The sequence below is a fragment of the Mus musculus genome, chromosome 4, assembly GCF_000001635.26.
Source record: "Mus musculus strain C57BL/6J chromosome 4, GRCm38.p6 C57BL/6J".
Lineage (NCBI taxonomy): Eukaryota > Metazoa > Chordata > Mammalia > Rodentia > Muridae > Mus > Mus musculus.
The window spans coordinates 134,740,984-134,810,732 of record NC_000070.6 but is presented as its reverse complement, the minus strand read 5'-3'; the positions used below and the strand labels follow the sequence as shown (position 1 = coordinate 134,810,732).

Sequence of the window (69,749 nt, the reverse complement as noted above, 5' to 3'; positions counted from 1 at the left end):
TGCCTGCATGTGTCTCTGTGCTCCATGTGTGCAGTAACCATGGAAGCAAGAAGGCATAGAATTCCTGGGACTCGAGTGATGGATGATTGAAAGCTTTCATGTGAGTGCTGGGAACCAAGTGCTCTTACTGTCAAGCCATGGCCTCAACCCCTGATTATTAGTATTTGTTTAAAGATTTTATTTATTTTATGTACATTGTAGCTGTCTTCAGACACACCAGAAGAGGGCATCAGATCTCATTACAAGTGGTTATAAGCCACCATGTGGTTGCTGGGAATTGAACTCAAGACCTTTGGAAGAGTAAAGCCATCTCTCCAGCCCCCCTCCCTGATTATTTTAGAGGACTGAAGAGATAGCTCAGTTGGCATAGTGCTTGAAGTGCATAAGGACCTGAGTTGAGTCCCCACGTAAAAAAACAAAAACAAAAAACAAAACAAAAAAAAACTGGACCTGGTGGTGATCAGCACCCGTGTAAAAAAACAGGTGTGGTAGAGCACATTTGTAACCCCAGTCCTGGGGAGTTCAGAAGTAGCAGGTTCCTGGGGCTCACCAGCTTCCAGATATGCTGGCTCAGAAAAGTCTAAATGAGCCTGGGTGGTAGTAGTGCACACCTTTAATCCCAGTGCTTGGGAGGCAGAGACAGATGGATCTCTGAGTTGACGCCAGCCTGGTCTAAAGAGCAAGTTTCAGGACAGCCAGGACTACAGAAACCCTGTCTTGAAAACTTAAAAAAAAAAAAAAAAAAAAAAAAAGACTATTTGAAAACCTAAATTACAACTGCTGAGCATACACAGACGCTTTCTTGTCACCAGTCCCTAAACTACATACCACATGGCACCACTTCCTGCCTCTTAGTGATATAGGGATGGCTCTATGTAAAGCCTATGCAAAAGCTGCTGTTTTATCTGAGGAATTTGAGCATATGCAGATTCTGTTTCCATAGTGGTCTTCAAACCAATCTCCAACGATAGAAGGAGAACTATAAACCTGATTTCCTGACTTCTTTCAAAAGGGGAGAGTGCACGGAAACCTTACGGAGTCGGATCAGAGAGCTAGAAGCTGAGGGCAAGAAGCTCACAATGGACATGAAAGTGAAGGAGGAGCAGATCAGGGAACTGGAACTGAAGGTTCAGGTGAGGAGAGGGCGGGGCGGATGCTAGTCCATCTCAAGGCGCCTGCAGCATGCCAGGCTTCTGTGCCCAGTGTGGAGCAGCACCTCTATACCAGGCCTCTAAGTTGCATTATCTACGAGGGAAGGGGACTTAATCTTGTCCTGTTTGACACAGCCAGGTTCTAACTCAAGCCGCAAGTGTGGATGTAAAGATGGTTTCAGACATCAGGAAAGGGACAGATGAGCCAAAGGTTTTGGAATAACTGGACAAATGGGGGAAATAAAAGTAGAGCTTTAGTAGCATGGGATGGAAATGTAGAAGAAGAAAAGATAGGGGGAATAAAGTGTCTTATTTGATCTTGAGATACAAGAAGACTTCTACGCATAAAATCAGTACACAAACTCATAGATAACAACCAAACAGTAAATAAGGTAGAGATACTTGGGATGGGTGCTGCTGGGCTGCAGAGAGAGCTCAGCAGTCAAGAGCACTGACCGCTCTGGCAGGGCCTGGGTTCAAGTCTCAGCACCCACACGGTGGCCCATAGATGCCTCCTGTTCCTGAGTGTCGGGTCCCTCTTCTAACCCCCACAGGGACCAGGCTCACACATGGTAAACAGATACACACACATGCAGGCAAAAGGTTTACACGATAAAAATAAATATAAAAATTTAAAAAGAGAGAGAGAGAGAGATACTCACTGAGTGATGGTGGTGCACACCTCGGATCCCAGCTCTGGGGAGACAGAGGCAGGGCGATCTCTGTGAGTTCCAGGACAGCCAGGACTACAGAATGAGACCCTGTCTAAAACAAACAAAAAAATATAGATATCAACGAGTATCAAAAATAGCACTTTTAGGATATAAGTAGCTGGTAAAAGTAACATACACAGAGAAATACAGTATACAAACAGATCGTTTACAGAAGAGAAACAAGTGCTAAACGTGGCTCTTCAGGACCAGCGCGAGTGTGGCTCATCAGCGAGAGATGCTCACTGACAGACAAGCCTAATGACCTCAGTTACTCTCCTGGTCGTTAAGAGAACCAACTTTCGGGTCCTCTGAGCCCAGAGTCATAACAGCACACACCATCTAAACAGTGGCGGGGAGATGGCTCATGGTTAAGAGCGAGCGCTCATGCTCCTTTGGAAGACCCAGGTTTTATTTTTCAGCTTTCATATGGGGTCTCATACCTACCTGTAACTCTAGTTCTAGACACTCTGACCCCTCTTCTCACCCGCACATGCTCCTGCAAGCACATGGTACACACAGACACTCAGACACACATACATTTAAGTAAAATTAAATACTTTTTTTTAAAATTTATATGAGTACACTGTTGCTATCTCCAGACACACCAGAAGAGGGCATAGGATCCCATTGGTTGTGAGCCACCATGGGTTGCTCTTAACCACTGAGCCATCTCTCTAGCCCCCTCAAATATTTTTAAAAATTAAAATTAATGTAAAAAGTTTTAAGTGTACTCTTATTGCCAAGAAGTGACATGGATATAAAAATTTCAATCATTTCTCCTATGAAATTGGCAAGGAATTTTTGTTTTGCTTTGATATAGGTCTTGTTATATGACCCAAGCTGGCCTCTAACTCATGCCAGTCTTTTTGCTTCTGCCTAGCATATGCTGAGATTATAGGTGTGGGCTACGATGCCCTTCCATAAGATTTAAAAAGATAATCTAAGTGAAAATGTTGTAAAATAGTCCTCTACGTTGCTGGGAGTACAGCTTCAAAGAAAAGACTTGTTTCTGGAGCTTTAGGAAGCCAAGAGACAAGACTGCATCAGCGACTGATACCATGTTTAGGATAGCAGTCTACGAATGTAAAATAAAGAAGAAAACAGTCTTTTTGAGACAGGTTTCTCTGTGTAGCCCTGGCTGTCCTAGAACTCACTCTGTAGACCTAGCTGGCCTCAAACTCACAGAAATCAGCCTACCTATACCTCCCCAGTGCTGGGATTAGAGGCATGCACTGCAGCCACCAGCAGCAGCTGGAAACAGTCTTTAATGCAGCAGATATTTACTTAAGGTACAGGAACAGGATTATCATTGAGCCATCAGAAGGTCTGTTTTCAGCCTGGCACTTGGGAATCTGAATAGTTGAAATGATCTAAGTTTTAGTTTTTTGAAACACTTCGTCTATTTTAAAGGACTATGGATAACTTTCAGTTTTTGTGTATTTTTTAATTCTCTGAAATACATTGGGATTTCTGTCTTTTAAAAACAGTGAGCTGGGCGTGGCTATACAGAGAAACCCTGTCTCGGGGGAAAACAAAAACAAAAAAAAAGTGTATGCCAGGCATGGTTGCATATGCCTTTCACCTCAGCACTTAAAGGTTGAGGCCTGCAGATCTCTGTGAACTCAAGGCCAGTGAGAGCTACACAGTGAGTTGCAGGCCAGCTTTGTTTACGTTGTGAAACCATGTTTTAAAAGGCAAAAAGAAAAATAAGAAAATAAAAAAGAAAAGAAAGAAACAAGTTCAATACTTACTGACTGTATTAGCAGTTATTATAAATGGGCTTTCCTACACTGTGCCCTATCAAAGTAGCAAATATTTCTGCAATTTTTAGGGCACATTTTTACAAATGTGACTAATGCATAAGGCATGGTTTGCCAGTAGCTAAGAAGAGGGGTGTCTCTGCTCTGAATAAGTCTGGCAAGAGACCTGGAAGCAGATGCCACTGTTTTCCAGCTTTGTGCTCCATACTGCCCCGGATACCTTTGAGGATCTGAGTGTTGTCTGGGCATTTCGTGTACGTTCCTACGAACAAAGTGTAAACACACAGGGTATCAGGATTCTCTGTCCTAATGGCCAGGCCAAAAAGACTGGAGTTTACTTTGTGAGTTCAAGCCAGTTTATTATATACATTCATGCCAAAACTGCCCCATAACATCACTGTCTCAACCTGTTGACAGGAGCTTCGGAAGTACAAAGAAAACGAGAAGGACACCGAGGTATTGATGTCAGCCCTCTCCGCCATGCAAGACAAAACGCAACACCTAGAGAACAGTCTCAGCGCAGAGACGAGGATCAAGCTGGACCTCTTCTCTGCACTTGGTGATGCAAAGCGGCAGCTGGAGATTGCCCAGGGTAGGAAAGCAGGGGCCCACATGGGACGGTAGGACCTAGAGGTCACAGTGATACATGGAATGGACCTCCCCAAGAGCTCTGAACCGGATGGCACCTCAGAGTTTTCCTCACACTGTCTGGTGCCTGAGTAGTGTTGAGAGTCACACCAGTTGATGCTTAAGACGACTGAGCGCGTGGAGCACTTCGTTCCCATAGATTGTATAGTTGTGTCTACCTGACTGTAAAGGAAAGCACCTGGTAATCCTTTTACACTGAGGTGGGGGTGTTGACAGGTGGCTGAACAGAGGCTACTGTGTCTGTGACTCAGGGACAGGTCCTTGAAAAGGTTTCCATGGATCCTGCTTTGAAACTGAGCATCTCAGCTCCCCACTGGCCCTTTTTCCTGTCTGGCTTAGCACTGAGGAATGACACCTCTGCTTAACTAGCCCTCTGCTGGATCTGTACACTTGGGGAAGAGCCATCTCCCCAGCATGGAAACAGCACCTGCTGTCTGTCCCTAGCATGGCTGGACTTCACTCTTAGCCCATAAATGCTTGGGAAGACAGAAAAGTCCATGCGGAAGCTCTTGAGGGGTTTTCCTGTTACTAATGAAAGAAACCAGACTGAAGTCTGATGTATCAGGGGCCGCTGAGTACTTAACTCCTCTGAAGCACATTGTGTTCAAAGAGAGCGAGGCCGGTGCTAGCCTGAAACTTTGGGGCCCTAAGGAAGTGAGAGCGCAGCTCTTTTCTCCTGCTCGTGTCTCCTGCTTTTTCACTGTCTCCCTCCAGATCTGGTCCAACTTCATAATTTAAATCTACACCTGTTCCTTCCTATGCTGTTATTCATCCTGATTACAAAATGAGTCTTCATCTCCACTACACCCTGTGAGACATGCCACCCAGCCTTCCCTCACCGCAGACACTGTTGTCTACCCAGTGAGAGCTGCGCACACACAAGCCTCCGCCTTTCCCTTGGAGGTCACGTAGGCACAGAGGATGGGGGAGACCTCATGGATTGGAACAGGGTGCTCCTGGCTTCGGTCCTGCTCTGTCTTAATAACGGATGGTCATGCTCTCTGAAGCCTTGCCTCTCCCCTGGGCTGCATGCGGGGATTTAGCAGTGGGAAGTTAGGAGCATAGTCTCCCCTCACAGAGCCTGTGATCCAGCAGTGGATGATGGGCCCATCGCCCGAGGAAGTGGAGGAGTGCTATGGGGAGTGTGGGTGCTGTGGCCAGACTGCATGGAGTCCGCTCCTATGATATGGCTTCCTGTACCCTATCCTTTCATCATAAAGTGGGTGGTGATAATACCTCTCCTGCTTGTGAGGGAGGAGAGGTTGCTGTCTAAGCACCGAGAGCTGCTGGGCCACACTGGGCCTTCGTTGCTGTCATAATTCTAGAGATAGAGAACAAAAGGGAAAGCTTGGGGAGTGTTGAGAACCTAGAACAGGCACATTGAGATTGATCAGGAAACCTCAGCTTCAGACAGGGACACGGGCGTGAAGGGTTGAGTTGGCTTGTGCTGAAGCAGTCAGTCGACTTCTGGGCAGAGGTCAGAGGGCATTGTGCCAGCAAGCTGGGCACCAGTCCCAGAAAGTCATCTGTTTTCTGTTGGAGAACCTACTGTGACTGATTGAGGTCCTGGTTCTATGTTCCTTGGTTTAACACTCAGAGCCCAATCTTCCAGAAGGGAATCCCAGCTCGGGAAGCAGAGCTGTAAAACCCCACCCCTCAGGCTGCTGGGTCACCACCACTTTGTTGTAGCCCCACAAGCTCAGAGCAGGTCAGTATTTTCCATAGGTAGAAAGGTAAAATGACAAAGAGTAACAGGTGGGCCACAGTGTCAAAAAGTGCTCTGATGTTGGGTACGTAGCAGGAAGCTTGCTCGCTCTTCCCGAGTCCTGAGCTAAGGCTGGTTTGGGAACCACAGATCTCTCCCTCCTCACTAATGCTAGGTCTTTGATCTTGCAGGGCAAATTCTTCAGAAAGACCAGGAAATCAAGGACCTAAAACAGAAAATAGCTGAAGTCATGGCTGTCATGCCCAGCATAACATACAGTGCTGCCACCAGTCCCCTGAGCCCCGTGTCCCCCCACTACTCTTCCAAGTTTGTGGAGACCAGCCCCTCTGGACTTGACCCTAATGCCTCTGTCTACCAGCCCTTGAAGAAGTGAAGGCCAACTGTGTGCTCGCCCAACATTTGCAACCAGGAGGCTTCGAAAAGCAGCGTCTCTGGCAGTCAAGATAAAAAAGTTGATATTGTGTTTTGTGGGACTGTATATGTTGTCATTTTTAAAGGGGGGAAATAACATCCAAGTCTGATTAGAACCGCCCATCAGTTGTTCTTGGAAGTTTTTAGAAGACCTCACGGACTTTGCAGTTTATTTTTCTTGGCCAACACATTAAAACCATTCTTGGATTTCAAGTAGCCAATTTTGCCTTTTTATGTATTTTTACATAGTTTCCTCTTCAAGAAAAAAAAAGCAGAGTTTTTTTGCTTTTCAACTCTATTTTGTTCTTAAATAAGCAAGAAAATTGCACGTTGTATTCACTGACGACAACAAAAGCTTAGTTTCTAGCATGAGAGGCTAAACAGCCCCACACAGCTCTGATTCCATAGCTGCATTAAAGATGATTATTTATATTACAGAGAAAAGAGGGATCGGCCCTCCAAGGACCAGACAGATTGAGAGAGAGTCACTTAAGCTGAGAGAGACTTAAGGGTGAGACTGGCGTGCAGGCGTGTGACGGTGTGTTTGGAGTATTGCCATTCCCATCGCTGTTAGCTCTAGAGCACATCCAGAGCATACGTTTACAGAGGAAACTTGATCATTTCCAACCATCTTCCCCTACCCCACCCTCTCGCCCCTGGCACCTGTCTTCTATTTGTCGAGTTCACTGTTGATCCTGTTGTAGGTGGTTGGGCTGCTGGTCACCATGCCACCACTTGGGTTTTTTCCATGGGAAGCAGCCTGCTGGGTGTGCAAGGCCGAGTGATGGCTGATCAATCAAAGCCGTGGTCTAGGACCAGCTCCCACGTGCCATTTACTGCTTTCTTCACCCTCCTCATCTGGAGTTTGATGGTTTACAGATGTCTGACAGTTCCTCAGCTCTTGTGCCAAGGAGGAGTGGTTGTTGTTGTTTTGTTTTGAAGACTTAAACTCTGCACAAAGATCCTGGTTCAGCTGTGTACTATAGGTTGGTAGGAAGTGTCGTGTCAGCACAGACCTGGGAGAGGGTGTTAAGAATCAGGGAGCGGGAGGGCAGGGGAGAGAGAGGACGGGCAAAGCAGAGATCTGGTTTGAAAGCTGGGGAAATTGAGAAGCCAGATCGATTTGACTTTGCTTCCATGCTGTGTGTTCTGAAAGGACATGGCTCTAAAATTTCCTGTTGATTGGCATGTGTATCTCATTTAAAGCAAAATTAGGTAGAACAAACCAGTCAGTAAGATTAGAAGTATTACAGAGAATCATCCTTTTAATCACAGATCTTATTTTGGAGTAAAACAAACTTCTAGCTTTAGCCAGGTGTGCATGTTGTCGCCATTTGCATTTTGAGTCATCTTGTGTAAATGTCACCATGAAAGTGTTACTCAGAATTGTCATAGTTTTTTTCCCCCCATCTTTGTGCTAAAACATGGAAAATTGTCACTGTGTTGATGAGGTTTCCCCCATTCTGCTGCCTTTGGGACACTGTTTTCGTTAAACTTGGTCTTGGCTGCATTCTTTTTTTTCCCTCGTGGGGTTCAAAAGAATAAACATTTTCTTACTGATAAAACTAGTTTCCTGCCTTTTTAACATCCCTGGTGGACACAGCGAGGTAGATTCTTCCTCTGGGGCTGCAGTGGCGGCCAGTTTGTTTTCAGCTCATCTCAGCCCCAGGTCGGATGGCTGCACTCATGGCACCGGGCAGGGACCAGGCACAGGGTTAGAGCAGTGCACATCCAGGAGCTCCGGCTGTTTGGCGTCCATCCTCATCCACCTCCCCACACCCATTCTCTGGCATCGAAGCCAGAGCATCTTCTCTCCTGCGCAGCCTGCCTGCCTGAGGAGGGGAATCTGGAGAGCAAGTTCTCTTCACATCACTTTGCCCTCTCCTGCTTTCTAGAGTCTACTTTGGCTTCTTAGTGACCGATGCCCTGTTAATTTTCCACTGCTGTGGGTGCTTAACCAAGCCTCCAGGGCGGGCCCTCCCACCACAGTCCCACTGTCGCCCCTGCACGCTTGTGTGGAGCTTTGTCTGTTTTCATCTGAGAACCAGCCAGCGGCCTCTGTTGGCCCGTGCTCTCCCATCTTGCCGTTACTACAATTGATGTCGGCTTGAGTTTCTAGAGAATTCTTCTGCTCTTGGCATCTTGCCTTCTCTCCTTGTTTCCTGTCCAGATAGGCATCTGAATCTTGGCCATTAAGGTTTGTAGGCACACCACCCTGAACTACCATAAGCAGGGTTCCCCACCTCCCCCGAAGGAGTGACTCTTCTGCCCACGGTGCTCTCGCTGGAGTGGTCTTCACTGCAGTAATTACCAGTTGTCTTGTCTGCTTTTCCTAAAGTGGCCCGATGTCCTAGGATTTCTGATTTATTACATGTCATAAAGCGATGCTTGCCATTCTAGAGGGTTTGGTATTTACAGGATGGCCTGAGCGTGTTGTCACTGGCCGGGAACCCTCTTGGTTGACATCCTCCAAGTGACTGCTCCATGTCTCTCTCATGGCAATCCTTCCGAGAGAGCCTAAAAGTAAGCAAGAATGGTTGCTGTTGCTCAAACCTGTGGGGAGGGGCTATCCTTTACCCGTCACCCCCTTGCCCCATGCCACCCAGGACAGCTGACATCTGCTTGCCGCCTGTGACCCAGTGCTGAGGAGGATGGCAGGTCCAAGGCCCACGGTGAGTTTGAGGCCAACTGTATTGTAAAAGCCTGGTTCAAAGAAAAAAAGGATTCGGAATCCATTATGCTCAGAAACTAAGGGAGACATAACCCAGGTTGCCCCAGAGGTGAACTAGTTAAAGTTTATTCAGGATGAACTGGGGGAAGGATGGGAACCAGGCTCACTCATGATTAAGGGTCTTAGACCTGAAGGGCCTGGCTGTCTGGGGCTGTGGGGAGTGCTCCTCTGGTCCTCTCCTCACTGTCTGCTTTTAATCCCTGACCCTGTGTGTGTGTCTGTGTATGCACTTGCACATACGTGCACCTGAAAGCCTGAAGTTGAGGCCCTCAATCCCTTCACCTTATCAAGGAAGAGTCAATAACTCGCTATGGCTAGAGCCAGCTTCCTCTGGGTTCTTCCCTGTGCTTGCCTCCAGGGCCTGAAACTGAAGGTGTGCACGTGGTCCTTGTGTGGCTTCTGAGGACCCCCAGCTCCTGTTCTGAGGTTTGTATCGTAATTAACCACTTAGCCATCCCTAGCCCTCAAGCACTTGCCAAGGAAAGCCACCCCTGTTGTTCTGTGGTCCACCAGGAGCCCTGTGGTCTGGCCACGCGTACCACATGGTAGGCATCAGCCCCCAGCTCTGCCATCAGCCCTGAGGGGTGTTGCTTCTTGAATCTGTGACAAAATTCAGAGCGCTTGGACTCTCCAGGGCCTCCCTGCAAGGTCTGACCTGCAAGGAGTCGCTCTAAGACAGGCCCGACAGCTGTACGTGTGACATGGACTTCGATGTGCCCAGCAGCTGTGGGCCTCACTCACAGCCTCCGTGGCCCAGGCCCTCACGCTCATCTGACCCTGCATTTTAATAAGGTCACCTGCGGAGCCCTATCCTGAGTGACAGCCCCAAGCCCCTCTTTAGGCTTTTGGGATTTTAGAATGAAGAGCTTAGCTGCTGAGGGCTGAAGGAGGTGAAGATCTCTAAACCCTACTTCTTGTTTTGAGATAAGTCTCACCATGTAGCTCTTGACTGGCCCATGGAACTGGCTATGTAGACCAAAGTGGAATACAAGAGATCCTGCCTCTGTCTCTCTCCATGTCTGTCCCCTCCCTCCCTCCCTCCAGCTGGAAGCCCAGGCTAGGAGGATGGAGTCTCCTTTGCTGCCCAGCAATGGCTGATCAAAGCAGGTCAGCATCATCACCCAGGGACCCAGGGCAGGTAAACGCCCAAGCGAGGGACCTGAAGTGTGTGTGTCGTCCTATTGGAGCATCTTGAAACAGTGCCATACTGCAGGGTTTTAGACGAGTCTAAACAGACTGCCTCCAGGACAGGCAGAGAGCAGAAGGAGCCTATTCACCATGTCTCCCATCTGCCTGTCTGCTTTCCTGTGTTTCTTGTCAGATTTCCCCCACAAGTGTCTGCTTGTTTTAGCAAGGCGCGAAGATTCCTTCAACAGCCCGGTGCTCGGAGAACAAGTTAGGCTTTTTCTGGTCCTTCCTCCAGGAAGGATTCTGGCTGACACAGTCCAACAATCTTAGTTCTCCCAAGGGTACCATGCTCTTCTTGCCTCCTTCCTTCCTTGGCTGGCTCTGAACAGCTCTGCCTTCTCCCGTCTCAGCTCCTCTGCCCTTGCTCGCTGTTCAAGCTCAGTCCTCCTTGGGCTGGGCTCTCTAGAGCCTGGAGTTGCTCTCTGTAGTACTTCTCGAAAGCATCTAAGGCTTACCTGTGCAAGAAGTCAAGATGAGCATTGTCAAAAATAATTTAAAAAAATAAAATTAAATTAAAAAAAAAAAGATGAGCATCTTCTGGAAGCTGCTCTGTCCTCGTTCTTAGCAGTGCAGTCTGGATACAGTGGAGATAACGGGGATGTGGAACTGAGGGTGGCAGGACCTTTAGTGAGTTTGACCTGAAACCTGTAGTTACGTTTTATTTCCTTTCACGTTTATTTCCTGGGATGGGGCTGAAGGAGGTGAGTCACAGCAGATGTGTAGATGTCAGAGTGGGCTCCTGTAGGTACCAGGTTTGGCTACAGGCTCTTTACCTGTGACACCATGGCTGGACCCTAAACCTGCACTAGTCCTTCGGTTCCCCTCTCCAGCCCCAACTGAATCTGAGAACCTCTGAGAGCCACTGACCTGAACCGCTGCCTGAAGCCATGTCCACCAGCTGCCAGCAGAGGGCGCAGGCTATCTCAGCCCTGGCTACTCCCCACCCGCCAGCTCAGCTGGGCATGGGAGGCTCTTCCCTAAAGACTTTGCTACAGAGTCTGTCACTGACAAACACCAAGTCACCTCCTAGGGGTGCTGAGTGGCCAGGTACTGGATAGATGCAGCTTACTAGTGAGGAAGGCTTCCCTGGCTTCCCTCCCACTGGTATATATCCCCAAATTTCCAACAGTAAACCTGATTACTTTCATAATAAATGAATTTTAAAACAGTTTAAATGTAATTGAAAGACAAATCAAGGGAAGAAAAGAAGGAAGGAGAGTGGTGAAATGATTCAGGGGGTGAAAGTGCTTGCTATGTAAGCCTTCAGGACCTGACCTTGATCCCCAAATTCCATGACAGAAGCAGAAAACTGACTACGGAGCATTGACCTCTGACCACCATGCCTGCCTTGGCGCCTTTGCACTTTTGGTCACATGCACAATAATAGGAGGAGGGGAAGAGGGAGGAGAGGGAGGAGAAGGGAGGAGAGGGAGGAGAAGGGAGAAGAGGGAGGAGAAGGGAGAAGAGGGAGGAGAAGGAAGAAGAGGGAGGGGGAGAACGACTCAGAAAGGAGCTATGCAGCCTAAGGGAAGTCCCTCTAGCACTTACCCCCAGCTGTTAGTTCTCCTGGGGTGTCTGCCTGAGGGAGAAAGTTAGTGGGGTCACAGTCGTCCGAGTGCTCAAGGTAGCTGAGGGTTTGTCTTGTCACCTCAGCAGTGCACTGTCCCCAGAGTTGGAGTTCAGAGTGTTTGGGTTCAGACTGCCCAAGGACAGTGATCCACTCGTTCACACATGGCTGTTCTGAAATGCTAGGAACATCCACAGCCGAGTGGCGGGGAGTAGGCCAAGGTATTTAACCTCAGAGGTGCCCCCCTCTGCTCCCGTGGCTGTGGACATACTGTTTGAGTTGCATAGAATCTCAGACATTTAAAATTGGGAGAGCCAGGTGATGCGGGTGATGGTGGCAAGTGCCTTTAATCTCAGCACTTGGAAGGCAGAGGTAGGCAGAGCTCTGTGAGTTCGAGGACAGCCTGGTTGACAGAGCAGGTTCCACGACAGCTGGGGCTACACAGAGAAACCCTGCCTTGAAATGAGAGAGAGAGAGAGAGAGAGAGAGAGAGAGAGAGAGCAAGTTCTATCAATCATCTATCATTTATCTGTCAACTATGTATTTATCTATTGATTATCATCTGTCTGTCTATCTATCTGTAATCCATTTAGAGATAGTATCTTGCTATGTAGCGTCCAGGCTGGCCTTGAACTCTGTTACCCACCGCTTTGGCATCTCAACAGCTGGGATGACAGACAGGCTTGAGCTCCCATGCCTGATACATTTGTTTTTGAAACTGTGTCTCTGTGTAGAGCAGGCTAGCCACAATCCCCATCCCTTCTGCCTCTGAGTGCTGCTACTGTGGGCTCTTGGACCATACCTGGCCAAGGATTTGGAGTGTCTGTTCAAACACCTGCATACCCAGCCCACTTCTGTACTCCCTGCAGGCCCTGGGAGAGGCGGGGCCGTGGCTCCCACTCTGCCTGCTTGGTGGATTACCTAGGGCCTGGTATCATGCCCTTTTCTACCAACCTGACATCTGGGCTGAATTGAGCTGTGTGGTTTTTGGCAGCAGGGTTGGAAAACGGACTAGAGGACAGGGCTTGAGAGCGACCTTCTGTCCCGGTGACTTGGGGCCTCAGAGGAAATAAATTCTGGTGGCTGGAGCTGGAGAAGTTGGAGCTAGACTCGGTCTCTCACTTCCCCCAGTCACTGAGCTTCTCTCTAGGCCCCAGCCTCCATTTCTCTCAGTCACATCTCTTACAGTGATGTTTACCAATGTCACCTAGCCCAAGAAGGTCCGTGAACATCACCTGCATTGGTGATTTGTAGGCTTCATCGACTGAGGCTTGCTCTCCTTTGCTGTCTTGCCCAAGCTGGCCTCAAATTCCTGGGTTCAAGTGGTCCTCTGGCCTCAAGCTTCTGACATAGCTGGGACCACAGGCATGCACCACCATAACTGGCTTTATCTCAGGTTTTCCGATAATAAACCATAGGATCTGTGGCCAGGAGAAGCTCAAAGGGGACAGAGGCAGAGCAAGCACTGTGCTGTCAGGAAAGGTGAGGAAGCCAGCCAGAGAGAGAAAGCAGCCAGCCAGCAGGGCAGTTGGCTGGCAGGAGCTGCCCCTGCCATGAGTCTGTGTGTTCTGGGCTGGTGAGAGTCAGAGCTGCCTCTGAGGCCCAGGTGGATGGGCATGGCTCCCCACAGGGACCACGGGCTCCCTCACCATCAGGCAGGGATAATAACTCCGTCCCTCCTTGCTGTGGCCTGTACTAAGTTGTGGCCAAGAGCAGAAGTGTCAAATATATCTGGAACTCAGCCTCCTGCTTTCTACAAGAACAGTTGTCCTGGTTAAGAAGAGGGACAGCTGGGGGAAGTCAAAGCCAGCCCTCAGGTCTGGTGGTGACACAGGACTGTCTTCCTGTGTCAGTCAGGAAAATCTAGGGCTGCTTGTTACTACAGCCAAAAGGACTTACACAGAGAAAGTGCCTGCTCAGGTCCCCTGTGGCCGAACTCCAGGCTAGAGATCAGGAACCTAGGAAGGAGATTCAGGACCTTGCCAAGGTCCAAATATGCATGTCTCTGCCTAGTTCCTATGTTGACATCCCAGCCCCCAAGTGATGGCACTGGGAGGCGCGTTCAGCAAGTGATTAACTCTGGAGCCACGCCCTTTTCTCAGGACAGCATAGAGGGAGACTGCTCTAACCAGTTACCACATCTGAGATGTTTTCCTCCTGAACTTACCACGTGTCAGACAGTTGGGGGGAGGGGGGACACCCAAACACTTCAGTTTCCTGGAGGGGACAGTCTAAAGCATACAGAGACTAGGAGCTTTTACAAAAAAAAAAGAGGACCTCTCCCAGGCAGGCTGGGGGTGGGGTGGGGGTTCATGATCCCAGCTACTCAGAGGCTGGGGGTGGGGGGGCGGGAGATGCCATCTCAAGGCCCCAGTGGGCTACAGAAGTGAGTTCTCAGGCAGCCCAGGCAACTTAGAGGGGGCAGGTGACTCAGATTAAAAAGGGAAGGGAGCTGGGGATCTAAGCCCAGTGGCAGAGCATTTGCCTAGCATGTGTGAGCGCTGCTTCAATCCTTAGCTGCAACAAGAGCAGACCACTCTTACATATGTGCTAATATGTGCTTACATATGTGCTTACATATGTGCTTACATATGTGCTAATATGTGCTAATGGTTCCCCACAGGCATAAAGCCCGCTGTGCAGAGGCCGTGTCCGGTGGGAGGGATGGGGAAGAAAGTGGCAGGAGCTACCTCCCCAGCTCCTGTAACGAAGTGAGGGGCAGATGCTGCCTGCCAGGTTGTCAGCAAAGATGAGTTACCAGGTATTGACCATGCTCAGGAAGAGGAAGACAGATGTTACCTCAAGTTGTGGGCTGGAGAGATGGCCCAGTGGTTAGAGCACTGGTTGCCCTTCCAGGGGACCCAAGGCTCATTCTCAGCCTCTGTGACTCCACTGCAGGGGCTCTGTTGCTCTCTTCTGGCTTCCATGGGCACTGTCACATACACAGCACAGCACACAGACACAGCACACACACACACATAGCACACACATACACACACAGCACACACACACACACAGAGCACAGCACAGCACAGCACACACAGACACATAGCACACACATACACACACACACATACACAGCACAGCACACACACAGCACAGCACACACACACACACATACACACACACAGCACACACACACACACACACAGCACACACACACACACACACACACATACACAGCACACACACACAGCACAGCACACACACACACACATACACACACACACAGCACACACACACACAGAGCACAGCACAGCACAGCACACACACACACACAGCACACACATACACACACAGAACACACACACACACAGAGCACAGCACACACACACATACACAGCACAGCACACACACACACATAGCACACACATACACACACAGCACACACACACACAGCACACACACACAGAGAACAGCACACACACACACACACCTACACAGCACAGCACAGCACACACACACACCTACACAGCACAGTACAGCACACACACACACATACACAGCACAGCACACACACACACACACACACAGCACACACACACACACACACACACATAATGAGGTAAATATTTTTCACTTTTTAAAAAAAAAATTATGTATGAGTGCTCTATCTGCATGTACACCTGCATGCCAGAAGAGGGCATCAGATCCCATTATAGATGGTTGTGAGCCACCATGTGGTTGCTGATAATTGAACTCAGGAGCCCTGGAAGAGCAGACAGTGCTCTCAAATGCTGAGCCATCTCTCCAACCCATATTTTTCACTCTTAAAAAAACTTTTATTGGGGTTGGTGAGATGGCTCAGTGGTTAAGAGCATTGGCTGCTCTTCCAGAGGTCCTGAGTTCAATTCCCAGCAACCACATGGTGGCTCACAACCATCTGTAATGGGATTTGATGCCCTCTTCTGGTGTGTCTGAAGACAGCTACAGTGTACTCATATACACAGGATAAATAAATCCTTTAAAAAAAAAAAACTCACTTTTACCAGGCATGGTGGCACATGCCTTTAATCCCAACACTTGGGAGGCAGAGGCAGGCAGATTTCTGAGTTTGAGGCCAGCCTGGTCTACAAAGTGAGTTCCAGGACAGCCAGAGCTACACAGAGAAACCCTGTCTTGAAAAACCAAAACCATAAAATTAAAATAAATAAATAAATAAACCCACTTTCATTATTTTTATTTTATGTGTATGGTATTTTGTCTGCATGTGTGTCTGTGGACCACGTGTGTGTCTGGTGCTCATGAAGGCCAGAAGAGGGCACCAGGTCCTCTGGAGCTGAGTTACAGACAGTTGTGTGTCCCTCTGTGAGCGATAGGAATTGAACCTGGGTACTCCAAAAGAGCAGCCAGTGCTCTTAACCACTGAGCCATCTCTCCAGCCCAGCCCCTCCCCAATAAAATAAATCTTTTTTTTTTTTGAAGATTTATTTATTTATTATATGTAAGTACACTGTAGTGTCTTCAGACACTCCAGAAGAGGGAGTCAGATCATGTTACAGATGGTTGTGAGCCACCATGTGGTTGCTGGGATTTGAACTTCGGACCTTCGGAAGAGCAGTCGGGTGCTCTTACCCACTGAGCCATTTCACCAGCCCCAAAATAAATCTTTTAAAAAAACAATGGGTCGTCAGGGAAGAATGGAGCATGTGTATCATGGGTGACTTACTTTAAAATATCCTGATTCGCAGCTATTGCAGAAGACCTGAGTTTGATTCCCAGCATCTTGGGAGGCAACTACAGGGTGGCAGCTTGCAGCTGTTTCTAACTCCAGTCCAGCAGATCTGGGACCCTCTTTTGGTCTCCATGGGTACCAGACATGCACTTGGTATATAGACATATATACATGCAGGCAAAACACTCATACATTTAAAACTTTAAAATCTTTAAAAATTAAACAATAAGATTTATATAGCTATAATTTTAAAAAACAACAACACATTTCAGTGTAGAGCTGGAAAGGTGGCTCAGTGGTTAGGAACAGTGGCTGTTCTTACAGAGGACCTGAATTCAGGTCTCAACATCGACTCTGGGCAGCTCCCAACCACTTGTCTCTCCAGCTCAAAGGGATTGTACGCCTTCTTCTGGCCAATGCAGATACTACATGTTACTCCCCACCCCTATCACACACCAGAGAGACATCAAATAATCTTTTAAAATCGTGTATGTGACTCTGGGTATGCCTATGTCACAGTGTACCCGGGGAGGTCAGAGGAGAATCTTCTGTGTATACCAGGCTAGATGGCCCATTAACATCTGGAGTCTTCTGCTTCCCAATTCTCTGTAGAAACTCCGGGATTCTAGAAGCACACCACCCTATTTGGCTCTGGGGGACAAACTTCATGTACAGCGGTCATGTCACCCATTGGGCCATCTCCCCAGCCAGAAAGTCTTTAAAGACTTTGTCTTGAAAACTAAGTGAATTTTTTCTTTTTAATCAAGTTCAATCTGAGTGGCCATGTTATACCGCCACCTGGTGGCAGCATACTAAAGTCACAGGTTTGATTTGAATCGGGATGCATGAATATCACAAAGCCCCGTTTTTTTGGATGCAACTAGAGGTATCAGAGCCAGACCTTCACCCGTTGCTGAAGTCCACTTCCCTAGTTGAGCTCCCAAGTTCACAGCTGCTTTCTTTGTTGTTTGTTTGTTTGTTTGTTTGTTTTGAGTCAGGGTTTCTCTGTGTAGCCCTGGCTATCCTGGAACTCACTCTGTAGACCAGGCTGGCCTCGAACTCAGAAATTCACCTGCCTCTGCCTCCCGAGTGCTGGGATTAAAGTCGTGCACCACCACACCCGGCTGCTTTCTTTGTTTCTGAGCCACAGTCTCTATTTTCTAGACAGGAACCCATCCTGGTTCTTCCTCCTGGTCTTGTCCTCCAGCGGAGAGTCCCAGCCCACTCCAGCTGTGCACCAGAGCAAGGCCTGGTCTAGAGAGAGCTCTCTTGTTCATTCTATTACGTGTCTGTCTTAGCATTCTATTGGGACACCGTGACCAAGACAACTCTTATAAGAGAGCACCTAGCCGGGCAGTGGTAGTGCACACCTTTAATCCCAGCACTTGGCAGGCAGATTTCTGAGTTTGAGGCCAGCCTGGTCTACAAAGTGAGTTCCAGGACAGCCAGGGCTACACAGAGAAACCCTGTCTTGGAAAAAAAAAACCCACACAAGAGAGACCCCTTAATTTGGGGCTTGCTTATGGTTTATAGGACTAGTCCCTGATCACCATGGTGGTGGGTATGGTGGCATGAAGGCAGGCATGGTGCTGTGAACTAGCTAAGCGCTTTACATCCCAATCCACAAGCAGCAGGTTGCGGGGCAGGGCACTGGTCCTGACTTGGACTTTTGAACCTGTAAACACCTGGTGACACCCCAATTCCCACAAAGCCACACCTCCTAATCCTTCCCCAAGCCCATGGGGACTTTCTCAATCAAACCACATCTCTCTTTCTATAAGACTAGGTGGGGTGGTGCATGAAACCCTGGCAGGGAGTACCAGAGGCAAACACCATGAGGGACTTTACTCTAAAAGGCCCTCTGTCTGAAAAGCAGAGGCTGTGCTCTACCTGGAGTCCCCTCACATCTGCCTTTGGATCCCCTCCCTGCTCCCAACCCAAAGGACTAAGGACTAAGTGAAAGCTACCCACTAGCCTGGCATTTACAGAGCAGCGCCCCCCCCCCCCATGGGAATAACTCACCAGGGAAGGGAAGAGAAGCCCTGTAGCTGGGTGTCCCCAACCTTGGCAGCCACCAAAGATGCCCTGAAACCTGGAACACCAGCCTTTCAGTTACTGCTGGGGCCAGGATCCTGGGTGGCCCTGGGATAAGTCACACACTCATTTGAGCCTTGACTTGTTCACCTCTAAAAGGGGACAGAGAGTGCCTCTCCCGACAGTGGCTGCAGGGTGCAGGGCTGAGCAGGCCAATCGTCTCCCTCCCCTGCATCCTTGGAGACATTTGAAGGAGCTGCTTCGTCCGTGATGAGAGTCCATGGGGCACCCCACGGTGGCTGTGGGCCACCAGCAGTGAATACTCTGCTATCACTATCTTCCCCAGTGAAGCAAATTTCAAGTGAGGTCACCATGGTAACCCAGACGTTGCAATGTGACCAAAATTTTCAATTGCATTGTCCAGTCTATCACCTTCTGGAGGAAGAGAAGGAAGGAGGCCTCAGTGCCTCTCCGTGATAGCTGCCACTGGGGCGTGGAATCTTCCGGAAAGAAGGGATCAGGTGGGTACAGGGTGGGACCAGAGTGGAGCTGGAAGGCCTTGGGGACTCTGAAACAAGGCCTGGGCAGAAATTCACTGGCTTCTAGTACCAGCCTAGGCACCGTCTTGCTCTGCAGCTCCTGACTGCTTTCTTGCCCTCTCTGGGCCTCTAGGAGAGCCTCACCCAAGAGTATTTCTTCAAGGACCAGAGAGGTGACAAAACTAGTCAGCCAGGCCAAGGAACTTGGCAGCATGGGGTTCCCATCTGGGTCTGTCCCCTCGCTCATCCTCTCTCCTGAAGTAGGAAATGGGCCTTTGCGGCCAGCATAGTAAAGGATACCATTGAGCTGGGCCTGGCGTTGCAAACCCCTCTGTTTGGAAGGCTGAAGCAGGAGAATTTCTAGTTGGAGGCTTTTCTGGGCTATAGAATCTGGACACCTCAGACCATGGCTCAAAACAAAAAGTCTAAAGTGGCCAGGCAGCCCCACCTGGTGGACTGTCTTTGGCCTCTTGGTCTGCAGCTCTTCTCTTGCCCCTCCTCCTCCCTCTGCTCATGGTCTGGTTCAGTGTGCCAGCCAGCCATGTTCAGCCTGGATGACTCCACTACCTGCCTTCTCCCTCTATGTACACTGAAAATCATCCCCAGGTAGACCAGAAGTTCAAAGTCATCCTTGACTAGATAATGAGTTCAAGGCTAGCCTGGGCTACATGTGAACAATCTCAAAAAATATATAAGTAATTGAAATGTAAAAGTAGATAATGAGTTCAAGGCTAGCCTGGGCTACGTGTGAACAATCTCAAAAAATATATAAGTAATTGAAATTTAAAGGTAAAGAGTGAAAAGGAAGGCCGGTGTAACTCAGTGGACGAGCACACGGGGCTATATCAGCCCCAGAACCATGGCAACAACCACAGCGAATGGGCACCAGCAGCACACTTGTGACACCCATTTAATGTCCTAACCTCTGCACTGTCCCTGACCCCGTGCCCCGGGGCAGAGGAACCTGGATGTGGTGGGTCTGGGTGCCCATGGTGCAGGTAGTTATGAGGAACTAGGAACAGAGATGGAAGCAGGCTGCTGCCCCAGCCTCAACTCTTCCACCCACTGCCCTGTGGCCCTGGTTGCCCTCTCACAGTAGGGCCACAGAATCACATAGCTCCCCCTGATCCCCTAAAGCTCCCACCACCTTTCCTGCTGGGTCAGCACTCCACCCCACACAGCCCACTGCCAACCCCAGGCAGGCCAGGCCTGTCTGAGACAGAATGAGGCCAGGTCTGCCAAGTGATGGATAGAGTTAATAGCCAGCCATTGTCCTTGGCAGCCCTTTGCTTTGGTCCTACGTCTGCCAAGGGCTGGAGTTAGCCTGGCTAGCTGGAAAGGTGACACAGGCACAGAGGCGACCCTCCCAGGACACTAGACCTTCTAGGAGCCCAGGGGGACCCTTAACTGAACGCTCAGTATATAGGAACTCTGCTCTTTGCCTTTGCCTGTGCTCCTTGGAGCTTCAGTCTTTCCATCTGTAAGATGGGTAGATAACACTGATGCCTGCATCCTGGCTTGCTGCAGCAACTGGGTCAGGAGCAGACACGGCCTCATTTTGTAGCTTTTTGTGCACTTCTGTGATGTCTGGATCTCTGGAAGCCAGTTCCGAGCAAGAGCAAGAGGGAAGTGAGACAAGGAAGGGAAAAAGCATTAGGGGGCGCACTAGTGAGCAAGCTACAGTGTGGCTACAAAGCTACTCTGGGGCTCCACTCTGCTAGAAACAATGAAAAAAAAGAGTCCATGATAAAATGGACAGTGAACCGCAACAGAACGGTCTGTCTCTGCAGTGGGACATTATCAACCTAGGAAAATGACTGGAGCACACTACCACACAGATAAATCATACCAAGAAAGAAAGCCAGTCACAATAGGCCATGTAGTACGTCACTCTCTTTACCTGAGCTGTCCAGTACGGGTAAATCCACAGACATAGAACATACACGGATGGTTGCCAACAGATGACAGGAGGATGGAACTCGGAAGGACTGCCAAAGAGCTTTAGACTTCTATCTGGGGCACAGGGAGTAATGGGGTATGGTGGTTTGAATAGGAATTGTCCCTATAGACTTGTGTGCTTGAAAGTTTGGCCCCAGAGAGTGGCATGGTTAGAAGGTGTGGTCTTCCTGGAGTAGGTGTGTCACTGAGTAGGAGGGCTTTGAAGTCATATATGTTCAAGCTAAACCCACTATGACGTGCAGTCTCCTGATGCTGCCTGCAGATCTGGAGGTAGAACTCTGGCTCCTCCAGCACCATGTCTGTCTGGACACTGCCATGCTTCCTGCCATGATGGTAATGGACTGAACCTCTGAACCTTTAAGCCAGCCCTAATTAAATGTTGTCCTTTATAAGATTTGCCTTGATCATGGTGTCTCTTCACAGCAGTAAAACCCTAACTGAGACATGGGGGGTGATCATTTACAATATTGTAAATATACTAAAAGCCAATGAATTAAGTACTTAAAACAGGAAGGTGCTCTGAGAGGGGAAGGTGGCTAAGTGGGTAAGAGCTGTAGTCATTTAAACATGCAGACCTGAGTTCAGGTCCCAGGATCCATGTAACAAGCCGGTTGGGGGTGGCAGAGACCCAGGCCTTTAATTCCAGAATTCAGGAGGCACAGGTAGGCAGATCTCTGAGTTCTGGGCTAACCTGGTCTACAGAGTGAGTTCCAGAACAGCCAGTGCTACACAGAGAAACCCTGTCTCGAAAAAATAAACAAAACACCAAAAAAAAAAAAAAAAAAAAAAAAAAAAAAAAAAAAAAGCCCAGTGTGTGTCTCCATACATCTTAACCTCGGGGAGGGTGGGGCAGATGGGGTCATGGAGGTTCACTGGATGGCCAGCCTAGCAAGGAATGGCCTCTTCCAGCTTCAGGAAGAGACTGTCTCTAGAGACTAAGGTGGGCCGGGCGTGGTGGCACATGCCTTTAATCCCAGCACTCGGGAGGCAGAGGCAGGCGGATTTCTGAGTTCAAGGCCAGCCTGGTCTACAGATCTACAGAGTGAGTTCCAGGACAGCCAGGGCTATACAGAGAAACCCTGTCTCAAAAAAAACAAAAAAACAAAAAAACAAAAAACAAAAAAAAAAGAGAGAGACTAAGGTGGAAAATGACAGAGAGAGAAAGGGAGAGAAAGAGAGAGAGAGAGAGAGAGACCCATGTCCTTTTCTGGCCTCCAAACACTGTCCATGGGCCTCTCTACCACAGCAATTTACAGATAAAAATAAAATATTTTTTAAAAAAAATCTTCGTGCTTAAACACGCACACTAGGAGCTGGAATGCTTACCATTCTTGCAAGACGACCCAGGTTCAGTTCCTGGTGGCTCACAGCCACCTTTAACTCTGGTTCTAGGAGATGCAGTGTCCTCTTCTGGCCTTGAGGACAGCTGCACACATACAAAGCACACCTCCTGCAGGAACAACGTGCGCTTAAAGAATTTTAAGCAACAACAAAAGGCCCAATGGTATCTAACATTTCCCTCCCCACCCCTCCCCCGCCCGAGTCGCCTATCCCTCACAGACAATGTGAACTCCGTTATCTCCATCTTCTCAGTCTTCTGAGCCAGTCTGTCACCTGGTCCCTTTAAGGTGATGTGATGTTTGGCTACTCTGTAGGCACAGCTCCAGAAAGGCCAGCGATAGCAGCCGAACACCCTCAAGTCCTCATCGCCATTGGGTAAACTGGGCACTCGGGAGTGTGAGACTTGGGCCTGGAGCCTGCAGGAAGCAGGCTCACCTTCAGCCCGTGGCAGGGGTACCTCGGACTCCCCAGGCCATGTCCTGCTGTGCCCAGGACCTTGTCATCCAACCCTTCTCTAGGAGGAAAGCTGGGTGAGAGTGGAAGTGCTCATCACCCTGAGGCAGAGAAGAGCTAGACCAACACCCCAGGAGCCTCCTGGCTGTGGGATATCTTCCTTTGTCGTGGCAAAGCAGAGGACAGTCGGGACCTCACCTCTGGGTCTTCTAGATTCTTGCAGCAGATACTGGCATGCACTGTGGGCACACAGAGGGGGTTAAGGTTACTGGACCTGGAAGGACAGAGCAAGGCAGGGAGGGTAGGGGGTGGGGGTGGGGAGGGTCCCACCCAAGGTCCCATAATACTTCCTGGCCTTTTTAAAAAAGATTTATTTATTTATTTTATGTGTATGAGTACACTGTAGCTGTACAGATGGTTGTGAGCCTTCATTTGATTGTTGGGAATTGAATTTAGGACCTCTGCTCGCTCTGGCCCAAAGATTTATTTATTATTTTATACATAAGTACACTGTAGCTGACTTCAGACGCACCAGAAGAGGGCGTCAGATCTCATTACGGGTGGTTGTGAGCCACCATATGGTTGCTGGGATTTGAAGTCAGTGCTCTTACCTGCTGAACCATCTTGCCGGCCCGACACTTCCTGTTTTATCATTCAGTTCTGGCAGACAGTTGTCACCACAAAACCACACCACCAAATCCACTGGCTTCCCTTGGCGTGTGCCTGTCTGTCTCAGCGCCTCTCTCTAGACCCCGCCCCTCTGTCTCAGCGCCTCTCTCTAGACCCCGCCCCCCTCCTCTCCAGGCCCACAGGACAGACCCCTATGTCTAGAACCTTGCTGGGTCCCTTTCTATGGCCCTTTCTAAGGCTCTGCAGCTGTGCATGTTTTGAAACCCTACAGTGGATGCACAGGCCCTGCCCTCAGAGCAGTGTGTGGTCTTGTAGGAGGACAGACGTCTAATGATCCAGTTAAGAACCCACACACAGCTGGGGGTGTGGGGGTGTACACCTATTTTTCTTGTTTGTTTGTTTTTTGTTTTTGTTTTTGTTTTCTGAGACAGGGTTTCTCTGTATAGCCCTGGCTATCCTGGAACTCACTTTGTAGACCAGGCTGGCCTCGAACTCAGAAATCCACCTGCCTCTGCCTCCCAAGTGCTGGGATTAAAGGCGTGCGTCTTTAACCCGAGCACTCAGGAGGCAGAGGCAGACAGATTTCTCTGAGTTCGAGGCCATCATGGTCTACATAAGTTTGAAGCCAGTCAGGGCCACAGTCTCAAGAAATAAAACCGTAGCATCCCGACTGGGTCGCTGTGCACATGCTAGCCTGTTGCCCTGAGTGCTCAGAAGGTTCCTGGGAGGAAGGCCCTTCTGCAGTCTCCGTCCCTGGAGTAACTCCCAGGAGCTGGGGAAAGGAGCTGGGTGCTGTGGACTCCGCTGGTATTTCTTGCCTGTGTGTACGTTCTCTATGTGTGCACCTGTGCATTTTGCACAGTGCAGTGGGACATGGGGGAGTGACCCAGCACTAATGTGGAAGAGGATAGTGATGCTCCCCCCCCACACAGACACATACACACACAGAGACACACACATATACACAGACACACATACACACACATACACAGACACAGATACACACACATACTAGCCCTCTCACCCGAGCACTGGGTTAGAGTTGCTGTGTGTACTGCGTGCGGAAGGTACTCCTTCTCATCTGCAGTGAGACAGGGTGCTTCTGCTGCAGGACACCCCTGGGATATCCCATGGCCAGGATAAAGTGACAATGTGCCTATCTCAGAGCAACATGGCAGCTTGTGATAGGTGTCCAGAGAAAGCAGCCGGGTGACACAGTCCTTTTCCAAAATGCCACTGTGGGGCTCCTTTCTCAGAGGCTTCCAGTGGCCCCAAGGTGAGGCAAGACAGAGACAGAAAAAGCTCAAGGGGGTCACAGAAAAGGAGCACACACAGGGTATGGAGGACACACAGAGACAGACAGACAGACAGACAGACACACACACAGCCTGAATTTTCTGCCTGCAACTGCAGTGGGTCTCCACAGAGCTGACCTGAGACATAGGAACGGCCCCACCACAGAAACCACAGTGTCTACAAAACCCACTAACAAGGGGAAAGGGCTGGCAAATTGTGCTTTGAATAACACGCCTTTTGTTCTTCTTCTGGTTGCATGTGTATACGAGCATGCATGTGTGTGTGTGTGCGTGTGCGTGTGCGTGTGCGTGTGCGTGTGTGTGTGTGTGTGTGTGTACAGAGACCACCCTTTCCTGCCATTTTCCCGTCACTGTCCCTTAGTATTTTATTGTTTTGATACAGGGTTACTTGCTAGGCCCTGAGGTGGGGCAGTTAGGCTAGATGGGCTGACCCAGGGCCTCTCCTCCGCCGCCTCCCCTCACTGGGTAGACAAGTGTGCACCACCATCCCCGACTTTTACACGTGAGCTCCTGGGATTGAACTCAGATCCTTGTGCCTATCTGGTCAGCACTTTCCAGGCTAAGCCATCTCCGTAGCCCGGGTAACTCAGGCTGATCTTGAACTTTCTCTGGGGCCTAGTGTGACTTACCCTTCTTGTCTTCCTGTCTTAGCTCCCCCAGTAGTGGGATTACTGGCGTGGGCCACTGATGCTAGAGATGGAACTGGGGGTTCTGTGGGTGCTGAGGTGGCCCACAGCCCTAGTCCAGAGTCTCTTGGCGTGCAAACAGAATTTTTTTTTTCACTTTGATCTATTCCTTTGTCTTGACCACACTTTCTCCCCCACACCCCCTACCTCCCCACCCCCACCCCTGTCACCTTCCCTGAGGCTACACAATTCACCCTGCAATTTCCTTTATTTAAAACCCTTTCTGGGGCTGCAGAGATGGCTCAGTAGTTAGACTGGCTGCGCTTCCAGAGGACTTGGTTTCAGCTTCCATCTGTTAACTCCGGATCCAATGGATCCAGCTCCCTCTTCTGGCCTCCTTGGGTACTACATGGTACACATACCTACAGGCAAATATTTATACCCATAAAATAAATAAATCTTTCAAAACCACCTTTTCCTTCCTTCGACAAGGAAACAAGGAGACCAATCTCTACAGAGTGCTGTCCTCTGAGCGTAGCCCGGGTGACTATAGGCAGAACATGCTGGAGGCCTGGCCTGTTGATGTTCTCTCAGAAGGAGGGGTGGTAAGGGCCGCCCCCTCCTGCCTCTCCCAGCCAGCTACAGATGATAATTTGATAATTTTGAAGAGCTGCACAATGAGCAGGTTTAACTTTAATTTTTTTAAAGTCTACTCTTAATGATGGTGTTTGTTTGTTTTAAAGATTATATATATTTGTATTTATATGAGTACACTGTAGCTGTCTTCAGATACACCAGAAGAGGGTATTAGATCCCATTACAGATGGTCGTGAGCCACCATGTGGTTGCTGGGAATTGAACTCAGGACCTCAGGAAGAGCAGTCAGTGCTCTTAGCTGCTGAGCCAGCAGCTTTTTTTTTTTTTTTAAGATTTATTTATTTATTTATTTATTTATTTATTTATTTATTATATGTAAGTATACTGTAGCTGTCCTCCTGCCTGTGTTGTCTGGAAATTGGCGGTTCAGGTCACAGGTCAGCAGCAGCAGCTTGATCCACTTGTAGACACTTCACTGACACACCAGCAGGCCAGTGGACGAGTTGGGATAGCAAACACCAATCAACAGGGGTGACATGACCAGCGGTGACACGACCTAGCAGAGACAGCCAGGCCTTAGCCTTGACACAAGTCAGCATGAGGGGCCAGCCGGAATGCCAGGAGAAGTGCTGGGCTGTGCCTCTCTCAGTGAAATGAATATCAGAGAAGACAAGAAACCAATAAGCACTGCACAGTGAGGCTGAGCCCCTGTCACTGCCTGTCAAGTCCTCTTTATACTCCCTCCAAAACTCCCTCCAAACATCATGTGTCCTCCAGGGGTCTTGTCTCAGCTGACATCATCAGCCCGATGATGGATTCTGAGGAAGTGTCAAGAGACTGCAGCACACCACTAGGAATTTTTTGGTGCGTTTCTGTCTATGGAGTCCCAATAAATGGAGCTCAACTCTGCAGTGTAAGGCAGACCGATACATGCACGTTGTTAACAAAGAATCCTTCATCTCGTGTCCTTTCACATGCTCCCTTTAGCAGAACATCCTCTCTCCCGTGTCTGCCCCAACGAAACACCATCTAACATAACTCACTTTCCAAATAACCGTTAAGTTCCCACTTCAGGCAGGCAATACAGTATACAAAGGGTTAACTGGAGAGGCGATGCCATCTGAGCTGAGATGTCACCCAGGCTCAGGTTTGGTTTTCCTGCAGTGCTTTGGGGTCCCCCACACTCCTGTAAGTAACCGCTTATCCATGCTGCAAGCAAGCCCTCTTCCTATTCCTTCTCTCAACTGGACTTGGGTGGAATCTTACTTGGTTTGTTGTTGTTGGTCAATAAGAAAGGGGTAGACATTTGTGTCTATGTCCTAAGGAACGAGTGCCTGCCACCAACAGTTTTGCTTCTCTGCCCCACCCTAGTCACAGATCTCCTACCTTAAGTCACCTTGGTTTTCTGTTCTGTGTATAGAGGTGGGGGGGGGTGTGTCTCTGTAGCTCACTAAGTAGCCAAAGCTGCCCTCAAACTTAGGGCATTCCTCTAGCCTCCGCCCTTCAAGTGGTGAGATTACAGGTGTGCATCACCATACCTGGCCCCAGGGCCCCTCTACAGCCGCTGAGGCGGTTCCTCACCTCACACCTCACACCCAACCCCTGACTCTCCCTAAGTACCTCGGCCTTTGAGCATAGCTGCCCCTATCACAAGTCCCAGTGTGTGGCCCAGAAGCTCTGAGGGCCACTCACTCCTCAGGCCACCTGACCAGCAAAGCAAAATTACTGCTGGTGACCAAGGAACTCCATGCTGTCGCACCCTGCCTGGCCCCTGCCCACTGCCACATTCTACATCCTAGCTCACTCCATCCTACCCTGCTCAGAGGTCCGGGACATTCCCCCCAGGGCCTGCCCATTCCTGTTGCTCCAACTAGGCCTAGAGCCTCACCTCAGGCCTTCTTCAGGCTCCTGTTTCCACAGCATCCTGCAGAGGATGTGGCAGGTGCCCGGGGTGACTGTGGGAATTGCTGTTTTAGGATTATCAAATATAAAGGTTCAGAGACCCCAGGCCATCAGAACCACTGATTTGCGGAGGCCCAGCTGAGCCCGGCTGCCTGCTAGAAGCTGGGGAAGGGCGGCAGCCCTGGACTCAGTCAACTCAAAAACCAGCCTCCCTCACACCAGGCCTCTCCCCACCTCCTCAGAGCTACAGTCTGGAGAAAGGGTGGGTGGACACACGGGTTGCATTCATGGAAAGAATAGGCCCATTTCTGAGGTGAACAGACTCTGTGTCGTTAATGCCTTTTGGTAGCTCAGAAACTAGGACCCGTGGGACTCTAGCCGTTATGGGGATACCCTTGGTGGACCCATGCCAAGGTGTGCCCCTGAGCAATTATACCATGGCAACAGGTCTGGTGAAAAAGATGTTTATTTCAGGAAGGGAGAGGAGTGAGGACCTGGGAAGGGGTACAGGCAGACAAGTGAGCCTGTAGACAGACAGACAGACAGACAGGAGCAGGGCCAGGAGAGCAGAGAAACAGGAAACAGAGCAGATGTGGGAACAAACAGAGAGGGGGGAAGGGAAGGAGAGAAGGATGGGAGAGGGAAGGAGGGGGAGTGACCAAGAGCTGCTGAGTGCCCTGTGGGCCTTCATACTCAACAAGTACCTGTAACACCTGGCTGGTGATGACATAAGCAGTTGCTAGGTCCCTGGGGCAGGGCCAGTGGGATGGCCTGTCAGCTAAAACTACCCATCACTTGCTTACCCAATATCATACTCCAGAAACTTAGCTTCCACTTGTGCCAATCTTGTTATTTTTGTGGAAAAAAAAGTATTCAAGGATATAAGAGGTGATTTTCCCCCACCCCCTTAAGACAACGCTCGCTAGCTTCTGGTCCAGGCAATAGGCAAAGTGTCTGTGAGCCAGGGCACCAGGGAGGGGCAAGGTGACTCCAGTGGCCCAGGTCCTGTGTGTTAGAGGAATTGAGCGGGTCAAGCCCTGGAGTGGCCTTGAGGGTGGAGGCCTAGGCCCAAGCCAGCCCCCTCAATGGCTGCTTCCTCCTGGCTGTCCAGCCATCTGTCTGTCTGGGATCACCTGTGTCCACTGCCCAGCATTCTCTCTACTGCCCTCTTTCCTTCTGTCCTGACAGCTGGTCCAGCTGGTCGCAGCAAACACACACACACACACACACACACACACACACACACACACACACAGACACACAGACACAGACCCATACACACAGATACACACACAGAAACATAGACACAGACACATACCCATAGACACACACACACACACACAAAGACACAGACATACACAGACAGGCATACACACAGAGACACACTAATAAATAATAAGTAGATAAATAAGTTGGTTAAAAATCATTCCATTCTAATTGTTATCTGTAACTTTGTAGTACTTTTATTTTATTTTAATTTTTTAAAAAGATTTATTTGCCAGGCGTGGTGGCGCATGCCTTTAATCCCAGGACTCGGGAGGCAGAGGCAGGCAGATTTCTGAGTTCGAGGCCAGCCTGGTCTACAAAGTGAATTCCAGGACAGCTGGGCTACAGAGAGAAACAAACAAAAAAAAAAAAAAAAAAAAGAAATTATTTTAAGCAAGGTGGTAGTGGCATATGCCCTTAATCTCTGGAGGCAGAGGCAGGTAGATCTAAACAGAGTAAGTTCCAAGACAGCCAGGGTCACACAAAGAAACTCTGTCTTGGGGGAAAAAATATTGTATAAACATTTGCAAGTAAAGACGTGTGGACAAAAGGGCACACTGTGTGACACACGATGACACACGGTGACACACTGCAGCTTCCATGGCAAGAGTTTTGTTTGCTTGTTTTTTTGGGGATGGGAAGGTTGGAAGGGTGGGGACCAGGGACCTGGAGGGAGATGAGTAGGACTGGGGTACATGATGTGAAATTCACAAGGAATCAATAAAAAGTTAAAAATGTGTTTTCCTGCATGTATAAATGTGTGCCCCATGTGTGCCAGGTGCCCATGGCGGTCAGAAGAGGGCAAGAGATCCCTTGGGGGCTGGAGTTACAGACGGTTACCACACAGATGGTAGGAACCGAACCCTGGTCCTCTGGAAGTGCAGCCAGTGGCCTTCACTAGGAAGGCCACTCTCCAGCTCTCTGTCCTGTTTTTAAAGTCTCTGCTCCTCCCTTTCCCTCTCAGGCTTTTGGCTTTAGGCTCTTTCCATCCATTTCCTTGTTTCTGCAATACAAAATCCAAAAAGAAAAGGCGTCTGTCTGCAACCCAGACTGGCCGAGCAGGTAAAGGGACCTGCTGCCTGGCCACCTGGGAGCAATCCCAGGCTCCCGTGGTAGATGGAGAGAGCTGGACCAGCTCCTTCCTTCCATTCTCCTCTGAGCTCTGTGCATGCCTGTACACACACACAAGTAAATAATGCAATAAAGTTAAACAAACACACAAACAAACCCAGGCCTACCCTCGAGAGGGAAGGAGGGAGGAGGGGGCCTCCCTTGCAGGATTGAGCCAACACCAAGTCTTTGCCTCCCACTGTGAGGGGGAGATGAGGCCACTCTGGGGCCAGCCTTCAGTCCCCAAAGACCCTCTTCTCCTCCCTGCTGGCTCATTTTAGACTTGGCGACAGCTCATTATTAAATGAAAGTCACAGCAAGGAAGGATTCTAGGTCTCTGGGCGGTGCCCAAGTGCCTTCCAGGCCTGAAATGCTTGCCCAGGATGGTCTGTTAGAGAGAAAGGCTCAGCTGGATTGAGTAGAACTCTGCCGTAACCCCAGCACTTGGAAGGCTGAGGCAGGAGGAACAGAAGTTGAAAGTCACCTTGAATGGTATGTTCAGCTGTTTATCAAGTGAAATAGCAAGTATGGGCTACAAAATGGGATCTTGGATTAAACCAATGCTCACAGTGTGGAAGAGAGAGGGAACTGATACTCTTCAAACTGCTGCCTGGTCACTGCTGGGTGCATTCATTTTGGTCTCCTGTAAAGGAGAGAGGAAGGAAAAACGCCCAAAGCTCTCTAGGATCCATCAGACCTCGGCGTAATGAATGAATGAATGGCCACTGGGTGGCTGTGGCCACAAAAGCGTTTCTTATGCAATCAAAAGGAAGGGACAGAAATGAGGTCGTGGGACATCAGAGAGGCAGCAACTCCAAGCCATACAGAAGCCAACTGCTCAGCCATACAGAAGGTGTACTCCGAGCCATATAGCAACTCTGAGCCATACAGAGGCAACTGTGCTGCCAGCATTCTTCTAAAGGGCTCAGCAGAGGAAAAGGGCAAAGGTCACCGCTGAGTCTCCCTCCCCTCCCTGTGGCTTGGGCTTGCCTGGAGGACAGTGGGGCTTGCCCAAGGTCTCCCCGGCTGGCGGTTAGAAGCGGAAGGAGACAAGGAAACCCGAGTAGAGAATTTGGAACCAGAATGGGTTTGAGGGGGAAACAGATGGGAGCCAGCAAGGGAACTTCAGGCCACCGGAAAGAGAGACCAAGGACAATGGATGGAAATGACCTAAGGAATCCCAGAGGAGGGTCATTTGGCCTCGGGCCTCAGGCGTGAAAGCTCACATCCACAGATCTGGGGTGACAGGAAATGGCTGGTGAATCCCTGTAGTCTGGGCACAGGACTTCTGGAACCACCAAGTTTTGGCCTGAAGTAGATAAGATGGACCAGGGAGGGGTTGTGGTCCAGGCTCCATCATCTATCCTTCCCACATTCTCTCTCTCTCTCTCTCTCTCTCCCTCTCTCTCTCTCTCTCTCTCCAAATGCCTGTGGAGCACCTCTGTAAGCTAGGCAATCCCTCTTCCTCTAGGGTCTGGGTTCTAGCAGGGGTCAACCAGACCCCATAATCATAACTAAGAGCCACTGTAACATTAATTTTTTTGTTTTTTTAAAGGTTTATTTACTTATTTTATGTATATGAGTACACTGTAGCTATATGGATGGTTGTGAGCCACCATGTGGTTGCTGGAATTTGAACTCAGGACCTCTGGAAGAGCAGTCAGTGCTCTTAAGCGCTGAGCCATCTCTCCAGCCCCCAAACCTAGTTTTAAATTATGATTCTTAAATCCTTTAACCTCCCTTTTAGCCTGCCACCTGCCAGAAGTAGTAGGAAAGAAAGGATGGGGGTAGGGTAGACCTGTTTAGAAAGGTTCTTTGGAGCAACTCCCATCTGTGTTGTCTGGAAATCGGCAGTTCAGTTCACAGGTCAACAGCAGCAGCTTGATCCACTCACAAACATTTCAGGGATATACCAGCAGTCCAGTTCAGTAGAGTCAGGATAGCAAAGAGAAATCAGTAGCAGTGGCATGGTCGACCTAGCAGAGACTTGAGCCTCAGCCTCAGCAGAAGTCAGCTGGAGGGTGCCGGAGAGACACCTCTCTCACTAATGGAAAGATCAGTGAAGATGCAGGACCAACAAGCGTTGCACAGCTAGCTCTATAAGCAAGCCCAGCTCAGCCTCCATCACTGTCCGTCGAGTCCAACCCAGTCCTATTTATACTCTCTCCAGACATCACCTGTCCTCCACGAGTCTTCAGCTCTTGTCGTGCCTTAGCATGTGTGTCTGTCTCAGCTGACATCACTCTGCCAATCAACCTGAGTCCACGGAAACAGCAAGAAACTGTAACACACCACCAGAAGGTTTTTGGTGTGTTTCTCTCTATGGAGTCCTGACAAATGCAGCTCAACTACGCAATGTAAGGTGGACCAATACATTCATGCTGTTTGCAAAGAATCCTTCATCATCCTGGTCGTGGTGGTGCATGCCTTTAATCCCAGCACTCGGGAGGCAGAGGCAGGTGGATTTCTGAGTTCGAGGCCAGCCTGGTCTACAAAGTGAGTTTCAGGACAGCCAGGGCTATACAGAGAAACCCTGTCTCGAAAAACCAAAACCAAACCAAACCAAGACAAGACAAAACAAAACAAAAACAAAAACAAAAAAAAACCCCAAAAAACAAAAAACCAAAAACAAACAAACAAACAAAAACCAAAAGCATGGCTGGGAGACAAGGCACCCTTATATTTGCAACCTCTCTTCCCTTCTCCTGGCCTGGCCTCCATCTCTTTCCACTGCACTTTAGATTTGCTATTAATGCAAAATTAAAAATGTCAACGATTAGCATGAGTTTTGCCATTCACCTTTGTAGTGTGAACTGTCAGTTTTAGATGCAAACATCAGAGACCATCCCTCATGGGTGGAGCCACAAATCCTGCACAATTTGTATTTTGTGATTCCTCCTGGGGACCAAGGATGGGTTCAGACTGGCCAGAATGACAGACACAGTGGACAGAAGATGACAGGAGGGTAATGGGAGGGAGAGTCCGGCGCCTGGCAGTTAGTTCATTATCAGCCTACTTAAACACAGTACAAATTTGGGACAATGTTTCTAGGCAACAATCCTTCCATTCCAGGTGCATGATAAAGCTTAAGGTGTGACCACAGAAAAACTCCTTTGCAAAGTACGTGTGACCACGAGGGTAGGCCTTAGAGCTTATGGGCCTAAGGATCTGATGTGGCCTCGCTGACAAAGATAGCAGAGGGGTCAGCAGGCCCTAAAGTGTATACGATATCTCCCCTAAGGATGGGTTCTGTTGACTGAGAGGTAAAGATAAAGGCCCAGGGAGGGAGAATGTGAGATAGACCTTCTGGGGGATTTGGGTGAGGTCTGCCCAGGTGACCAGGTCATTGACAACTTCTTGAAGCTTTCTGGGCAGAAAACTGGTCTTCACTTCCTCCTCTGAGGAGACACCCTTTCATGACTAACATTCCTGGTTTCCCTAGTGAGCTGTGGGCATAAGGACCTTTGTGTCCCCGACAATCCAGGAGTATAAAGGGGCCGGGTCTTGGCAGGTAGGTGATCACTTCTGTGTGGCCCTGGCTGTGCTGAGTGGTCCAGTATAGAAGGCGGCCTGCCCTCAACGGGAGCCTACTCCTGTCACACACACAGGGGTGCAGGAGCTGGGTGCAGATACTGGAGCTTGGTCTTGGGTACTAGAACTAAGTATAGCAGCTGACTGCTAGAGCCAAGAGCCTCAAAAGAGCAGAATAGGGGGAGGGGGACCGGAAGGGGAGCAGCAGCAATCTGGATGTGAAATGAATAAATAAATTAATTAATGGAGAAAAAAATCCATAATATTGGAAACAGAGAGAGAGAGAGAGAGAGAGAGAGAGAGAGAGAGAGAGAATAGAGAATACTTAGGAAATTTACAAGCTACCTTTTAAACTTTTAGCAACTTGAAACTAGGAAACTAGTCACAGTGGCTGGCTGGGTGCCCGGGGAATCATCAGGCGCTGCTGCGTAAACTGAAGCCCCCATGGAGGGAGGAGCTACAGAATTCCCTAAGGCTAAATGATTGGCTTAAACTTCATGATCACAGGGTTAGAATAGCACAAATTCAAAGCCAGATTTCCTTTAAAAAGTCGTTCATGGGCCAGGCGTGGTGGTGCACTTTTATCCAGCACTCGGGAGGCAGAGGCAGGCGGATCTTGGAGAGACCAGCCTGGTCTACAAAGTGAGTTCCAGGACAGCCAGGGCTATACAGAGAAACGCTGTCTCGAAACAAAGAAAGAAACAAACAAAAAACCCAAAATAACAACAAACCTACTACCTTCCACTAACCAAAACCAAGCACACATTAGGCAGCATCTGAGACCTGTAACAGCATGTGTGTGTGTGTATATGTGTGTGTGTGTGTGCGCGCGTGTGTGCTTTATTATAAACCTGCCTACCTGTGTTTCCACTTGTGTACTTGGTGAATGTCTTGATTAATGACTTCCTTTGTTTTGCAGCTAATAAACTCTCATGTAACAGCTCCCACAGTGCTTACTATCCTGGGCCATACCCACTCACATTTGGCTCAAAATAAACCGTTCTAGTCCCTTTGAGGGGAGAGGTGTGCTTTGGCCAGCACTCGACACCTGCACGGTATGTGTTTTTCTTCCAGAGTGGGCTTGTCAGCGATATCCATGAGAGTGCTCCAGCTACTAGCATCACCACCAGGAAGCAGCCGGAGACCGCAGACTGCGTGCAAACCATGTGCTTCCTAGGACACCTCCAGGTCAGTCAGACCCTCCAGGGAGCCCCTGCCTTCTGTCTGGCAGAGAGCCAGAAGAAAGAGACTGGCCCAGCCTCACGACATGATATGGACACCTGTGGGGACTTCTCAGCTCTCTCCTCGGGCCGTTTGCTCCATCTCTTGATACATTCATTGTACAGGTGAGGCCAGTGACTCTTAGCAGGACAGCCACCTGCCAGGCACAGCTGACTCCATAGCTCAAGCTCCCTCCATGGGTCACATGCCTGAGGGTACATAGAGGAGGAAGCAGGTAACACTTCATAGAGGAGGGCCCGGCCCGGGCAGCACTGGGAAAGGCTTCCCAGGGGTGGCGACTTTTGATCAAGTCTTGAAGGAAGAATAGTTTTGTTTGCCATTTGAAGGGCAAAGTCGGGAGAAGGCTCTGCAGTTAGGAGAAATAGACCAGGAGGACTGAGAAAACACAGAAGGGAGGAGAGAGGGGGAGAGGGAGGGGAGGGGAGGGAGAAGGGAGGGGAGGGGAGGGGGAGGGGGGTTGGGGCAGGCAGTGCAGAACCACTCAACTGCAGCTTGTGGGTGTCAGGAATCAAAAGAGAAAAAAGAGTATGGGATTTCAATACGAAGTTTCTAGAAAACCAGGCTAAAAGACTTGGTATTTATCCTACCAGGTCCAATCTGTGGCCCCTGCTAAGAAAACCACCCTGATATAGAATCATAAATTTACTTAGAACACTGTCAGGGTGTGAGGAGAGTTTCTGTTAGTAAGGTGGTTATCATGCAAGTGTGAGGTCCCGAGTTCAATCCCCAACACCTTATAAAGAGCTACGTATGTCAGTTCTTACCTGTCATTCAGGGCTGGTGAGACAGGAACCAGAAGCTGTCTGGAGCTGCCTGGCTGGCCAGTCTAGGCAGATCAGTGAACTCCAGGCTCAGGGAGAGAGTTCGTCTCAAAAAATGAGGTGGAGGTCTGAAGAGACGGCTTATGGAATAAGGACACTTGCAGCCAAGCCCAAAGATCTGAGTTCAAACCCCAGGACCCCATGGTGGGAGGAGAGAGCCAACTCCTCTATACACTCACCTATCTCCACACATAAAATAATAAAATAATAAATAAATAAATAAAGTTTTTGAGAAATTGATGAAGACCCCTGAAGTCAACCATGTGAACACACAAACACAAAAAAGTTTTTTGTTTTTTGTTTTTTTTTTAGCCATTTTTGCTCTGTAACTTGAATGTGTAGTTCTTGAGCACAAACTCTGAAACTACAGCCCTGACGCAGTGGCCTGGGGACTTTGCAAATGTGGAGAGTTCCTAGAAATCAGGCTGTAGATCTAGGGAGAGAGCATGCAAGGTCTCAGAGGCCTTCCGTCCTGTGCTGCCGCCAGCCATCTGTGGAGAAGGCGTGGGCTGTGAGATCATTCTAGCTGGGCTTGGTCGTGCACACTTAGTAGTGCTAGAAAGACAGAGGCAGGAGGATCTGTGTGAGTTCAAGGCTAGCCTGGTCTACATAGAGAGTTCCAGGACAACCAGTGTTACGTAAAGAGACCCACTTTCAAAACAAAACCAGAAACAACAACCAAAAAATGAAACAAAAACAAAAACAAAAAAAGGAAAGAAAGAAAGAATGCTTCCAATTTATCGTAGATGGATTTTTTTTTTAAACTTTATTTTCTGTGCATTGGTGTTTTGCCTGTATCTGTGTCTATATGAGAATGTCAGATCTTGGAGTTACAGATGATTGTGAGCTGCCATGTGGATGCTGGAATTTGAACCTGGGTCCTCTGGATTCAAATTCCAGCCCCATAGATGGATATTTTTTTAAAATACAAGGAAAATTAATTGGGGGGAGAACCCCCCCAGCTTAATGTCTTTATTATGAGATTTGGTATGCATCAAATCCTCCCCACCTGTTCACAGGTCACAGGTCGTCCTTACCTCCCCCCCCGCCCCCCCCCCCGCACCCTTCCCCCCTCCGGCTCGATTCTCAGGTGTACAGGGCTCTCCTGATCAGAGCCATGTGCTTAGAACAGCTTCCTTAGCCTAGGCAAAGACCATGCTCAGAGGAGGCAGGTGGCCTGCCCAAGGTCACACAGCTGGTGACAGCTGGTGAGGGAGGGGGCTGAACCCCAAAGCCTTGCTGAGCTCTGGAGGCCTGAACCTTGCTTTTTCTCTTCCTCTTTTGCAGAAGGTCAAGGGCCCTGCAGATGGCAAGGGCTGGTGTGTGTCTGTGTGTGTGTGTGTGTGTGTGTGTGTGTGTGTGTGTGTGTGTGTGTGTGTGATGTGGTCTGGGTTTGTGGAATGAGGTGTATGTGTGTGGTATGTGTGGTGTGTATGTATGGGGTGTGTGTGTGCATGTGTGGCAAGGGCAGGGTGTGTGGTATGTGGCATGTGTGTGTGGTGTGTGGGTAGGTGTTGGAGCCAATTTAAGACAAGCCAGGACCTGCTTGCTCAGTGTTCTTCTGTAAGGGGGTGGCAGAGGCAGGCAGCCTCTGGTCTCCTGACACCAGCCAGTGCTCAGAGGCCTCCAGGGAGGGGCAGAGAAGGAGGGCAGGAAGAGGCAGGGGACTCATCAGTGGCTGGCAATTACACAGTGCTTTGTCATTCTTAATTAGCTCAGTGGCTCTGCAGACTGCTATCTCCCAGGGCTATCCACACTGGTCTGGAAGGAGATGGCTGCAGGGTTCACTGGGGACAGCAGGCGGGGTGGGCAGGACTCCTTGGAAGCACCTCTCTAGATCCCCCAGACCCTGACGTTCCTCCAGCGGCAGAGAGCCCCCATCTATGAGATACATCGGAGACTAGAAAAACAGGAAGCATGCCCTTGGCTGGATTCTGGGCACCTCCTGCTGCTCCCTGGCAGCTCCACAGGACCCTGGGAACATGAGGACTTCCAGTCTCCTACTGGAGACCTGCTCAACTGTTGTTGGGAACTGCCCACAGGCTCAGAGTCACTACAAACTTAAGATGGCCACTGGGCTGTTGGCTGGGCACTTTCTTCACGCCAGGCACTGGCTGACCACTCACAATGCATGAACCCCAAAAGCCTCTCAAAGCCCTCAAAGGTGGCCCTGAGCCCATTGTACAGACAGGAAAACTGGGGCATCAATTAGATTGGAAGACACATACATAAATGGAGAATTTGGTTGCAGAGACCAGGCATGTAGAACTCCAAAGTCTGTGCATATGTGTATGTGTGTGCAAGCATGTATAAATGTGTATGTCTACACATGTGTGCATGTGTTAGGGTAAGAAAAGAGGTATAAGTAGCTAAGGTTTGGGTACGGAAGAGGCCACTTAGATCCTGTCGCGTGAGTGAGGAAGCCAGGAAAGTCTGGAACTTTCTAGAAAAGAAAGCATTGTAAGCAGGGAGAGTGGGCCAGATGAGCAGGTTAGCAAGCAGGTTAAAGGTCAGGACTGTGTAAGGACCTGTTCCTTCATGACTGCTGGCTCTCCCATCTTTCAGATTCCCTCAGGGCGGCTGGTCTCCACTAAAGCAGCAGAACTCTGGTAGTCAAGGTGAGGCCACCCTCCCTGCTCAAGACTCAGGCTAATTCCAGTCTCCAGAGCACTCCTTCCCCAAAGCCACAAGAGCCCTCCATTTCATCTCCATCCTCCATGCGGCAAGGAGGGAGGATTTAGTGTGCACACGGGTATTACACAGACAGCTAACACAGACAGGCAGGGCACAATTGGTATACCCCACAATTCCATGAGGTGTGATTCCCCACTTCCTCCATCTCTGTGTGTGGCTTAGAAAGAGCCGACATAGCCGGGCGTGGTGGCGCACGTCTTTAATCCCAGCACTCGGGAGGCAGAGGCAGGGGGATTTCTGAGTTCGAGGCGAGCCTGGTCTACAAAGTGAGTGCCAGGACAGCCAGGGCTACACAGAGAAACCCTGTCTTGAAAAACCAAAAAAAAAAAAAAAAAGAAAGAGCTGACATGTTCCTCACAGATCTGTGAGGTGCATGTCACCTTCAGGATCCAAGGCCAAGTGCGGGTGACTCCCACCTCCTGCCTACCAACCTCAGGTGCTGCCCTCCGTGGGCTCTCCAAGGCAGAGGAGGCCTTTGCAACTCACACCATGTGCCAGAGCTGTCACCAGGACACTCACTTTCCTGCAGGGAGAGTCTGTCTTCTAAAACTGCCTGTTGTAGGATCCCGGGGAGACCTAAATGTCTGACCCGAGGCACCAGTTTGACACTTTTGAGGAAACTGAGGCCCAAGGTATTTAAAGGTTGTTTTTGCTGAAGGTTAAGCTCATGCCAGCCTCTTCCAGACTAACCTGCTCTGTGGCAGAGGAGCAGCAGGAGGAGGCTGACTCAGGGAAGCAAGAACATTAAAGTTCTTATTACATTTTACTTATTCATTTTCCTGGGGGGCAGCGTGTGGGCATAGCGATCAGAGGACAGCTTTGAAAAGTGAACTCCTTTCTTCTACTCTGTGGGTTCTAGGGATTGGCCCAGGCTTTGGCTCCTCAGCCAGGCTCCCTGCTTCTCTCTCAGTCTCTATACAGAGAGGCTAATGGTCCAGCCGGCTTGTCTCCTGCTCTCTCACCGGGGTCCTGGAGAAAACTCAGGAAGAGAAGCCGGGCAGTGGTGGCGCACGCCTTTATTTCCAGCACTTGGGAGGCAGAGGCAGGAGGATTTCTGAGTTCGAGGCCAGCCTGGTCTACAGAGTGAGTTCCAGAACAGCCGGGGCTACACAGAAAAACCTTGTCTCGAAAAACCAAAAAAAAAAAAAAAAAAAACCAAAAAAACTCAGGAGGAGAAAAGAAGAAACCATTTGCCTAAAACCAGAAGCTGCCCACTCCTGCTGGGATCACCTTTTTCCCACGTCATAGATTTTTGTTTTGTTATTACTAAGGGGCTCACAGTCATTGTAGAAGTGTTTGTAAAATTAGATCAGATAAGAGAAAAATTAAAAAACAAACAGGAGGGTCGGGTCGGGTGTGGTGGTGCTTGCCTTTAAACCCAGTACTTAGGAGACAGAGGCAGGTAGATCTCTGATTTCTGAGTTCGAGACCAGCATGGTCTACAGAGTGAGTTCAAGGACAGCCAGAAGTACATAGTGAGACTGTGCCTTAAAGAATATAAATTAAAGCAAAACAACTGCCACCCAAAGAAAACCCCAGAGGTCTGGGGATATAGCTAGTAAGATGCTTGCCCTAATGTGTTCGAGACTCTGCGTTCAATGCCCAGCAACACACATACCTGGCACGAGGGGAAAGTCTCCGTAAATTCTAGCACTTGGAGGCAGAAAGACCAAGGTCATCTTCATTGGGTTACGTAGTGAATCAGAAGTCAGTAGAAAGCTACACACTCCAAACAGAGAAAACAACCTTAAAGCCTTGTCTTGAATACTGAGTGTGGTTTCCCTGCCCCCGTCCCGTAGTTTTAAGCACCCCAGTATTACATGTGGGATGCTAGAGCCCTGGCTGCTGGTCCTAGCCTGCTGTGTGACCTTGGGCAAGCTCTTGCTCCTCTCTGGGCCTTTGCCTCCTCACCTGTGAAATGAGGCTTTGGGCAGAGCGACTCAGTGTTGGGCCCCTTGCAGCCCTGACCGTCTGTCTCTACTTCTCTTTCTGGGCGCAGCAGAAGGGCCCCCAGCAGTCTGCCCCTCCATAGGTGACACATGCCTGACAACTCCCAGCAAGTCACCTCCGGAAGGACACACAAAGCTGCTAAACAGCCTTTGCTGCCCACACACAGTTCCCAGGCAGGTCTGATTACCGGGTCCATATGTCTCCCCCGGCCAGCCAGACACCACCACTGAGCTGCTCCTGGGCTCGTGGCCCTGGTGATTGTTTTCCCTCCAGGCTCAAAAAAAAAAAAAAATACATACATATATATATATGTATATATACATATATATATGTGTCTGCTGGTCTAGGATCTAGCTGACCCCGGACAAGAAAGCTGGGGGTCAGCTGTCACCTCTCTACTCACTTCTGAGCCTTCTGAGGGGATAGATGACTCACCAACCTGGTATGGTAGAAACCTGGAGAGGTCAGGAGAAGGAAAGAGCAGCCCTCCCTGCCTGCTGACAGCCCTCCAACTCCCCTCATACCGTTGTGTCCTTGAGGTCATGGTCTCTGATGCATGGGGGAATCACGGGGGACAGCATTATAATGTTCCAAGTTTAAAGCAATGGGAGCCCATGGGGAGAAATCTAACCCAGAGACAGTGGTCCAGGAGAGCTTCCTGGAGAAGGTGGGTGGATTTTTGAGGGCAGGGGCAGGAGTTATCGCCTCTAACTCCAGTCACACAGGACAGCTCCATGGGAAAGGTCTTCTTGCCTCCTTTACAGCTGAAACTTATAATGGCCAGACCATGCCCCCCACTAGGATTCCCACTGAGGCATCACTCTCTGACTCTTGGGGAACCACAGGTATGTCGTGTCTCCTGCTGTAAAGGAGGCTATGGCTGGCTGTACTGTCCACTCAGGCGGAGCACTTGGAACAGACAGGAGGTTTAGAAAGAGTGGAATGTGAGCCAGGCCTCCTTGGGCAGCTAGAGCACACAGCATGTGTGTCTCCCAGCCAGAAGAGATCTGCTGGCTTCTGAAACTAGCCAGAGGTCACAGCTGCGCTGCTGAAGCCCAGCTTCTGGAAGCCAGGTAGTGAACGCCAGACTCCTTTGGGCACAGTCTGAACCAAGGGTTAGCGGGTTTTTTGGTTTTTTGTTTTGTTTTCTTGGTTTTTTTTTAATAGTTAGAATTCTTTGTTATTTGGGTTTTCTGAGACAAAGTTTCACTCTATACCCCAGGATGCCTTGGAACTTGCAGGAATCCTCCTGCTTCAGCTCCATGAGCGCTATGATTACCGGTCTGAGCCATCGCTCCTGGCTCTAGAGTTAAATTACCAGCTTCCTGGGGCTGGAGCAGGTGCTGCCTTGGAAACAGGCTAGAGCAAGGCTACACACCGAGGGCCTGCCCAGACAGGCCGGTGGGTGCACTACAGATAGGATCACGCTTCATTTGACAGATATCATGACTCAGAGCAGGGAAGGACAGCCTGGGTCACACAGCATGCCTGAGTCTGCGTCTAAGGTTGCAATGTCCCTGAGACTGTGGGGGCAGAGGACAGCTAAGAAAGCTGCTAAGGGCATCTACCAATACACTCCCGATCCTTCCCAGCAAAATTCGCGGCCTTCATTCCCTCGTTCAAAGACTCCCATTGCTTTGGTGCGCCCCTCACTCATATTTATTTAATTATTTACATTTATTTTGTGTATGTAAGCAATGGGGGAGGTGCCACTGTTAGCGCCAGGAGGTCAGAGGACAATTTGCAGGAGTTGATTCTCTTCTTCTACCGTGTTGTCTCCGGGATCATTGTCAAGCTTGGCGGCAAGTGCCTTTATCCACTCGACCCTCTCCTTCCCATCTATCGTTTTTTTCTTTCTCTTATTTTTGAACAAGACCCTTATCGTTCTACCTTTCACTCTTCCCATCGGTGAAACGGTATCCAGGTGCCTTTTAGCTGAGCTATCTAGAAGGCCATGGGATCCCGTAGCTAGAGAACGGGGAAAGGCGCTGGGCTGGGAGCCTTGGTGGGTTCTGAGTTTAGGAACACCGCGCGTGCAGCCTCGGAGCCGGTCCAGGTCCGGGAAGGGCGGGGTTGCGCTCTAGGGGCGTGGCGGTGGGCGTAGCCCCTCCGGCCCCGCCCCTAGACGTCGCGGGGAGGGCGGGGGAGGAGCGCAGCGGGCGCGCGCCGCCTGGCCCGGCGGAAAGTTTTCCTGGAGGAGTTTTGGCGGCGGTAGCGGCGTCAGTGGCGGCGGCGACAACCGGAGCGGGCCATGGACGCGCTCAAGTCGGCGGGGCGCGCGCTAATCCGGAGCCCCAGTCTGGCCAAGCAGAGCTGGGCGGGCGGCCGGCACCGCAGTGAGTGTATGCGCCCCGGGTCGGGCCTCCGCCGAGCTCCGGGCCAAGGTGGACTGGGTGGCTTCGTCCCGCCCCGCGCGGCGGGGCCGGGGGTCATGTCCGGCTGCACGTCTGGGGCAGGTCGACAGGGATCAGGCTTAACTCGGGGTCCCCAGGTGTGGCGCGAAGGGGACGTCTAGAGCCTCTCTACCCACTCCAGCACAACCTACAGGGTCCCCTCTGGACGCTGGAGTTTCGCAGGTCCCTGCCTCGAGGGGCGATCCCAGCCCGGGTGCCATTCAGGGTCCCGCTTCCTCCCCTCTGGACGCGTCCAGGTGGCGAGGCTGGAGCCCAGGCTATTTACAAACCCTGTTTTCCTCCGTACTTTTCCTTGGGGGCTGGTCCGAGTCCCTGGGCACCTAGGCAAAAGGCAGACTCAGACTCGCTGCCATTTCTCCCGGGAGTCTGGAAGGGTGGAGAGGAGCCTCCCCCAGCCACCTCTCGGGTTACTTTCGGAGAGCCGTCACCTGGCACCCTCCCCCGAGGCCTGAGAAACCTAGCTTAGGTCCCTCCTCCCTTTTCATTCGCGTGGGATGATCACCCAGGCCTTCCCTTTCTGATGTGAAGCCAAAGTACCCGGGCTCGCGGCACACCCTCACCTGCCACCTACCTGGGGCCCCCCACCTCTCCCACTAACAGTACCCCCTCCCCGCCCCCAGCTTCTCGTCAGCACCTTCCCTTGCCGGGCTCCACCAGGGGAGCCCGAGTTTCCTAGTCCCTGGAGCGCCAGCGTGTCTGGGCCTCGGGAGCCCGCCCTGCCCCTCCTCATTCCCACTGTGGTGTTCCAGTTGTGGGCTCCTCCTAGCCCTGACTGGCATCGGGAACGCGTGCTGGTGCCTACTGGCGGGGGTGGGGTCAGAGGCCCCTTGGGCAGGGCATGTACTGACTTCCACACTTAACTACCAAAATAGCCCTTCAAAAATTCGTGGGATGTGACCAGGGCTTCTGAGTGTGACCTTCTCTTCCAGTGGACGAACCCTGTGGTTTTTCTACTGGGACAAGAGAGAGAAGGGTGGGTGGGGAAGAGGTCTGAAGGGGAGGGAGCCAGGAAGCAGGGGATGAATCTAGGGCATCAGGGTACATTTTGGATGGTGAGAAGTTTCCCTTCCAGCTCCAGCCTTAAGGCCGATCACTTGTTCTTAGTGATTCTGTTTCCTATCCTGGAAAATAGGGATAAAATTCCTGCGGGGCTGGGGATGTGTGTGTTGTGTTTGGTAGGATGCTTGCCTTAGCTTGCAGGAAGCCCGTGGTACTTTAAGTTCTTGGTTCCAGTATCGGCACTAAACAAATCAGGTGTAGCGGTTCGTGTCTGTACTCCCAGAACTAGGGAGTTGGAAGCCTACAAATCAGAAGTTCACAGTCATGAGGTGTCAGATAGTGAGTTTAAATGAGGCTGGTCAGGGATAGGTGTCAGTTAAGATGTTGCTAGTCTATTTTACAGGTTGGTGATGAGGTCTCTTGTTGTCTAGGCTGGCCTAGGACTTGCTGTGTAGACCAGGTGTGCTTTGAGCCTCTGATCCCCCAGTGCTGGGATTAAAGGTGTGCACCGCCATATAGTTATGTCCATGTCCTCTGGATTCAACCTGATTCTTATCAGGTTGGCCAGTTCTGAGATGGGGGCCTCAGCCTGTCTGTACCCTGGAGGGATGCAGCGCTCTCCTCTCTCCCTGCTCCTCCCAAAGCTCTGTGCTCACAATGAGCTCCTCAGAAACCTGGCCTATCTTTGGTTAAGTGTCAAGTTCGCAATATTCCTTTGCCGGGAAGAGTATTGCTTGGTCTGGAACTTTTGTGGGAGTGTCTGTGCTTGTCTTACTTGCCTAGAGGTGGTCTCAGTGAATGCATGCCCCTGCTTCTGTCTCTGGTATTTGACTTCTGTGAGCTCATTGGCTCCTGGGAGGTGACAAAGCTTGGGATTCTTATCTTCAGACCCATTTTAGAGATAGGACCGGGAAATGAAGTCCTAACTCTAGGCCTAGAGCATGGCCTGAGGCAGAGCTTCCCCAGCCCAGGGATCTTAGCCTTATTCCTTGGGTTTTCTGGCTGTTGGGGGGCAGCTCCACCCCAGGTTTGGCTAGCTGGCCCCCAGGACCAGGTTAGACAGGAAAGCCTTGGGTGTGGCCAGCATGAGAGGTTGGGACCTATCCAGCCCTTGGGTCTAGCGTTTAAGATCAAAGGCCAGAGCCTGTTAGATGGGAAAAGGGACTTGTTCTCAGGCGGGAGGACCTGAGTTCTAGTCCTGGGCTCCATTTGGAGGAAGGAGAAAACCGATTCCCAGGAATTGTGACCTCCACACATGCACGGGGACTCTTCTCCATAGACATAATGAGTATTAAAAACAAAACAAAACAAAACAAAACAAAAGCTCAGAGGACAAAGCAAAGATGAGGGATTCTGGGTAGAATCAGCCCCTGCTGAGAAAGAGAACCCTGGCTGGAGCTGCCAAGCACCGACCTGCTGGCTTCCCACTCACCTAGGAAGAGGACTCTTCTTTCTCATGGCCACTTCCCCTTATGAGACAGGGTTTCCCAATGTAGCCCTGGCTGCCCTGGAACTCACTCTGTAGGCCAGGCTGGCCTCAAACTCTGGGATCTCCCTGCCTCTGCCTCCAGAGATCTGAGAACAAAGGAGTGTGCCACCACCCCCACTGGCCAAAAGATCGCATCTCAGCTCCTTGCCAAGAATTTTTCCCAGCTCAGCGATATTCTTCCTAAAGGTCCTGGGGGTCACTGTGACCCTCATTCCTTTGTGGGTTGTGCTAGGCTGTCAGAGACAACCCCCAAAAGATAAATACAAAGTACCTGGTTCAGTAAAGTGATGGTAGGTGGGGAGCTACTCTTATTTACCTGTAGGCATGTAAATACCCTTGGGCATAATCCTTTAATCCCAGCACCGGGGAGGCAGAGGCAGAGGCAGGTGAATCTCTGAGTTTCAGTAAAGCCTGGTCTCTAAGCCAGCTGCAGGACAGCCAGAGCCACACAACAGAGATACCTTGTCTCAAAAACAAACAAAGCAGAATGTTGCCTGTACCTTACCTGCGACAATGATAGAGGCACCGTGAGTCAGAGTGTGTCCCCTGAGAGTGTGTAGTGTGACTTTGGTTCTCAGTTCTGGTGGAGGAAGGGACAGGGGGAGAAGGCCACAGATAGTTGGTGGGGGTGGAGCCAGCATAAAATGCTAGCATTAAGTAAGATAAAATGGCAGTGGGACAGCTTTTTCAGATAGCAGTGACTGTGCTAGTCTAGGAGTAGCCGTTGAGACATGAGAGGGTTTCCCAGGACAGCTGAGAAGGGAAGGAAGCTGTGGACAGTGGGGCAGTCCTGGGACCTAGTTCAGAGGTGCCTCAGGATAGAGTCAACACTAAGCTGTCTTGTTCCTGAATGGCTGGAGCATGCTGTACACAGAGACCAGAGTTCCCTAGTTTAGGGGCACCACAGGACACGAGGTAACCTCCAGCAGCCAGGCTGCAGAAAGAAGGGTGGGTGCTAGTGTCAGTGAGGAAGCGGCCTGCACAGAAGGGATCAGAGAATGAGGCCCTGGTAGCCACCTCTCTTGAGAAGGTGACCTGGCAGACACAGGTGTGTTTAGGGGAAAAGGCAAGAAGAACATTTGGCTAGTGGAACCGCAGTTCTGGGGGACATTAAACTAGAGGCTCCTCTCGGTCTGGTTCCTGAGGGAGGAACAGGATGTTTGAGGAGTTGGGTCACCCAATGTTGACAGGGGTCAGATGCTCTCTTTGGGTGCCGTGGAGTGCATGTGTCACCCCTGTCTTGCACTGGAAGGGGCTTGGTGTTTGTTGGGTCTTGGGGCTGCTGTGTAGGGCCCTTTGTTTCTATTTCTTGCCAGTGCTGTGACATAGTGACTTCCCATAAAACTCCATAAGCTGCCTGCCCGTGTGCGTTAAAGCCCTTTGTGCTTGTTGGGTGGCAGTGACAGTGGCTGGTTCTCATGGGGCTCTTGGTTTGTGCCAGGCAGGGTCCTGTACAAGCTCGTCTGCCCTGTGACAGTGCCACAGAGTGGGTACCGTTACACATTTCAAAGCCAGGAAGCTGAGGCTCAGGAGGCCGAGGGACTGACTCTCCTTTCCTTGCCCAAGAACACTTACTTTTTTCTTCCAGTGTATGTAGATATGAGGAAGCCCTGGCTGGAGGAACAATCAGTTGTTCATTTTTTCTTTTCTTTCTTTCTTTCTTTCTTTCTTTCTTTCTTTCTTTCTTTCTTTCTTTCTTTCTTTCTTTCTTTTTTTTTTTTCAAGACAGGGTTTCTCTGTATAACCTTGGCTGTTCTGGAACTCACTTTGTAGACCAGGCTGGCCTCGAACTCATAAATCCACCTGCCTCTGCCTCCCAAGTGCTGGGATTAAAGGTGTGCGCCACCACTGCCCGGCTCAGTTGTTCATTTTTAAGAACAATCTTGGTGGCTTTAACTTCTGGAATTGGCTTAGTCCTTTTTGGAGGGGGTTGGGGTGTTAAGACAGGGTTTCTCTGTACATATCCCTTGACTGTCCTGGAATGCAGACATCCCCTTGCCTCTGCCTCCTGAGTACTAGGATTAAAGCTTGCATCGGCCACAATGCCTGGTTCTTAGTCCTTCTTGCATTTGGAAACTCTCTGCCATGGAGGTCCTGAAAGCTCCGCCGAATTTGTCAAAGGTGACCACGTTCCTGGCAGGGCAGAGTTTAGGCCCCCTCCTAGGATCTCCCTGCAGCTTCCTAGATATCCTCAGCAGGCTTGGGAACCAGGCCCATCCCCACCACACCTGTGGATTGGCTGCAGCTCTGATGTTCAGACTCCAGCCAGCCAGGTCTTCTAGGCAGCGAGGGGCAGGCCAGGATGCCCATGTAGCTTTAACTCTTCTTGGGGCCTTAACAAGGAGGGAGCACATGGTACCAGCTGGAGCTAGACTGGACATGTGGTCTGTCCCCAACTAACTCCCACAGCGGGTCATCTGTAAAACTGCAAAATGAAAGTAGCGGAGTCATTGCCCACCACGAGGCTGAGAATAACTCGGGCAGGAATGAGGCTTCGGGTGCAGGCCTGTGTTTGCCCAGGGGCCCCTGGGAGTTCTGCTTGGGAAGGGGTGCAGCCCTGGCTCCTTGCTGTTTGCGGTGTCTGGTGGTAGGAGACCATACTGGTCTGTCTGTTTGTCTCAGCACTCTTTCTTGGGGAAGTTGTGGCTGCCAGAGGCCTCAGTGAACAGCAAGTCACGTGCCCAGAGGCACAGGAGAGGAGACTGTGCTGCAAGGGACCCGTGGGCAAGCACTCAGCCCAGAGGCCGGTCCAGTTCCTGGTCCTGCAGCCCAAGGAGCAGACTGGAAGGCAGGGCCTTTGAAGAAAGGCAGGCAGAGACCGCTGCTGGGTGGTGGGTGATGCAGCAACAGCAACAACCAGGATTGGGAGAGCCTGCATAGACCTGCCCCAGGCCTGGCCTCAGCCACCTACCTTGTCTAGTTATTTCACCCGCAGTTTAAACAGCCCCGTGGGTCCCGGAAGGTTAAGTTGCTGTCTCTGTTTTATTTTATCCTTGAGACAGTCTTACTATGTAGCCCTAGCTAGCCTGCAGCTATGTCACTATGTAGATCAGGCTAGCCTCAAACCCACCTATTAGGATTTGGGGCCACCACACCCTCCCTTTAATCAATTAATTTTTTTTTTTTTTAGATTTTTTTTTAATTATTTTTTAGTGTTGTGTGTATGTGTGCATGCACATGAGTGCAGGTTCCCACAGAAGCCAGAGAGAGGTATTGGATCTGCCTCAGGCTGGAGTTAGAAGGAGGTGTGAGCTCTAACCAGACCCAGTCATGGTCATGGTCATCGTCTTCGTCATCATCATCATCATCATCGCTCTTAACTGAGTCATCTCTCAGCCCCCATTTCTTTTTCCTTCCTTTTTCTTTTTTGAGACAGTCTCATGTATGCCAGGCTGGCCTCTGACTGGCTGTAGAGTCAAGGTCGACATTAAACGTCTGATCCTCGCGCCTCTCCTTCCAAGTACTGATTACAGCATGTGCAACCACACCTGGTTTATGCAGAGGTGGGGATGGAGCCCAGGACTTCATGCCTTCTAAGCAAGCATTCTACCAATAAACAATACCCGAAAATTCCTTTCCCCCATTTTATAGATGAGGAAACTGAGGCTCATGGAGATCTCACTCAGGGTCATTCCGAGTATCAAACTAAGGGCCTCGAGGTAGCTTGCCTGCTTCGGATTAGGCGCCCTGGGAGAGGCTGGGCTCTGCACAGCTCTGGCTGTCCTGGAACTCACTATGTAGATAGATCAGGCTGGCACCAAACTCACAGAGATCTGCCTGCCTCTGCTACCTAAGTGCCTGGGATTAAAGGTTTGTTTCTGATACTAGATCTCAAGGCGTCATTTAGGCTGGTCTCTAATTTAGAATCCTCCTGCCTCTTCACGAGATTATAGGAGGGCACTGCAGTACTGTGCTCCGAAGGAGCATTCTGGGTATTGAGAAAGTAGATGTTGCAGTAGGTGGTGGGAGCTTGGGGGGTGGGGGAGGATGTGCTCCAATGCGCGTATGCGTGCGTGCTTGGAGAGGAGGGAGGCGCTTTCAAACACCCAGCCATCGCTGTGGGCATCTCTTCTGACTTGCTGTGTGATCCTGCACAGAACTTCTCTGGGCTTCAGTTGTATCGTCTGCCAAGTAAAGGCTTGGACGGAGAGTCTCTGAGGCTTGACCTGGAAGTCAGTGTAGGAGGGGGCGGAGCCATAGAGAAAAGGTCAGATCAGGGAAGGAGGGGAGTAGAAACATGTCAAGCATTTGAGGTCGAGGAGGAGAGAATGTTTTGACAGCGAAGAGATCACCAGTGACCTTGGCAAGCTTTGGCCCTTTGGAATGAAGTGAGCGGAAGTGGCTTTGGACAGGGGCCAGGAAAGGGCTGAGCCGGAGGAAATGGGAGAGCGGGACCCAGAGATAGGGGAAGGGTGTTTGCCTTAAGGCAGGGCTGGATAATGAGAAAAGGCCAGTCTCGATTGATTAGTATTGCCTGCCTGTGGCCATAGTTGAGAAACCGGGTAGCATTGCTGTCTATTAGCAATGTCTGTGAAGGACACAGGCAGTGGGCATGGATGGGTCTCAGGTTGGAAGTGGTGGGCTGGGTACCTTATCTATGAAGAAGTGGCAGTACTGGTTAGTAGGAAATGCCTAAGGACCTCTCTCTGACCTTTGACTAAAATGGAGGCATTTTAGTTAGAGTCCTTTATACTCCAGTTCCCCGGCTGTAGAATGACACAAAAAACCTGCCAGGTCATCGTCCCTGGACTGTTGTTTGAAATAGTGGCTCTGTGTGTCCTGGAGATAGCGCCCTGAGCCTTGGTTTCTTCCAGAGCAGGGAGTTGTTCCGGAGTCCTCATTGCCTGACACAGAACTGGGGGCACCACAGGGACTCTCTGCTCCCTTTTGGAGGAGCTAATGGATTGGACGTTGTGTTGGGCTTTAGGGTCATCTGAGTTGGGGCTCGGCCTCATGTTTGGTGATGAGGCCCAGAGGGCACTGTGTTGAACAGAGCTGAGGTTGAGGGTGTTCAGGCCATCCCTGTACTCTCAGTAAACATTGCCAGCTGTGTGCTGGGCTCTGGGTGAGCAGTCAGCGAAGTTCCTGCTCACTTGGGTCTGAGAGGAGAGGTCGTGCTCGCAGGCCTCCTCCCGCTCCCACCCACGAACATGCAGTGTTCGTTGGGGGGACAGTGTCTTGCTAAACACATATCATGAGCTGTGAGCCCTGTGGATGAAGTGACAGAGCCCCTGGACCCTGAGGCTCTGGGACATGGCCAAGGAAGGCTACAGGGAATCCAGAGGGAGGTCATGGTGGTGTCCATTGCGTCCAGGATTCTGCCCGCTCCTGACAGTACAGGAATATCCTAAGCCTATATCATGACCTTTCCCTCATAGCTGGCAGGGAAGGCAAAGGGCTTCTGTGTGGGATGGGCACAGTCAGATGAGTAGCTCCTACGGGTGCAGTATCTGCGGGGTGACAGGAGGGGCCCTAACAGGGCTGTGCACTCACACCCAGTGACATCACTCCCTTAAGTAAGCTTGGCTCTACTTCCCGCTGTGCGATGGGTGCCCTTAGCCTCTGTTGCAAGGAGGAATTGGGGCATGGCCAAACCTTCCGTTGGGGTCTAAGCCCCCTTGATCTCAGCAATCTTTCCTGCATGGGGGCCAGGTGGGTCCCTTCCCAACTCTCCCCTGCCCTCTCTGTGAACCCAGGCTCACCCCTCTCTTTTGGTGACATCTAAGCCCAACTCCTCTCCTTGGGTCTAAACACGTGTGGGGCTGGGATGTACCAGCCTGTGGGTAGCTCTCCCTGTATTTGCCGTGGTAGCTGTTGGTCCATGCCTTCAGCTCCTGGGCCTCAGTTTCCTTATCGCCTTATCAAAGAATCAGGCTGAGGGAGGAGGCAGGACCATCTGCCCAAGAGCACTGATGTTGAGTTTGGATTCAGGAGATGGCGTAGCCCGAGTCTCTGTTTGACTTCCTGGTCTTCAGAGCCACCGTCTGCGGTGTGTATGACAGGTTGTAGGTGCTCCTAAGACTGAATGGGGTCAGTGTATGTGAAGCTGCTAAGGTGTTGGGTAGGCTGGGAGATACCGGTCAAAGTGAGGATGGGGGCACCCCAGGGCCCTTTGTAGGCATGCGGAGGAGGTGGGCGGTGAGAGCCAGGCCTGCTCAGCAGACTGAGGGTTGCCTGTCCTGTCCTAGAGTTGCCAGAGAACTGGACGGACACGCGGGAGACACTGCTGGAGGGCATGGTTTTCAGCCTCAAGTACCTTGGTATGACGCTGGTGGAGCGGCCCAAGGGCGAGGAGCTGTCTGCAGCTGCTGTCAAGAGGATCGTAGCTACAGTGAGTGCCCAGATACCCCGTGCCCCACCGGGACAGCTCACCTTGCCCCAGTTGTCCTTGTCCCTAGGTAGGATCTGTGTGACATGAGCCTGGCCCACCTTGAGTCTCCTGTATCCAGCTCATGGGTATTTATGGGGATTGCCTTTGTATTTGAGGTAGTCAGCATCCGCCTTTCAGACCATCCTGGCCGTGGCTGCTTCCAGCCTTGAGTCCCCACATCAGGCCCTGGTGACTCACTAGCCAAGGAGGGAAGGAAGTTGTTTCCCATTTACCATGTCTCTACTGCTTGGCTGTGAAGCCCAACAGAGTGTCTTCTCCCTGGCTCTGAGGGAGTGTGGGCCCTTTAAGTCAGCTCCCTAGGGCGTCCTTGACCTGCAGCTCAGGCCCTGGCATGTGGGTGGAGCTGGGTCCCCAGGTCATGGTGCTGGGCTGTGGCAGCACCTCAGTGCTCTGTCTACCCTTGTCCCTCCCCCGCTACATGTTCTCTGGCCAGTCCAACTCTTCCTCTGGGAGTCCCCATCTTCCTGGACAGGGAGGTGTAAGGCCCCTCCTGTGAGGGCCAGTGCTCCCCAGACATCAGCTGGGAGTGGGCAGTGATTGTCCCTGTGTGTCTCGGGAGGGTGGTCCTGGTTTGTTTTCTGCTACTGTGCTGCCCAGACAAGAGTTGGGTAGGGGGCTGGAGAGGTGGCTCAGCGGATGAGAGCACTGACTGCTCTTCCAAAGGTCCTGAGTTCAAATCCCAGCAACCACATGGTGGCTCACAACCATCCCTAATGAGATCTGACGCCCTCTTCTGGGGTTTCTGAAGACAGCTGCAGAGCACTTATAATAAAGAAATAAATCTTAAAAAAAATTAAAAAAAAAAGAGTTGGGTAGGAAAGGGTTGGTGTGTCTTTTTTTGTCTGTTTTGTTTTTCGAGACAGGGTTTCTCTGTATAGCCCTGGCTGTCCTGGAACTCACTTTGTAGACCAGGCTGGCCTCGAACTTAGAAATCCTCCTGCCTCTGCCTCCTGAGTGCTGCGATTAAAGGCACGCACCACCATACCAGGCAGGGTTGGTGTGTCTTAAACTTGCACCACAGATCATGGCTGAGGGAATTCAGGGCAGGAGCTGAAGTGGACACTTCGGAGGAATGAAGCTCACTGGCTTGTCCCTCATGGCCTGCTCAGCCTGCTGTCTTCAACAAGCCAGGACCACCTACCTACCCAGGGGCAGCACCAGCCCCCACTCTGGAGCCCTCCCACATCATCACCAGTCAAGGAACTCCTCCCTCAGACTTGTCTCTACAAGCCAGTCTGATGGAGGTGTTTTCTTAACTGAGGTTCCCTCTTCCCACTTGATCCTAGCATGTGTCAAGTTTACAAAAGCTAGCCAGCACCAAGGTGCCAGTTGAGTGTCCTCCTGTGGCCCCTGCCCTCTTCTCACTGCCCCCTCCCCACTTCCCCTGTCCCCCGTGTGCCCCTAGGCCAAGGCCAGCGGGAAGAAGCTGCAGAAGGTGACACTCAAGGTGTCACCCCGGGGGATCATCCTGACCGACAGCCTCACTAGCCAGCTCATCGAGAACGTGTCCATTTACAGGTAAGCTGTGAGGGACTGCCTCGTGTCTGCTCTGCCACTTGAGGGGATGATCAGAGTGTCCTATCAGAAACTAGACCATAAAACTTTCTTTCTGAGTCACGGGAACCTGAATTTCCTTCATCTGTGAAATGGCCTGGGGGCAGGTCCTGCCTTCCTCTGCGGTTAGGTCGGTTATGTTGTGCCACTGAGAAACCCACAGCTCACAGGGAGGCTGGGGTAGTGGGCACCGCTGTTCCCTAACCAGCTGATGCCGTGCTTAGTCAGGCTGGGAGCACACGGCTGTGAAGTCTGCCTGGCCTTCTGCCTTGAACATAGTGCCCAGCCCTGGTTATTGGGTTCAGTGCCCCTGAGAGGCCTCAGGCAGGATCTGGAGCAGTAATGGAGATGCTCTCTCCCTGGTCCCTGGCGGTAGAGTCTAGCCCCAGGGGCTTGAGACTACCCCACTTCTGTCTCAGCTGGTCAGGTGTAGGGGTACAAAACTAGAGGGGGGGAGGCAGCCCAAATCCATGCTATCCATGGAGCAGCCTGAGGCTCACAGAGGGAGAGGCCTGAGCCTGCACCATGAGGGGGAGGCTGAGCTGGGATGAGCACCTTGGCTAGAGTTCTGTCTTCCCAGGTCCCAGGGCAGGATGGGGCAGACACGGGTGTGTTGGAGTGCTTCCCGAGGGCCAGGCTGCTGCATTTACCCCACCATCTCTCTAAGCCAATGCTTGCAAGTGCCTGCTTAGCCCTGTGCTCTGGGCACATCCAGTCCAGAAAGGAATGGGGGGACGGTCATAGGAGACAGTTTCTCCCCAGAAAGAAAATAAGGAGGGTGTGCCAGTGGGGAACCAGGAAGGCCTCCCAGTGGTGGTGGCTCCTTACAGGATCTGGCTGACGGCTTTCCAGAAGCAAGGCACGGTTAGCAGGAAGCCAGGTGCCTAGGATGGAAAAGCATCTGGGGACACGGCACCCACTTCTTCCTTCCTGGGGATGGTCGGTGGTTTTATTGGAGCAGTGTATTAAAATCTGGGACTGTGTTGGTGACTGGTGAATCTGTGAGCTGCCCCACTCCTGAGCCACCAGCCCCTCCCCTAACTGTGGTTCTTAGGATAAATAGAAGAAGGAAAGGGTTAGCCAACCAGAGAAGGCAGTGAGGGCTGCGGAGCTGAGGTTGTGGGGTAGAGAGGCAGGAAGCTGATAACGTCTCCCCTGCACCAACTCGGGCTCCTCCGGGGTCATCTGTACATATCCCTGGACCCAGCCTCAGTCCTGGCTCCACCCCTGGCCTCCTGGGAGATGGTCCTGGATATTATCTGGTCTCTGATTGGTGTAGGGCAGTAGTTCTCAACCTGTGGGTCAAGACCTCTTGGGGAGGTTTAGGGGAGAGGTCAAACAACCATTTCACAAGAGTTGCCTGAGAGCACTGGAAAACAGATATTTACATTATTCATAACAGCAGCAAAATTGGTTATGAAGAAGCAACAAGAATAATTTTCTGGTTGGAGGCACCACAGCATGGGGAACTGTATTAAAGAGTTGCAGCATCAGGAAGGCTGAGAGCCACTGTCGTAGAGTACGTGAAGGGCCTTGGGAGGAAGGGTGGGGTCTTGCTGTTCCTTCCAGCCAGTGGACAAGGACCCTCCAGGATTGTGGCTCTGAGCTTACATCCCGACTCTATCAACAGCATTGTGTCTCAGACCCCTGGCTCTGAGGACCGCTCAGGCGTTAAACAAGGAAGAATCTGCAGGCCCCTTGGTGCATTGGCTGGTGTGCAGTTAGGTTCAGGTGATCCTGTGAGAGGTGTGACCCAGTGTGGCCTGGAGAGAAAGAGGAGAAAGAGGCTTCCTTCATTTCTTATTTCCATCTCCCCTGTGTGGCCTGAGTCCCTCCCTGGAGATGCCAAGGTCACCTCCACAGAGGCTTGCCCTGGTGGTGACCAGGCAACAGGCTCTCTGGGACCCAGGAGAGGCACATCTGGATGTGGTCAGATGCACATCCAGATGTGATGAGGTGCCGCGCAGGCCTGGTGATACTTCTCGCCTGCTTTCCAGGATCTCCTACTGCACTGCAGACAAGATGCACGACAAGGTGTTCGCCTACATCGCCCAGAGCCAGCAGAACGAGAGCCTCGAGTGCCACGCCTTCCTCTGCACCAAGCGGAAAGTGGTCAGTGTGAGAACCGGGCCCAGAGGGGACAGACAGTAACATGGACTCACACGGGAGGAAATCCCTGGGGAACTCAAGTGGGCGTGAGAGGACTCGGGCTGTGACTAGCTGGCAGTCTGGCTGTGGGCAGTAGGCTAACCCATTGTTCCCTAGAAGCACCTGGGTGTGTTCCTCTCAGCGATTGGCTGGGTTTGGGGCTGTGGGGATCATGAAGTAGTCTGGGAGTACAGGCCTTGTAGGGATTATTAGCTTTGGGAGATGGGAAACGGAGGGACCTGGGAGAAGGGAAGACTGAGACCTTCAGCTGGGCTCTCTGGGGTCACACTTGGGAGGCAGATGGCCTCTTTGCAACCCCTCTGTCCTCTTGTGCTCATTGGGGAGCTAGGCTTCCAAGTGTTTTCATTTGGTCTCCAGGGCAGTACCATAAGGTGCAAGTGGTTAGGGTCTCTGTTGCTTTTTTCTTTAGCCTTTTAATTACAATCAAACCCAGCCCAGAAGCCAGCAAGCTTGCTCATGCTGGCGCAGCCAGCCAGGTGCAAAACGAAGCTCCGAGCCCACAGTTCCTCTCCTCTGAACACCCAAGAGGCTGAGAGCTTCCTGTCCGCACCCCGTGGCCACATCTGATGGGGCTTGGTGGCCTCCAGCCTGTGCTGTGACTGGGGAGGAGACAGCGCTCTGCTGACCTTGTCGACCCTGGTTTCTGGGGCTTTTGAGGGTCGAGTGGGAGGAAGCGCCTAATGTCAGCTGCCTCAGCATCTGTGTCTTGTTCCGACCTGATCCCCAGGCCCATGCTTCTCAGAGATGAGACCCTTTCCTTCCCCATCAAAGGACAGACACATCAGAAACTGCACAGTCTCTGGGGTCCCACGTCCCTAATATCAGATGAGTTTCTAAAGGCTGCAGGAACAAAATGACAACAAGCAGTGACTCAAAACAGCACAGATTCATCCTCCTCCCAGACCCGGGAAGAGGCAGGCTGGAGTAGGACAGGGGCTTGCGTTTCTTCAGCAGCTCGTAGAGAGCCATGTCTCACAATCCCACTTTCTAAAGCGCCTTCACGGTCTAATAAGAGTCCTTGGGCCAGCCTCTGTTCTCAGAGGCAGCTGTGTAGTCTGTCTTAGTCACTGTGCTATGACCAAGGCGACCCTTCTAAAAGGAAGCACTTAACTGGGAACTTGTTTACAGTTCAGAAGTTTAGTCTATTATCATTGTTACAGGAAGCAGGCAGCAGGCAGCAGGCAGCAGGCAGGCAGGTGCTGGAGCACTAGCTGAGAGCTACCTCCGAATCCCGAGGTAGAGAGAGAGAGAGAGCGACACTGGGGGCTTCCTGGGGCCTTTTGACTTCCTCCAACAAAGCCACATGTCCTAATCCTCAAACAGTGGGCCTGCGGGTGCTGGCCAGCCATAGTCAAACCACAGTGCACGGTCTCCACACGGCTGCTTCTCTGACCATCCCTCTGAGGCCCCTGTGGCGTCACTGGATAATCCAGATTAAAGCCCCTCCCCCATCTTAACACCCTTAACCCAATCCCACCTGCGAGGCTCAGTAGCTGTGTGCAGGACACCCAAAAGACAATGTGTAGTGTGACCATGGGTGAGTGTCGTCCTTCTCTGGCCTGCTCACCTATCAACAGAATGAGGAGGTCACCTCAGCGACCCCTAGGGTTGTTCCGAAGGCCTCATTTCTTTTGCTGCCTTCTGTCCTTGTAGGCTCCCTGCTACCAGCCACCCACCTGGGGTCCTGCAGGGACCTGAGCAGTGGTGGCATCTCCCAAGACTGCCTGGTTCCCACAGATGGCAGGTGACTCTGGTATGAATGAGGCCACATTGACTTAAAAATACAAACTTATTATGTCCTCACTGTTTGCTTCTTCCTCCCCACGGAGCGCACCAGGCAAGGCCGCCGGCCCTTGACCATTGTGCAGGCGGGCACTCGTGGGAGGGGCATTAGCACGGGAAGCAGCTCTCTCCGAGGTGTGAGTGAGGCAGGACAGGCCCAGGCCCAGCCATTCAGAGGGAGGCCTGAGCCAGAGGACAATACACAGCCTGCCCCAAGTTAGCAGACATTGCTGACAAACAGAAGCCAGCTACCTCGCTGCTGTGGCTAACGGAGCTGCATGGGATGGGGGCAGGACTCTTGCTGGACACCCAACTGTTGATTGTCTGCACGGCCTGGCTGTGATGTGTCTTCCACCCATCTCTACCTTTTGTCACCCAGGGTTCCCAAGTCACTCTGGTGTGTTATAGTTAGCTCTCAGGTTGCAAGGCATAGCACTGAGGGTCAACAGAGTGGATGGCCTGTAGGCCTAAGATTTCCTGATTATCTGAAGGGTTTGCAGGGATGAGTTGGCACCCTTGGCTCTGTCCTCCCTGTTGGCAGTTGTCGCCAGTCAGTGGACCGTGCTCTGCTGAGTCTGTGGAGGAGGGACTGGGTTTGACACTGAGTTCAGGACTTGGCTCTAGGGTGGAGGTTTTTGGATCTAGAGGTCAGGGAGCTGCCTGGAGACTGGAGCCTTAAAGGATGAATAGAGTAGTGACCAGGAAGGAGTGTGCCAGGCTGAGGGGAGAGATGTGAGGAAGGAGTGCAGCTAGCTTACGGATTGGGTGTGCAAAGGGTGTGCAAAAGCCTAACTTGATGTGGGCCTGAGGACCCCATCAGGGAGCCAGGCAGCGGCACGGTGCGGAACCCGGGGTGCAAAAGTGGTCCTCCTTGAGTTTTTACCTCTCCTTGCCGGCCAAGCAAGAAGGTTGGGCAGGGGTCCCTTCTGGGTCCCTCACAGCCCAGCCCAAGACCTCCCTTCCCTGGTCTCGTTTGGGCATGACCAGAGCATCAGTGTGAGGAAGTGGTTCGGTGTGCTCAGGTAAGAAGCCTCAGCTCTGCGAGCGAGCGCGGCCTCTATGCTCAGAAGGGGAGGAGTTTAGGCTCACCACGTAGGCATAGGCTGGGACACCCCAGTTCTGTCTGGCCAAGGGACAGAGCTGTTTCCTCCACGTAGACCTTAGTATTCTTTGTACAGAAGTTAACGTGGGAGCCAGGTAAACCCTGGCAGGGCTGATAGTGAGCACAGGGCGTGTGTATGCTGCATGCCTGCCCCTCTTTGACTTATTGATGAGGCCTGCTTCTGGGGAGCAAGATAAGGATGTGGACAGTTGGGCCAAGTGGAATCTTCTGGCTAATAAGACAGACAGATCTACAGCAGAGGTCCCAGGAGGGCAGCACAGTGGCCTGGGGAATACAGGTCTTCCCTCTGGGTGTTCCCGTGACACATCGATGGGGAGGGGTCCCTGGGAAAGCAGGTCACCCCCAGGCCTTCCCAGCCCAGCCCTGCAGCTACCTGCCCTTATTGCTTCACATTTCAGCTCCGGTTACATGTTTACTACGACTTACTGTACCCGGCAGAGGGGCAGGAAGGCAAATGAACCAGATTTATGTAAACAGCATAAACCTCTGTCCCCGGGTTACTGCAGGTAGACATAATGGCGTTTCCGTAGCCGTGCCACATGGGTGACCAGCCCTTGCTCCAGAGTATAGTGCTCTGACTTGGGCTGGTAATTAGCCCATATTTTTAGTTCATGGGCAATTCTCAATGGTAACTGGGTCTATTAAACTCGATTCAGACGTGACAGCTTAAATTGTAAACAGCTGTGAAGAGTTTCATACTTAATTACCATATTTAAGTTTTACCATAAAGCATCCGTACTTCCTTCAAAAATGTAAATGACGGAGACATTCAAATGAGATTTTATACTTTGTGAGGTTTAATTGGCGCAGATCAGTCCGTTTGGAGAGTTCAAAAAAATTTTTTTTAAAAGAGTTTTGAAGGCGGTGGCCACAAATTTATTTCTCAATTAAATCGAGTTGTCTGGTGGAAGCTGCTCAACACTGAGCTTGTTCTGCAATTGAAGGAGTGTGGTGCCCTTCCCTGCACTCCCAGCGCCGAGCCGGTTACCACAGGATGGGGCTAACAGGAGACTGTAGCCCCAATCAGGACCTTAGACACCATCGCTGTCACTTGAGGGCTCTGTCTGAGCTGTGGTTCTCTCCTCGATTGTAGGAAACATACACATTGGGATGTAAGCCTATGAGATAGAGACACTTCCACCAGCAGATTCCAGAGGGAGGTGGGCAGGTCTGTAAAGCCCTGTGTTGGTGACAGAGGTGGCGCCAAGGCACCCGCTCATAGGCTGGTCATGTGCTAGATGGCTTTTGTTCCTAACCCTTGCCAGCATCTCGATTGTGCTACCTCCTACTTTGCTGGGGGGGGGGGTGTCAGTTTTCAGCGGCTGGCACCCCCAAATGCCCTGTAACCCTGAATAGTGGGACTTCCACTATTCATTAGTAGTTCATTCAAGTATGGTTAGGCTCTTCGCCTCCTGTCTTCTGCTACCTGGTCCAAGAGTTCTGTGAGTGTAGGGAATCCTCAGATAACCCAGGAGGACTTCCCAGAAGAAGTAGCCCTCACAGTTGGTTTAGGTATGCCTGAAGAGGCAGGTGGTGAGCAGCCATTGTTGGAGGGACTGGACAGGAAGTGCTTCAGTAGGTTTCAGCTGCCTCTCCAGGCTGTGGCTTCATTATGCCCTAGGCTGTTTGTGGGAAATGAGAGAGCTAGGCCCCTGCCCCCTTCCCTCAGCCTTTCGGAGCTTGGCATGGGGTGGGCACCCCCTCAGCCCTCCAGTTCATACTTGCTTTTGCTGGCTGACACTGCACCCATCCCCACCCCCATTTCCTGTTTTTCAGGCCCAAGCCGTCACCCTGACTGTAGCCCAAGCCTTCAAAGTTGCCTTTGAGTTTTGGCAGGTGTCCAAGGAAGGTGAGTCTTCCCCCCCCGGGCACTGTGAGTGATGTGGGAAGGGACAGGTTCCAGGCAGGCGTCAGACCCAGGCTGACCCCACCCTCATCTCGTCCTGGGTTTGTGGTTCTGAACAGGTCCTGTTACTTCTCTAAGCCTCAGTTTCCCCATCTGGACAAAGGCCGTCTTCCCCCTCCTTTAGAGTGTTTGGGTTTAAGGGAACCCTGGAAGGTGTTGCTCCTCTTTGATGGCGACCTCCGCCTGCCTCTGAGCATACTCAGCCTGCCTCCTCCCCAGTGGCTAATTGGAGACGGTGGTGTCTGCTTTAAGGGCTCAGCAGCTCATGCCTTGATCCCACAGAGAAAGAGAAAAGGGAGAAAGCCAACCAGGAAGGAGGAGACGTCCCAGGGACCCGACGGGACAGCACCCCCTCACTGAAAACCTGTGAGTCTTGGGCACCAGGCTTGCCCTCTACCCAGGCCTTCCCTCCTGGACTCTTGCTGTTTCCTGTTCTGTTAAAGTCTGCAACACAAGTGCCTTGTCGGGAGCTAAGAGGTTGCTGTGCTTGCTCGTGCGCGTACCTGGGTGTGCCCTAGGAATACGCACAAGTGCATATGCGCTCCTGTCTGCCTCAGAGCCCGGTAGACATCCCAGCCTACTTGGTGTGCTTTTGTGCATTCAGTTCCTGTTAGGAATTTGCAGGTTCCAGGTCTGCCCTCTGGGGCCACAGGTCCTCTCTAGCAAGCAACTGCCCTGGAGCTCCAGGTGGAACTGGGTCCGGGTGGGGATCCAGGTGATCAGGGTCCTACATCTGGACAAGGTCAGAGTCCGAGAACAAGTCAGGACCAGTATAGTGCAGGAGTACCAGAATGCTTGCAGAGGCCAGAGGGGCTGTACCTCCTTTCTTCCTAATGTCCCCAACTGACTCCCCCTAGTGGTCGCTACCGGGAACCTGCTGGATTTGGAAGAGGTGGCTAAGGCCCCGTTATCTACAGTCAGCGCTAATACCAACAACGTGGACGAGACACCACGGCCTCAGGTCTTGGGCAACAACAGCGTCGTCTGGGTGAGTAGCTCTGTGGCCTGGGCATGGTTTGGGGATCCAGTGAGCTTTAGCCAGGTCTCTGAACGAGCATGGAGTGGTTCCCAGGTCCAGGCCCTGAGACCATGACTTAGAGGCCTCTGGGCGGACTAGACCCAGCACAAAGAACCCAGGCTCTGGGTGGAGTGGCTGAACAATGTCCCCTCTGAAGCCACGGTTGTGTCCTTGACAGGCCTGGTCCCCAGCACAGCCGTCTCCTCACAATACTCTGACTTGGAGTCTGTGGCCCTTCCCACCCTGAGCAGCAAAGGCTCCCTTGTTCTGGGCATGGCAGGTTTGTGCCTGGCATCTTCCCTTCTCAGCTGTCTAAGGGCACAGCCCTGCTGCTGGCTCTCAGGACTCATGGCCTGCGCCTGACCTCTGTGTCAGCTTTTTCTTTCCCTCAGTGAGGACACTGGCCTTCCACAGCATCTCCCAGAGGAACCTGAATGGCTCTTAATTTCAGTTTTCATTTGGGTTTCAGTCGGTTTCAGTCTGTATTATCCCAGTGCATCATAGACAATGCAGATGTTAGCATCCTAGCAGCACTGACGGACCGATTGGACCCTGCTCCAGCATCTGCGGATTCCTTGCTCCATTTGGTCCTGGCTAGCCTTCTGGGCCAAGAGTCACTGTGGAATGACACCTGGTGACTGTCATGGTTCCAGCCTGGCCTGGCCTGGCCTGGCCTTGCCTTGCCTTGCCTTCCTTTCTTTCTGTCAGGTTGTTTTGACTTTTGAGACAGAGGCTCTCTACATAGCCCTGGCTGTTCTGAACTTTGGCCTCAAACTCAGAAATCTGTCAAGTACTAGGATTAAATGTATGGTCCACAGGCCAGGCCCCAGTTTTGAGACCATGGATTGGGTATGAAGGAAGCCTGCCTGTGCTAGTTCCTATAGGCACCCCCTCCCCCCACCACACACACACATACAGGTCCCGGGTCCCTGTAGCTCCCTTGGGGACACGACCCCACCCAGAGTTCTTACTTCTCCATTTGTTTCCCAGGAGCTGGATGACGGCCTGGACGAAGCATTTTCAAGGTAACAAACACTCTGAGGGCTTGTGCTCGGTGCAGGTCTCGGGCTGGACCTGGGCTCTCCTTTACCCTTGGGCTTTAGCTTTCTGCACAACAATTCTTGGATTTCTCGAGACCGGGAGCTTACTACGAAGGAACGAAAACCTTGCATGGTGTCTGATGTGTGAAAAAGCTTTTGCAGTTCAGTCAAAATGCAGGCGTAGCTTGAGAAGGCTGCGGGTGAGGACTGGGTTCCTCTGGTTCCTCTGGCCCGGGTCCCTGGGCCTCCTTCGTTCCCCCTTTGGATGCAAAGGGTCTTCATTGCCTCCTGTCTCAGGGCTTTGCTTAGGGTTGGTGCCTTTGCCCTCCAGCCTCCCTCCTCCCTCTTGCACCTCTTGCTGCAACCAGGGTCCGATCAGCAGGTGAGGCCTGGCCAAGGACTCAGGCCTCTTTCTCCCACCTTCCCGAGTCACTGCCTGACTTGTCCCACATTTGAAAAACAGCTTCATCTACTTTTCATGAATGTTTGGTTGTCACAGGTCCTTACTATCAATTTCAAAAATCAAATCACTGTATTATAGTCCCTTGGCCCAGACTGGCCCCACGTCTGCTGACCCTGATCATGAGCATGCCTGGTATCTGTTAGCTCACAGCCTTGGTCCTGGGGCCTGTGCAGTCACTCAGGGCTGTCAGAGGCCTCCATCCAGGTGTTTATATCCCCTACGGTTCCCTCCTGAGGACAGAGCGACCTTGCACTGGCCTCTCCAGGCTCCTCCGGACAGTAAGGCAGACAGAACAAACCAGTAATGTCTCCTGTGTGACTGTCAAGCACATACTAACCCCACTCACGCCAAGTCTTCTCATTGAACATTTCCTGCCTACGACTGGCTCAGTGGATGCCCTGGCCTCTGTTAGAGCAGGGTATCACGGCTCTGATTCTCTTGGGCATCCTGTTGTCTGGGGCTCTACTTCCTCTGCGGATCTTTAAGTCCAGCCTTTTTCCCCCTCACAACCTCTCTCCTGGTCCAGTGCTGACCAGGCTGTCCCTGTCCGCAGCCCCTGCCAGCCCCTCAGCTGATGCTTGGCTTACACAGCTTTGCCTTCCAGGCTGGCGCAGTCCCGGACAAACCCTCAAGTCCTGGACACTGGACTGTCAGCACAGGACATCCATTATGCACAGTGCTTATCGCCCACCGACTGGGACAAGCCTGACAGCAGTGGCATTGATCAAGATGATGACGTCTTCACCTTCTGAGGACCCGAGGCTGGCAATACACTACTGGCCTAGACATGGGACGGACCATAAGCCACCAGCAGCAGGCAGCCAACTTCAGGAGCCATCAGCTGCCTTTGGCCAGGGGCGTCAGAGCCTACAGATTCAGGTTGCACAGTCACTCGGGGAGAGGGGGAGAAAGATGCCTGCGGTATCCAGTTGGTGACTCCTGGTTTATGCTCGGAAACCAGTTTGATTCAGGTGCTCATGTGTGTGGGGCAGGGCCTGGCCTCCTGGAGCCAGTGCCCCCTCCTGCTGTGGGCGTCAGGACAATGACCAAAGCCGTTGATGTTCCTTTTCTCTGGGCATCCTCACTCCTGAAGCAGTAAGAGCCTGCCGTTCTTTGTGTACTGGATGGGACGTGGCTTTCAGGAAAGTTGGGGCTCCTCAAGCTCTGCTTCCTCGGGGCCGAGTAACTGAGGCTCTCAGAGAGGCAGCCCCTGACCAAAGACACATTTAACTCTGCACTTTAACTCTCCCGTAGTGGCCATGGTTCGAGGTCCATGATGGTGCTTTGGGAGTAGAGCTTGCCTCCTGCCCTCCCTCCACAAGGGGGCCCCAGTCCCTGACGTGGCCCATACAGTGCTAGGACCTAGTGTACCAGCTGCCCATGACTCCCAGAGTCACTGCAACCATGGTGATCACCTCTGTGGCTCCTGGGAGTGCCCCCCACCCCCACCGCCAACAGACAAAGCTGGGCCTGCTTTTCTGTTTTGTCTGTTTGTCCTTGTGTGTGCTCCATTTTCTGCTTCCCCACAATTCCTGGGATGATACCAAAGCCTAGCACTAGGCTGTGGCAGGCGATTCTTGCATCCATTTTACAGATAAAGAAACTGAGGCGACACACGTGTTGAGGGGTGGAGTTGAGAACAGAACCCAGATCTGATACCAAAGCTGCCGTCTGTGCTGCCACCTCCCAGCCCACGCCTCTTTCTCTGTGGCTTTGTTGTCCTCCCAGGAACCAAAACTCCCCAGCTATTTTCTGACCAAAATGTGTTTCATAACAAACCATCTGGTGCCTTTTCACACAGCGCTGGCGCAGGCCGCCATGCCCTGCTAGCTGCTATGCCGCTGACTTCTGGGCAGATGTGTTTTGAAGTCTGTTAATTCCATGGGTGAAACGGTATCTCACTCTAGAAACATCTTGCTGTCCTTTTCTGACCTGCAGCCGTAGTGGTCCCTCGACCCTAGCTGGTGGTCGGGGCGGTCCAGTGGTGAGCTTCTCTTAATCTCTTTTCTCCCTTCGCTGGTCCCGTGGGCTCTGGCATCCTGAATCTCAGCCAAACTAACAACATCTTTCCATCGCTTGTGAAAGCTGGTCTCAGTGTCCCCAGGAAAACACACTTTTCCTGAGTGGCTGAGTCGGACCCTTGCCTTGGGGGTTGGGGGGCACTTGGAGAATTCTTGCTAGAATAAAGGTTGCCAGCTCCCTTTCCCTGGCCAGCTCCAAGGCCCCTGCTCCTTAGCCCAAGTGGCCAGGGTACGGGCGCGAGGGGGACTGTGTGGTGTTGGGTGATGCTGTAGTCTTGCTTCCTGTGCCTGCTGCCAATGCTGCTGTGTGAAGCTGGAAAGGCAGTTCTGAGCAGGAAACAATAAATGTTCCCTTTCTGAGTGTGAGCATCACTTGGAGTATTGCTGGTAACAAAGGGCAGGGTGGCGGCTTCTGAGGAGCATTGGTGTGTCAAGAGACTGGACTAGGCCACTGCACCAGAATGGAGGGCGAAGGCAGGTCCCCAGTTGTTGGGCCAGCAGGGTACCTTCCTTCTTCTGCAGACTGCGATAGTGTGACGAGGTCACTGTTGGGTGATGTAAGACCACACCAGTGGGCCTGTGCGTAAGCACTCTCTGTTTCTAACAGTGTGTTCTGGTCGGGCTCTGGGCTCCTGAGACACGAGTGTGAGAGTGTGCCCATGTGTACCCCTTCCCAGGGATGGTGCTGTTCCCATGACTCTCCAGTGACTCAGAGTTGCAGGGTTTACCTGCTATTGGACCTGGGCTCAGTGCTAGGAATGAGCATGGCCCACTCGAATTCAAGATGTGTGGCTTTGTGTAAAAGGGGACAGAAGCAGAGGGTGGCGGGTTCTGTGAGATCCAAAGTCCAGCTACCATGGATCAGTTACCTGTTTCCTTGAGCCTCAGTTTTCCTGTCTGTAAACAGGGTCTTCTGTGCAGTGTAAAGCAGTGTAAAGACTGTGTAAAGCAGTCTCCTGTGCCTATGTTCTTGGGATTTTATGAGACTGTTGACCATTATCACATTATTGGTAATACATAGCCAGTGGCTCAAAGGTTTTCTCAGAGCAAAAGGTCATTTGGATCGAATATGTACAGTCCTAGCAGACTCTTGGACAGTGACTACCACTCTGAGTATACTTCCTGTGTGCCAGCTGACTCACAGAAGTCAGCTAGAGCCTACATGCCATCTGATACCTACTGCTGAGGGCGTCGTGCTTAGATGGGAGGCAGTCCTCTCCTGAGTGCGTGGTAAGGCCACAGCCCCATCTTATATCCCTAACCCCCCCACCCTGCCATGTAGGGATTTCCCAAGAGATTGCTATGATCCAGCTGCTCCTGTCCTGGCCAGACTCACAGTGACCATCCCAGCAAGGCCACATTCCTCAAGTTCCACGGGCTTCTATCTGGGGACTCCCCGGCCAATCCTCCTCCCTGTGGCTTGTGGGGGTCTCGGGCATTTATGCCTTCATTCCATTGAATAGGCCTACTTCAAGTATGCTGAGGCAGAGCCTTCTGATGCCAGCCGCCGTGCAGACTCCCTGAGAGGCCCGGTGGATCAGAGCAGACTATAGAATTCCTTCCTTTTTCCCCCATAATTTGAAAAGACACCCAACAAGCTCATCTTTCGGTTTAAATTTGGCCAACGCCTTTAGTCTCCGGATGTCTCAAATTATGGATCCTGAGCGCAGCCGTCTGCTCTTTCATGCATAACAGGCATAGTGAAAGAACAAAGCTGCCTTTCAGACTTGATGTGACCTTCAGCTTCTCTGGGTGCATGTTGGGCTGGCTCTCCAGGAGACGCTGTCACAATTACACCTTGCAGAGGGGCTTCCCAGCTTCCGTGCCTGGGACAGGCTGGAGACTGGGTTTACCCTGCCTGGTGCAGCAGAACAGGCAACCTGCTTGGCTAGTAGGAAGGACTACTAACCTTGTCAGGACCCTTGTGCCCAGCCTTGGCGAGATCAGTCTGCTGTGGCACACTGGGAGGTGGGTGGTAGTAGTAGTAGGTAGTCTTAGAACTATTTAAAAAAAATGACTTTCATTTGTTCTTTGACAAGTTTATAGATGTAAACAGTGTCTTGATCCTGTGTACCCCCAACTCAACCCTCCTCCTCCCAGGACCCCCAACACATTCCTTGTGCCACCTTTCTTTTTTCCTTCTTTGTAACCCAGAGTACAGTTAGTCCTGCCTGTTGGAATGTTGGCTGGTCCTGCTGGCTTTATCCTGTGTAGGTAGTCATGGCCGTGGTGAGTTCTTGACTGTGCTGTCTATATCCCGTCTAGACAACAGCGCGCCTCCTCTTCCCAGTGTTCCCTGATCCTTGGGAGAGAGATATGAGAAAGGTTGACACTAACGCCCTGTATAGGGAGAAGCCACTTGTCTCAGTACTAACCCATTAGGCGTCTGCAGTAACGGCTGCCCACTGTGGAGAGAAGCCATGCTGGCCAAGGGTAAGAAGAGCGCTGGTCCATGGGTACAGACATGAGTGTTCAGAAGCCAGCGTGGCATTACGTGTCCTTTAGCAAAAGAACAGTAAGAAGTCCCTCATGAGGCCCGTGACTGGTCTAACTATGGAGTTTTGACAAGGTTTGTGGTACAAGGTCTGAATTCCTGCAGAGTAGGTCTTCAATGCCAAAGGGGCTGGTTATTCATAACCTTCATGCTATTATTGCCTGAGGGAGCAGATCGGGCATGGTAGGTCGGTCTTGTAGCATGGAGGATTGGGTGCTAGCTAAGACGACCGATGTGTTTTCTCCCTCCCCTGGCCTGCATGGCTCCCGACAGCTCTGAAAGCTAGTCAGCTCTGAGGAAGCTTTCAGCTGATGTCTGTGTCAGAGCAAGCAGAGTGTGTCTTCCGCAGTAGAATCTTACCAACTAATTTGGGTGACCTCTGGGACCTCCCTGACCAATAAGTTGTAGGGAGGTATCTTCTATTGTCCCGCTTCATCTCTGGGATATCTGAGGGACAGGAAAGATCAGCAAGGTGACCGACCTCAGGCTTACATTCAGGAAGAGGTAAGTCTGGAAATTGAACCCCGGGGTATCTCAATCCAAAGCTTATTTCTGCCTCTGCACCAGTAGTGGGGAGTTTAGAACGTCGTGGGAGCTGATTCCACAGTTAGCACTGGCAGGTGCCCACTGCGCAGATCCATTGGCTGAAGCTATGCTGCGCCTACCCAGCTGGCTGCCCACCTTGGGCTGCTGCCCTGGACATGCCCACCATGGGACTCTGCAGGGCCATGTGCCCATTGCACCAGGCCCTGTCTTTTCCTTTTCCCTGCCAGCTTGAGGATGGTTTTATCAGAGGAGGGACAGTGGGTGCCAGTGCAAGAGGACTGGAAGGGAACATTTGCAGTGTCACATAGTGAGTTTGAGTTGACCTAATGGCTGCCAAGTCATATCTGCCTTTGTGGGGATCGTAGAGGTTAATTACCACAGGCCTCAAACTCAGGTCCCATGTGTTCAGTGTCCTGAGGTGGCCCTCCCCCTGCAGGTCACTAAGAACACCCAGAGAACATGACATTGCTCACGGGGAGCTCCTGGGGCCCCCTAATGCCAGCATAACACTGCTGGGCAGCTTGGAGCTTCCGGCCCAGACAGAAGTGGGCTGGGACACGAGGCCATGCTGCTAGGCAACCATCAGCGCATTTCTGCTGATCACCAGCTTGGCCCTGTCTGTGGATGACAAGAGGCCTCTGCTCTTGACCCTTAATAATAGTCCAGGGGCGGGGGCATGGTTCCCCAGAAGTCACTGGTCCTGCATGCTTGCCTACGCCAGTGGGAAACAGGGTTGAGGGGTATTGCACGGGATGCCTGGTGGGTCTGCTAAGTGCGGAATGGTCCAGGTGGACCTCACGAGAAGAAGTAGAAAGTTGAAGATGCTCTTGATGGCTCGGTAGCTCTGCTTTTGGGGGCCCTGTGTGAGCCACTCCATGACCAGGTGCCCAGGCACTTCCTGACTCCGTATGGTAATGACTGAATCAAGGCAGAAGTAGAAGGCTTCTGGGAGCCTTCTGAAGAGGTCAGGAGCCGCAGGTCACAGGCAGCACAGGAATTTGCAGGTCATCAAGGCCCTGGTTCCACACTTCCCAGCAGGCACAAGTTGTAGTGTGCTGGGTCTTCCTTACTCCCAGAGGGCAGCCCTGCAACTCCTGAGCTGCTTTGGCGAACCTCTGGTGTCTAATTCTACATCCTGACCAAAGATGTTGCTTTCCAAAATGTTCTCAAATAAAGGTTCTGGAATCTGTGTGTGTGGTGTGTGTGTGTGTGTACGCGGACATGGATGTATCAGGTTGCGGTGCCCATGCGGAGATCAGGAATCAACTGTCCTCTCTGCCCACCTTTACGTGCGTCCCAGGGATGGAAGTCATGCCATTGGACTTAAGGGGAAGCATCTGCCAAGTCTAGACTCTTACTGCCAGGAGATGCCTTTGTTAACACTTGGGAGTGAGAGCCTCCATGGGCATAGGACTTTGCCTACAGCTGAGAGACGTGCTGAGATAATGACCCGTATATCCAAAAGCCCCTTGAGCTCTTAATGGAGGGGCCAGAGCTGTAGGAAGTGAGTAAGACAGGAGGTTGGGGGAGGGCCCTGAGGAAAGCGCCAGTGTGGAGGGGCATCAGCTTGTAGCCCTCTCAGGGACCCAGGGCTGTCTGCAGCTCAAAGCTGCTAATCCAGGTACCTGGGTGAGAGTGAGCTGTTGCCACACAGCGTGAGTGGGGTGCTCTGAGCCCCTGGTCTGGCACAAGTTCGCTGCACACATGACTCAAGTAGCCTGTTTGCTTGTTTGGAGGATAGGATGCTGTCAGTCAGTGT

The 69,749-nt window shown here is 51.4% G+C and overlaps 2 protein-coding genes across 7 annotated transcripts in view; both read left to right on the top strand.

The window, feature by feature from the left end:
• The window catches only part of Maco1 (macoilin 1), a 51,173-nt gene extending 43,199 nt beyond the window's left edge, over nucleotides 1-7,974 (top strand). For all 5 annotated transcript variants that reach the window (XR_001784176.2, NM_001355501.1, NM_001355500.1 and 2 more), the window contains 3 exons: nucleotides 1,013-1,133; nucleotides 4,042-4,216; nucleotides 6,169-7,974. Coding sequence is in view for 4 of the 5 variants with exons in the window: in NM_001355501.1 (NP_001342430.1) it covers nucleotides 1,013-1,133; nucleotides 4,042-4,216; nucleotides 6,169-6,371 (499 nt within the window). In the remaining variant the exon portion in view is untranslated. The remainder of the gene's footprint in view (nucleotides 1-1,012; nucleotides 1,134-4,041; nucleotides 4,217-6,168) is intronic.
• A 34,726-nt stretch (nucleotides 7,975-42,700) lies between these two features.
• Nucleotides 42,701-69,179, top strand: Ldlrap1 (low density lipoprotein receptor adaptor protein 1). Of its 2 annotated transcripts, none has more exons than XM_006538423.4 (9): nucleotides 42,701-42,923; nucleotides 51,672-51,814; nucleotides 53,280-53,392; nucleotides 55,426-55,540; nucleotides 60,279-60,351; nucleotides 60,691-60,774; nucleotides 61,266-61,396; nucleotides 62,417-62,451; nucleotides 63,534-69,179. In XM_006538423.4, the coding sequence occupies exons 2-9, from the start codon at nucleotides 51,719-51,721 to the stop codon at nucleotides 63,679-63,681; spliced, it is 795 nt and encodes a 264-aa protein (XP_006538486.1). In that variant the 5' UTR covers nucleotides 42,701-42,923; nucleotides 51,672-51,718; the 3' UTR covers nucleotides 63,682-69,179. The 2 variants fall into 2 exon arrangements, with proteins under 2 accessions (XP_006538486.1, NP_663529.2); NM_145554.2 differs by having other exon boundaries at nucleotides 42,729-42,917; nucleotides 63,534-65,321.
• The last annotated feature ends 570 nt before the right edge of the window (nucleotides 69,180-69,749 follow it).

What these genes read in the sequence shown, in the direction of transcription:
- Ldlrap1 (NM_145554.2), top strand. Translation starts at nt 42,833, where the DNA reads ATGGACGCGCTCAAGTCGGCGGGGCGCGCGCTAATCCGGAGCCCCAGT. An exon ending in TCAAGAGGATCGTAGCTACA is followed by an intron (nt 51,815 to 53,279) that starts GTGAGTGCCCAG and finishes GTGTGCCCCTAG; the next exon opens with GCCAAGGCCAGCGGGAAGAA. An exon ending in TTGGCAGGTGTCCAAGGAAG is followed by an intron (nt 60,352 to 60,690) that starts GTGAGTCTTCCC and finishes TTGATCCCACAG; the next exon opens with AGAAAGAGAAAAGGGAGAAA.